Source organism: Camelus dromedarius, chromosome 16 (genome assembly GCF_036321535.1).
Source record: "Camelus dromedarius isolate mCamDro1 chromosome 16, mCamDro1.pat, whole genome shotgun sequence".
In the NCBI taxonomy this organism is placed as follows: Eukaryota; Metazoa; Chordata; class Mammalia; order Artiodactyla; family Camelidae; genus Camelus; species Camelus dromedarius.
This window is the reverse complement of record NC_087451.1, coordinates 14,675,140-14,745,735: the sequence shown is the minus strand read 5'-3', so window position 1 is coordinate 14,745,735 and position 70,596 is coordinate 14,675,140. Positions and strand designations below refer to the sequence as shown.

The window sequence follows — 70,596 nt, the reverse complement described above, 5'->3', positions numbered from 1 at the left end:
CATACTATAAAAATGTTTGGAACTTTTTAAATTTAATGTATTGAAATATTTTTGAATAAATTAAGATTTAAAAGTGTCAACAGCAGTTGAGATTAAAGAAACTTGCATGTTCTCATTTTGCTCTAACTTTTTTTTTGTAAGATTTGTACACTACCAAGAACAAAAAATAAGAAAGTTATTTCCATTCTTAAAAAAATAAAAAAAGATTCTCCTACCACACAGGCGTGTGAGGCAGGACCTTGACACAAATCCGCTGATACGAAAAGTCAGTAATAATCATTTACACCTGCTTAGAGCTTTATAATTTGAAAAGTCTTCTGAACTTGGGTGTTTTGACTCCAACTGCTCTGCATATTCCACTACCCTAGTATCTTCCTAAAATTACTGATCCGTGTACCCTGGGACCTAAATTTTTTCTGGATTCTGCTCTGTCATCTCTTCTTAAAGTTTACATTGAGTTTTCACTCCAAAGTCTACTATTTTGAAAAGGATATCTGTATTGTAACAGCTGCTCTTGATTGCTGGGAAGATAATGCCTTCTTAATGACTTGTTCTTAGCTAGACCTTCTGCAGAAAGATGAGACACGCATGGCACCTATGAGCCTAGCACCTTCCTGGAAGGGCCTCCCTCCCCTCCCTGGCCTCAGACTTCCTTGAGCTCTGATGGCTCGCAGAGTGCAGATCAAGGGAGAAACTTCCAGAGAACAACAGCCACACTCAGGACTTACATGCCAGGCTTCTACCACTCTCTTTTTTTATTACCCAACAATAATAGCGTCCCCATTTTCAGATGCAGAAACTGAGATTCAGAGAGGTAAAGTCGCTAGCCCATGGTCAAGCTCAGTGAGGGGGCGTAATGGAAATTCATACCCAGCGATCTGTCCCCGCTGCCTGTGAGCTGGAATGTTCCTTTTGGTGGCCCTTAAGGAGTACATGATGGAAAGAAGGAATCAGAGATGCTGCTTTGGTTTTTTAAAGTACACACACACATATGAAGGAAACTGGTAAACTGAGTAACAGTTGCTTAGAGAAAGAGAGGGGGTAGGGATTGGGAAACAGTAAATAGGTGAGAAAGAAGATGCTGTTTATACTTTATCGAGTTTTGATTGTTTTAATTTTTTGTAATGGCTCAGGTTTTTTTTACAACTGTGGTAAAAACAAACATAAAATTTACCATCTTAACCAGTTTTTAAAATTGAAGTATAGTTGATTTACAATGGTGTGTGAGTTTCTGGTGTACAGCATAATGGTTCAGTTATACATATATGTTCTTTATCAGATTCTTTTTCATTATAGGTTATTACAAGCTATTAAATAGAGTACCCTGTGCTATACAGTAGGATCTTGTTGTTTATTTTGTATATAGTAGTGTGTATCTGCTAATCCCAAACTCCTAATTTATCCCTCCATTCCCCCTTTCCCCTATGATAAGTGTAAGTTTGTTTTCTATGTCTGTGAGTCTGTTTCTGCTTTAAGAATAAGTTCATTTGTGTCATTTTTTAAAACTCCACATGTAAGTGGTATCATATGATACTTGTCTTGGTGTATGACAATCTCCAGGTCCATCCATGTTGCTGCAAATGGCGTTCCATTCTTTTTTATGGCTGAGTAGTATTCCATTGTACCTGACCATTTAAAAATGTGCAGTTCAGTGGTTTCAAGTATGTTCACAGTGTTGTAAAACCATCTTTCTCTAGAACATTTTCAATCTTGCAAAACTGAAACTCTATACCCATTAAACTAGAACGCCCCAGGCCCCACTCTCCCCTCAACCCTTGCCACCATCATTCTGCATTGTCTCCATAAAATTGATGGTTCTCCGTATCTCATATAAGTGGAATCATATAGTACTTGTTTCTTTGTGACCGACTTCTTTCGCTTAGCATATGTCTTCAGGGTTCATCCACGTTGTAACATTTGCTAGAATTTCCTTCCTTTCCAAAGCTGAAAAATGTTCCAGTCTGTATATATCACGTTTTTCTTATCCACCCATCCGCTGGGGACACTGGGGTTGCTTCCACATTTCAGCTATTGTAAACAGCGCTGCTGTGAACGTTTGTGTGCAAATATCCCTGCTTTCGATTCTGTGGGGTATATACCCAGAAGTGGGATTGCTGGCTTGAATGGTGATGTTTACTAGTTTGTTACTTAGAAAACAAAAGTTCTTTTTAAGTGAATACTCACATAACTTAGAAAAATATTTATTTTTTTCTTAAATATGTTTTTTAATTCTTATTAATTTTTTTTTAATTTTAATTTTTTTCCCTTAATGGGGGCACTAAGGATTCAACCCAGGACCTCTTGCATGCCAAGCACACGCTCTACTACGAAGCTATACTCCCCACCCCTGAAAAATACTTAGTAATGAGACATGGGAGACCATAGTGAAAACGATGAACTTCAGGATCAGTGGGGTTCTCGGGGACACCAGTAGCACCCATCAGCTGCTGTTCCTGGGGATGGGTTTGGCAGCCTTATACCCCGCCCCACCCTCTGCCTGTATGCTTGTAGGTGCTCAACAGAGATGCTCTAAATCCCATTGCCCTAAAGGGATGACTTCACCAGAGCATCTGGGCAAGCAGCAAATTCCCAAGGAAACAAAAGGACTGCTTGGAAAAAGTGCTCCAGTGACAGCGGACAGGACTTTGCCTCCTGCTTCCTCACTGGGTGAACTTGGGCGCTTCACTTCTTGGGCCTCCAACTCCTCAGTTACGTGAAGTTGCTCCCCGCCTTGAATCATCATCACAGGTTAATTATGAAAACTCACCATTCATTTATTCACTCATTCGACATATATCGCATGCCTCCTGGCTTAGGGCTAGACCAAATTTGAAATAGGAACATTTTATTCAGTAAACACAGCTTGAGGTTTCCTCTTGTATACTTTTGTAGAGTCTTTTTGCATTTCTTTTGTTTTATATTCTTTGATTAGTTCTCCATTGAAGCGCCCTAGTCTCATTCCTTTCATTTATTTTTCCTAAATTTTTATTGTGGTAAAATATACCTAACTTAACATTTACCACCTTTTTTTGAGTTCTTATGAAATATTGGCTATATCCTCATGTTCTACAATATATCCTTGTAGCTTAATTTATACATAATTGTTTGTAGCTCTTGCTCCCCTACTCTTGGATTGCACATCCCCTTCCGCTCCCCACTGGTAACCACTAGTTTGTTCTCTATATCTGGGAGTCCGCTTCTTTTTTGTCATATTTACTAGTTTGTGGCTTTTTTTTTTTTTTTTTAGATTTGTTCCCTTTTTTTAAAGCAAGTCTCTAAAAAGAAAAAAAAAAAAATTGCTCAGGGTTCCCAAGAGCTGTGACCATGACTTTCTTCCGATGGCTCTATAACCCAGAAGATTGTCTCCCATGCCCCACAGGAGAGAACACGTGGGTCGGGAACTTCTGGGAAACTGCGAGTCCCTCTGCTCTCTGAAGAGCCTGTCGGCTTTTCTAATCCATAAGGGTCACCTCCAGCTGCTCGGAGGAGTTAATGAGGTGTGCGGGACAGGGATGGGAACCGGTCAGCCTCTGCATCACTCCTGACACTGCTGCTAAGTGAGGGCCACGGAGGGGAACTAGCCATAGGGGAAGAGAGATGGACCAGAAAACAATATCCACCTCATTAGCCGGTGATCCTGAATGTGTGGAAAGAGGCCAAGGTCCAGCCTGCAGACTGTGACGGAACATTCTGACAACGCTGTGAGGTCTGGGCAAAGGCCGGGCAGAGAGAAAGCACACTGCCTCTGTCCAGCGGAAATCTGGGGACATTTTCCCTTACTCTTTGCCTCTCCCTCCCTCTCTGTCTCTCTCCCTTCTTACCTTTCAGCCCTTTTATTCCCCTCCCTTCTTTCTTTCCCTTTTAACTTTATCTCTTTTTCTCATTAATCCCCTTTTCTTGTCTGCTTTTCTCCCTTTCTCTCATCTTATATCGCCAATTTCCCTTTCTTTCCAAACCTTAAAAAATTCCTGAGAGGCAGATGTCTGGTGACCTATAGCCAGGTTTCTGTTTATCCAAAAATAAAATAAGATGTACTTCTTCCCTACATTAGAACAGGAGTCCCAAAGGGGAGCGTGCCGGGTCTTACATTGCAGGTACAGGACAAAAATAGTGGGTCTGATTTTTACATTTCTGTTAATTCCATGGCCTTTTCATTTTTGCTTTATAATGAGCGTAAAATCTCAGCAATATGGTAAGTTAATTAATTAGTTAATACAAATAATGGGATGGAGATGCTCAAACTTTTTTTTAACTAAGAGAAGTAATCGGGAAAAACATTTACAGATAACAGCTTTAAAGAAAAGCCCCTTAAATTTTTTTTAAATTGAAGTATAGTTGACATTTACAATGTGTCAGTTTCTGGTATACAGCATAGTGATTCAGTTATACATATGTATATTATTTTCATGATTCTTTTTCATTATAGGTTATTACAAGGTATTGAATATAGCTCCCTGTGCTATATAGTAGGACCTTGTTGTTTATCTATTTTATATATAGTAGTGTTATCTGCTAATCCCAAACCCCCAATTTATCCCTCTGCCCCTTTCTCCTTTGGTAACCATGAGTTTCTTTTCTATATCTGTGAGTCTGTTTCTATTTTATAAATAAGTTCATTTGCACCATTTTTTTAAGACTCCACGTATAAGTGGTATCATATGGTATTTGTCTTTCTCTATCTGACTTACTTCACTTAGCATGATAATCTCTAGGTCCATCTATGCTGCTGCAAATAGCATTATTTCATTTTCTTTTATGGCTGAGTAGCATTCTGTTGTGTGTGTGTATATATGTGTGTGTGTGTGTGTGTGTATATATATATATATACATATATATATGCCACTTCTTTATCCAGTCATCTATCAATGGACATTCAGGTTGCTTCCATGTCTTGTCTATTGTAAATAGTGCTGCTATGAACATTGTGGTGCCTGTATCTTTTTGAGTTAGAGTTTTCTCTGGATATATGCCCAGGAGTGGGATTGCTGGATCATATGGTAACTCTATTTTCAGTTTTTTAAGGACTCTTTTCCATAGGAAGCCCCTTAAAAATTTACTAATGCTTCATTCAGCTCATTCCTATTTACAGTCAGTGCCTTGAGTGCACTGAGAGGGGATTTCTGGTGGGCCTGAGCTGTGAGGAGGGCTGAGGTTCGACACCCCAAGAAGTGCTGTCACCAAGCCCCATGGAGTTTGAATCTCAGCCCTAAGTCACTGATCTGGGAAGTCTTCCCTGGAAAGACCCTTCCCTTACAGTAGTGTCCCCCACACTCCCTCTCACTCTCCCTGCCCTGGGATTTTTCTCCACGGCACTGTGTCCCTTGACACACTGTGCACTCCCCATCCATCGGTTGTGTTGTCTGGCACCCACCCTTGCTGGAGTAAAAGCTCTATGAAGACTGGGCCTTCGTCTGTTTCTTTCATTGCTGTATCTCCAGTATCAAGACTCGTGCCTGACACAGACAGGTTCTCCACGAGCCAAGAGACTAAGAGCTGCAAATGACCAGGTTAGACCACACGCAGCTTAAGGACATCCCTTGGAAAGGGGGCTACTGGATCTCCTCTTTTTTATCCTAGTCTTCTGAAAGCTAACTTCACAGCCACAGTGATGCTTAATCATGCTGAGTTAAAATACCCTCTGGCTCCCTGGCCAGACTGAACTCCTTAAGGGCAGGAATTGTATGTTTAACATCTTTAAATCCCCAGCATTTCAAGTATAGTCAATGCTTGATAGATATTTGTTGAATGAATAAATGAGTATATTCTGGGCGTTGGATGTGTGTGTGCTGAGGGCAGCAGTGGTGGGAGTGGGGAGAAAGAGGTGTGGAGGGGGCAGGAGCCCAAAACCCACCCTAGAAAGTCAAGGAGGTGGTGGGAGGTGGGTCCTCAAGAGCTGAGGCTCCAAGCCCCCCGCTGATGCTCCGTTGTCCCATCAGGCTTCTTTTAAGAAACAAAAGTTAAAAAATAAAATGATGAAGAATTTAAAGTGGGAACGACAGAGCATTAAGCTCCGAGTGCACCCAGGAAGCTAGCTAGCCCTGCCGGTCATTGCCAAATCTCCCCGAGGGGCCAAACCACCCTACCTAGGTTGAGAACGGCTGAGCTCAGCCTGAGGTTAAACAGGTTGTGCAAGGGAGGTTGAACCTTCAGCTGACCCCAGAAAATTACTGGGAGGAAATAAATATTAGAAGGCATGGAGCTTATCAGGGAAGATTTCTGCAGCTCCTGAACTTTTAACCAAGTTTTCAGGGAAGTTGTAGAATCTGCTTTGGCTGGAAGGAGCCCTTCTGGGTGGAGGAAATGGCAGGTGAGGAAGTGCAGATGTGGAAATTCACGAGGTGCTGGCCAGGGAAGGGGGCTAGGCAGCAGGGAGTGTCTCGTAATCTTACTCAAATTTTTTTCTGAACATTCCCTTTGCTCCACTGTGGATTCTGGTGAGATGCTGAATCTCCCATCCTCCTCCTGTGTGCAGGGTGGTGCCTCAGCCCTCCTGAGGCCCTGGTGGGTGATGCTGGAGGCACCGTCAGCATCTTTGAAGAGGTTCCTTCTGTAGCAACACTCCCTGGTACCCTGGTACCTTCCATCCCCTCTGCTCCTGCCTGACTACAGATGGTCACTCACCCACCTACAGGAAGACAAAGGCTCACACAGGGTCAGGTTGTCTTTTGGTGTGTCATTTTGGATGATAATCATCACAGCTAAGAATTACTGAGAGCTATTGACAGCCGCTTCTTTTCTAGGCAGTTTACATGTTATTGACTCATTTACTCTTTACAATTTCCCTGTTGGGTGGATGTTGTCTTTATCCCCATTTTAAAGGTGGAAACACTGAGGCACAGAAAGATGTAGGAATTTGCCTGCAGGTACACAGTCAGTGAGTTGTGGACGCAAAATCTGAATCCTGGCACTTTAGCTCCAGAATCCTCATAGTTAATCACTGCATTCAGTTGTCTTATCTGTAAAATGGAAAGAATGACAGTAACCTCAGATAATCGTGAGGATTAAATGAGACAGTAGTGGAAATCACTTAGCACAGCGCTGTAGGCACTTGATAAACAGTATGACTACTGTTCCTGCTGTTATTGTTATCATAAGCATTCTGAAAAACAAATAAAGTAACAGCACATACACATACACCTTTGAAAACTTTCAAAGACTCCTCATTGCCCAAGGAGAGCAGTTTGGACCCCCAGGCCTGCCATCCAGTGTTTACTCATGATCAGCCCTGCCCTTACTCTCCAGCATCACCATTAGCAAGATCCCTCCGTGGTCCAGACAGCTCAGCATGCCCTCTGCCCCCATCACCTCCTCACCTACTTTCATGCCTGCAAGCAATTGCTCAGCCCTTCTTTGTGCCTGAAATGCTCTCTGAGGTCTTCTGGTCAAAATCCTACTTTCCCTTCAAGGGCTCTGAGCCCCTACAGAACTTGGCTGGTCTCCTTATTTTTACTAGCATTTGCTTCCATTTATGGATTGTGCCAGGTGGTTGACAGCTGTGATCTTTCTTACCAACTTCTACACTGTCTTTCTTTTAACAGACAAAGAAACAGGTTCAGAGTGGTAACTTGCCCACGATCCCATCTAGGAAGCAGCAGAGACAGGTGGCAAACCCAAATCAGTCTGATTCCAAGTCCCCTGTTGTTTCTGCCTCTAGGCAGGTACAGAAAATGTTTGAAGTCAGACAGCACTGAATCTCAACTTGCATGAGCAAAAAACAAGCTCTCTGCAACTTGAGGTTTCTGAGCATCGACTGAGAAAACTACAAGTAGGAGGAGACGTACCGGCTCACAGGGCTGTTATGAAGAAGAGATGAGATGCTCTGTGTGAAGCAGTCAGTACTGTGCTTGTTACAAACTCCGCTCCATCCTGTGCAGCTGTAGAAGTGTGTGCGTGTCTAGCTCTCCCACTATAAAACCAACTGCTTCAGGGTAGAATGTGAATCTCGTTCATCCCAGCAGCGCTAGACACCCACCACAGTGCCTGGCACACAGTAGGTGCTCAGTACATGTTTGCTGCATTGACTCAGCAGCCCAGCACGTGCTTCCCTCCCCCGAGGCCTGGGAGCAGGGTATGCGTCTAGTCACCGGAGCTTTAAAGAATACCTTGGTCATCCCCTAGCGTGAGGCCCAGTGGCCACTCTCAAGCCCGAGGTGCAGGTCATGGACGGCGCTCCGGACCAGACACAACCATGCAGAGCAGGGGCGGGTCTACCACGGGAGGAGAGGAGGCAGAGGTGAGGGAGGCACAGGGTCACCCCGAGTGGGTAGTGGCTCCTGACTCATGGACAGGACCCACTGCCTTTCCTGACACCTTTTCAGCTTTTCCATCGCTTGAGCGTGACATCGAGCCTAGAAATGGGGTTCCCTTATAGTGTCATATTCTTAGATCTCGTATCTGTTCCTGGGCTGCACCTCATGTTAATCTTGTCATGGTACAAACATAATATTGCGGAAAGAACAGTGGAGTCCAGCTTTAGAAGACTTGGCTTCTGGCACCCTTAGGGGGTCCTTTTTTCCTCATCTGGGAAATGTGAATAGTAATACCTGCCTTGCCTTCTTTGCAAGATGATTTTGAGGGTCAAGTGAAAGGAGGAAGTCCTTTGCACATCATGACACATTGTGCAAATGTTATAGCTCTTTACGTGGCACAAATCTCCTTAGGAAAGACTTTGATCCATCTCTCTCTCTCTCTCTCTCTCTCTCTTTCGTACACACACACAAACACACACACACACACACACACTCACAAAATGTCTCTCTGTGCTGAGGCTGTCCAGGGCGGTTCCATATGCTCCCCTCTCCCCTCTCTGTCTGGGTTTAGAAGATGCAAAAAAGCCAGAAGGAAGGCACTTAATGTGGCACTAAGGGTCCCTCAGTTCAAGTCCAAAGTCCCACTCTTTGACCCTTTGTGGGTCCCTGGGCCAGTCTTCACTCATTTGGAGCCTCCATTTCCTCATCATTAAAGTGGGGCTGACCCCGCTCAGCTCACAGTTTTGTGGGGAAGAAGAAAGGGGAGAGCCTAGTGGGGGCACCTCCCTAACTCCTCTGCGACTATTAATCTGAAAACAGATTCCAAGACATTTTAGTAAAGAGTATTTATTACTTTTTTTTTTCTTCCTGAACGCTCGCCTGGCCCATATCATTGATTCAAGAAATGCTTCTGGAGCCCCTGCTGTGTGCTGGGCCCACTGCCAATCTCGCCTTCTATGGGCATAGTAGTAGAAGGGATAGATTATTGCTCTGGAGTGAAGGCTCTCTGTGCTGGGTGTAGTATTTATTAGTTTAATATCATACTAGGTCACTTGTTTTTAATTTAATCTTTGACAAGCTACCGGAAACACCCTATTTCTAAAAATGACCTGGCAGAAGGAGGTGGGTTATTGAATCAAAATGAGAGAAATCTCCTACCCTCAGGAGTTTTCCCGGTAAAGATCATCTGATAGCAGCGTGTCTGGGGAATAAAAGTGCAGAGCTGGAAGGGATTTCTAGGAAGGAAGCTGAGGGCTGGGGAGAGGGGGTAGGATTGGAGCTCCTCCTGTGTCCACGTGTCACCAGCTTGCAGCTCTCCCTGAAGGACTTCACACATCGTGGACTCTTGGTTGTGTATGTCAGCGAACTGACACCAGAAACTGTGTGTTTAGAAGGAGGGAAGGAAGGGAGGCGGGAGGGAGCCCGTGAGCCACGTGCTGTGATTGAGAAAGGACTTGGCTGGAAACCAAGCCCCGTTTGCGCCAGCCCCCACACAAGGTGCTTCTGTGTTATCTCATTTAGTCCTTCCAAAAACCCTGTGAGGTGGAAATTCCATTATTATCACCATCGATAATACACAGACTCAGAGAAGTGAAGGAAGTTGCCCAAAGTCACACCCACAAGCAGCGGGTCTATTTGACTCCAAAGCCAGGATCTCCCTAGTGCTCTGTGTTAGGTCTCTTGGGAAAGTCATTTCTCCTCCCTGAATCTGCTTCCTCATCCCAAAGATGAAGAAGTGAAGTGAGATCTCCCCTTAGGTCTCTTTCCCAATACAGCTGTTTGATCCAAGGGTCGACACACTGTGGCCCACGGGCCAAAACGCACCAGCCAGTTGTTTTTATAAATAGTTTTATTGGCGCACAGCCATCCGTATGCATTTATGTACTGCCTACAACAGCAGAGTTGAGCAGTTGTAACAGAGGCTACAGGCCCACAAAGCCTAAAATATTTACCATCTAACCTTTTATAGAAAATGTTTGCCAACCCCTGGAATAGATTAGTCTGTAAGTTTCAATGATGGTAAACTCTATATGGCGAATAAGAAGGGATCTGCAGGGCCACACATCAGCTGTAAACTCGGGGCAGTAAGGAGGTGGCTGCCACTGTTGACATTTTACACTTTGGAGCTGTTTACTTACTTTTTACTAAGTTATAATTTACAACGTGCACAAACCCTCACTGTGTAGCCTGATGAGGCATCTACCATCCCAATCAAGATACAGGACTTTCTAGCCCCCCAAAAAGCTCCCTCATTACTCATCCCACAAAGTCACCTCGGTTTTAACCTCTATCATCAAGAATTCGCTTTTCCTGCTTTTTAACATCAAATAAATGGAGTCACACAGTATATACCCTTTTGTGTCTGGGAAAGGTATTTAAATTACAACTTCATAGCTGACAACTTGGAAAGTTGAGAAGTATAAATAAAGACACAAAAATCACCCTTAATGGCACCATCCAGAGATGATCTCTTGTTCATTTATTCAATAAGGGTTTTTAATTGAGCAACCTCTCCGGGCATTGAAGAGTAAGGTGTGAGACAGCCCCTGCCCTCTTGGAGCTGACTGTCCATGGTGTCTTTTTCTCTTGGGCTGGTCAACAGTCAGCACTACCCAGAGTTCCAGCCTGAGCTCAGGGATCATCTGCCCAAAGGCCTGGAAATGGACACACTAGTAATTCTGGAATTTCAAATCACAGGAAAGGGAGGGAACGTCAATGTTCATCCAGACCATTTGGCCATTTTTCAAAGGCAGAATCGGAGAAGGTGCACAGCCAAGCCTATTGGGAGGTGAAGAGTTATCCAGAAAAGAGCATTGTACCCAAAGCTGGAGACTCAGGTTTTCACGCCACAGTCTAGAATCTTCTCTAGACTGCAACACAGCTCTCTGACAATAAGGTCCCCAACCTTCTTCCGACTAGGATAAGGAAGTATTTATGTTTTATTCTAGAGATGATTTCATTTTGAGGCCTTCTAGAGACTTTCCTGAATCAATGCAAAAGCCTTGGAGAGCAGAGCAGCAGAAGATGGATAGGACCAGGCTCTCCCTACTGTAAGCAAATCTGGGTAATCATGGAAAGTAGGAGGGAGACAGTGTACACACGAGCAGAAAAGAAATATCACTTGTGCTGTGAAGTTACAGGAGAGGCTGAGTCCAGAGGAAGCCCATTTGCATTGTGTGAAATTTCCAAGACGGTGTCCGGAAAACCTTCACAGAGTGATAAGCCAAGTGGATTTTAAATTATCTTGGATCGGGGACTGTATTTCCCATAGAAAATCTTGGTGTTTGAGCTGTGGATTCATTTTTTGAGTAGAAGAGCCTAATGTGGTTTCTTCAAATTCAGTAACTCTTAAAAAAAAAAAAATCTGGAAATAAAAGAGCCCAAAGAGATCAGCTGCCTCACTTTTTCACACATTTTCGTGATGTGCTGCGTCTTTCTAAACCTGTCATATACAGGAACCCGCAATTACGAATTCATTTAATCTTCACAAAAGCACGGTAGAGTATTAGTGTGCTTTTCTACATAAGGAAACAGAAGATCAGGAAGATTATACAATGTGCCCGATTTGCACAGCTGGTTAAGCAGATTGGAGAATGGAAATTTATGTCTGTTTGACTCCAGTGTCTGCCCTCTATTCTCTGCTGTGGAATCGCAGAATGCCCCCTTTTAACTTCCCATCTCCCAAAGCAGTAAAAACTGGAGACCTTCCTCTTTCATCCTAAAGCCATGCTCAAAAGTCCTGAGCCCCAATCTCAGCCCTCCCATTAACTTATCACAGGCCACCTCCTTAAAATACCCTATGTCTTATTTTCCCATCTAAAAAAATGGAGCTACTCTATCAGTCCAGCACTACTTTATCCTGTGTGAGGCATAAACAAGGGTATTTCAACTGTATTGACTTCCTCTATCTGGGGGAAGCTTAACCAAAGGGTTTTATGAGATGATTCACTTGGTTGGCATTTTTGACCCACATCCTGAAGGACTACCTGCTGGGATACTGACCCTTTTCTTTTTAAATTCCCACATGAAGGGGTAGATATTGGACGGCTCACAGATCTAGAGTTGCAGTTACTTGATAAGCACCCATTTGCACCAGGGGGCATATACAAGGACAGGAGAGTTAGAGGCTGGATATGAATTGCCAGATTACCTGGAAGACGTACCTGAAGTCTTCAGAAGTTTCCCTGTACTCTGTGCAACTTCCTGTACGTTCAGATAGTTAGCTTGGGATTGGGGAAGTATGGCTTTGCTGACACCTGAATTTTGAGAGATCAGGAAGCTTGAGAGTCCGACTGGGCACACAGTAGTCAGAACTACAAATCAAAGCCTTGTTGTTCAAAGGGAAGTGATGGCTGGTTTTTTAATGGGGTTTCCCAGCTCAGCCCAGAAACTGATCTTCATTACACTTGACTGCTTCTATCATGATAGCAAGTGAAAGACAGAGAGAAAGGGATTGTTCAGGGATATTTACTCTGAACACTTCATTATCCCGGTTGAGGGGAGCTGGGCAGTCAGAGAACGTTCTCCCATTGGGCTGAATCGTGAGGGCCAAGGATCTGCCTTATGTCACAACAAACCGGAAGACAATAAGGGGAAATGAAGGGCCCTCATTTCTATGAATGTATTACCCCTCTCTCCAGGAAAGACACTGAGATAGTGTAAACCTCCCCTGGAGCTCCAAGCACACAACCACCCCTTTCTCGTGGGTGGCCCAGGCATGTGTAGCAGATCCTGTATTTCAAAGAGGCAGCCTTGCTTTCTAGCAGCCTGTCTCGGATCAGTCACATGTGGAGTTTCAGCTCTTGTGCACCTAGATTTGATCCAAAACCAGGCAGAGAGAACTGCTGACCCTCCCCCACAACCCATGCTGAAATTCCCCTCTTCCTCCTAATTGTCTTTTAAACGTGGGAAAGGCAGAAGAATTTGCATAGACGCTCCTTTGCAAATTCCCTGCTCACTCTGAATGTTTGTCCCTAACCTCCGTGTCCCTCCAACCCCAGCGCTGGATCTGCCTGATTCTGAGAATCCTAAACTTCCAGAGGAGCTAGATTTCACTACTGGGAACTGGCTTCCTGCCTTCCCAGACCGAAAAGTGTGAATGCTATTGTAAGACCGTGGGGTTTCACAGGTGGTCTCATTCCATGCATACAATGCCCTGCCTCCTGCACTTTAGGTATCAGTATTTCCCAGATGACAAACCTGAGGCTCAGGGTGGGGAAGAGGTTGTCCTCTGCCCTCCGAACTATGGGACTATGAGCGATGGATCCTAAAAAGCCCCTTCCCCTGTTCTGCAGGCGCAGTCCAGCCTGTAGGTCTGGGTGAGCCTCCTGCATCCTTCCTTCCTCCCGGGCGCCCCGGGAAGATGCAGGTGGAAACTCCGATAGTGCTGAAAGGTTCCCAGCTTCCTTCCCGGGCCAGGCCAGGGTGGAAAAAAACTTCTTTCCCTTGGCGGCTCTGTCAGCACCTTCCTAACTTGGCGTGGGAGACTCCTGCCACCGCTGGTCTGACCTCCTCTGCCGAGCCCAGTCCCTGGCCCTGGGAACCGCTGTGTCCTGGAGCTGCGAATAAACCAGAAATAAGTGGGCCCATAGGACACGCGGCTCCAACTATCCATCCAGCTGCAGACCAAGCTTTGCTTTCCACTCCTAGAAAGGAGGCCCGGCAATCCTAATTTTGCCCCGAAAGCGGAGGCGCTTTGGTATCCCGGGTTTAAACAGAGGAGCGTGGCCCAGGTGTCCAGCTCCCCGGCGGCTTAGCCAGGCTGGGTGCTGGTGCAGCCCAGCTGCTGGGGGAGCTCAACTTTGTCTACTCCCTCTGGCCATAAATTAGTCGGTGCCTCCTCCCAAGGGTTCTCCAGGCCTCCTTCCCCCTCGCCTGCGCTCTTCGGGCCCGCAGTTCTGAAATCCAAACCGTCAAACCCGGCTGGTGAGGGCCTGCAGACCCGTAACACAGGTAGAACCAAATGAAGCCCCCCCAATCCACCCTCACCCCACCTAACACGCCCCACTTCCCCCAGGTCACCGCATCCTTCCCCCTGAGTTCAGTTTCTCCTCCGCCCGACTGGCTTTCCTGGCCCACTGCCTGCCTCGGTTGAGACGCCTCGGAGGGTCTCCACTCTTCGTGTCCTCCTCCATCTCTTTCTTCCAAGAGCACGCCAACTTCCCCCAGCTCTCACCTGAACCCCTGAAGCGCAGTTTCTGCTTCTCTCCGGACTAAAGCCGGACCCGCGCCGGTGGAAAAGTCCCGGAGCCTTCCACTCTAGGCTGCAAGCTACTTGTTTAACAAGTCCAAAGGTCAGCTAAAGTTTGGCCGATAAACAGAACCAGTACAAGAAGGTCTTCAGCCCCCCGGCGTGAGTACAATGGACCCTGGCAGCCCCGCTCCCGGCCCAGGTCTCCAGCTCTCCCCGTCTGCCCCTCATGCTTTCCCTCTCTCGGTTTTCCCCCCTCCCCACGCCATTTGCATCTTGCCGAAAGCCGGGCCCTCCCCACTAATTTGCATGTCTTATATGGCCTAATGGTGGCGATCATGGCAAGTTAGAAGTTTTCTGACTCCTCTCGGAGGAGACTCCGGGACCCCGGGGAGTAACAGGTGTCTGGAAGCTGAAGGGTGGGGGGGTTCCTGCACTTGGGGGTTCGCTTGTGAGACTCCCCTCCACCCTCTTCTCTCGCACCCACCCACCCCCTCACCCCCTTCTTTTTCTGTCCTTGGAAAATGGTGTCCAAGCTCACGTCGCTCCAGCAAGAACTCCTGAGCGCCCTGCTGAGCTCCGGGGTCACCAAGGAGGTGCTGGTCCAGGCCTTGGAGGAGCTACTACCATCCCCGAGTTTCGGGGTGAAGTTGGAGACGCTGCCCCTGTCCCCTGGGAGCGGGGCAGAGCCGGACACCAAGCCAGTCTTCCACACTCTCACGAACGGCCACGCCAAGGGCCGCTTATCCGGGGACGAGGGCTCCGAGGACGGGGACGACTATGACACCCCTCCCATCCTCAAGGAGCTGCAAGCGCTCAATACCGAGGAGGCGGCGGAGCAGCGGGCGGAGGTGGACCGGATGCTCAGGTAGGCGCGGATCGAGGTGCGGAGTGTGTGCCGGAGCCCGGGGAGCCCCAGGCCTTGTGCCTGAGCGACACTGAGTGCGACCACTCTTGCCAAGTCTGTTTCCCACTAGAGAAGTCCCCCGGGGGGGGTGCTCCCTTCTCTCCCGACACCTGGACCCCTCCCAGTCCCTCTACCGGACGGCCCGAGCCCCGAAGCTTCATGATTCCCTGCCCAGGCCAGCGCCCCGGACCCGTGGGGCCTTCCCGGCCGCGCTGGGTCTCAACCTAGGAGAACTCGAGCTGCGGAGCTCTTGGCTCCGAGGTTTGCCTACGCGATTGAAGGTGCAAGTGGGTGCAGTGAGACTGCGGCGAGTCCCAGGAGCCAAGGCTCGGGCCCGCAGCAGCCCCAGGCCAAGCATTTCTCGCGGGCGCAGCCTCTGCGGTCCTCCCGGGAAAACGCAGGCCGGCCTGAGGCACGGCGCCCTGCCCTGCCGTACTTTGCAAAGAGACTGGCGGCACCCGGGCCGGGACTGGGGGCGCGAGTTCTCTGGTGGGCACTCCCATCTGCAGCGCCCGTGCAAGGCCTGAGGATTATCCGGAATCCCCAAAACCCGTTTAGAATGGAGAAAGGAAATGTTTGCACGTTGTCGGGTCAGGGTGGACCTGCAAGGGGCAAAAGAAACCATGTATCTAAGCAAGCGAGGGGTAAATGCGACCAAGACCCCATTTCGCCGAGGATTCGGTCGGAGAAAGGAGGGCGTTTCCGGATCTCACAGCCAACACCCCGGCGTCCCCGGGGATTCCAGGCAGGCTGGCCGGTGGTCTGTCTCCCGGCCCGGGGTCGTTTGCTAAGCCTTCCCGACCGGCCTAGAGCTTTGACAGCTGGTTACTAATTATCCAAGGAGCCGAGCGGTTGCCTTAGACCGCACGTCGCTCCCGGCCACTCTGCTTTAGGGCCGAGCCCCTCGCTTGGCCTCGGACACTTGAGAACCGCCGGCTCAAGACAGAGCCAGAAGCAAAGTCGCGCCGGGGACTCGGGCAGCCTGGGTCGCACGCCCGCGGCGGCAGTTTGGTCAGGGATATGACCTTGCATTTGAATTTGCTACCTGGGGACCTGGCGGCTTACTCTCTAGCAAAAACAATTGGGGGAATTTCTAGGTTTTTTTTTTAACTTCCCGAAAGTATTTTGCTACAGTTCGCAGGTTTGAGGTTCTTCCCTCGCGGTTTCCCCCAGTGGCGGCGGTTTCTCCCCCGCTGGGGTTAGGGTGCAGGAAGGTGAGAGGAGTCGAAAGAGGAGCGGCTCGGGCGCCGGGGCGGCCCGCAGGTTGACTCGGGCCTGGAGGACCAGCCAATCTCTCGCAGCCCGCCGCCCGCCACCGGGGCCCGCGAGGCCTAGGCCCATCCGCCTTGGCCGTAGGCGCCCGCATTCCAGCGGGGTTTTGGAAGGACCTGGGAAACCCGAGGCAACCTGGGGCGCCTCTCGGCCCCCAGCCCCGCGCCAGGCTGGACGCGGCAGAGATGTAATATAAACTGCAGCACGTGGAGTTAGGGTGTTATTAATTTATTTCTATAAATCATCAACAGAAAGATACACAATAAGTCGTGATTAGGTTGAACGGAGAGGCGGGTTATTCATTGGCGAAGTTGTAAACGCAGCTTCGAGGGGGAAGGAAAGCAGGACGCGGACCCGGGGCTTCTCGCGCGACCCGGCCCTCCAGCCGAGGCCCGGCGCCGGACCCAGGCTGCCCCCGGGCAGCCCACGCCGCAAGGCCGGCCGCCGGAGAGCCAGGCCCGGCCCGGGGTGATGGACCTCCTGCGCAGAGACCCGGACTCCAGGGGGCGGGAAGCGAAGCCAGGGGGCCCAAGACCCCCGCTGGGGGCGGGGGACGCAGGACAGACCCCCAGGTTCCTCTCCCTTTCCCTAGCGGGTGCAGCCTTCCCTCCCCCACCACCGGGAGTGGTCGGACTTGATTAAAGTCATTTTTCAAGAAATCGCTAGCGGCCCCCAGGTCACAGCACAGTCGGCTCCTGTGCGCCAGACGCACGCACTCCCTTTTTGGCCCACCCTGCTCCCCTAAGGTGGAAGGAAAAGAACAAGACAAGTCACTCTGGGGAGCGCCTGTCCGCTCTTTCCATCTCCTGGAAGAGGGAGGCGAGAAAGGAAGGTCGCGGCTGCGCGCTGCCGGGTCCCCGGCGGCTGGCGTCCGGTGGCGTTCGGGAAAATTGGTTGCTCCCTATGAAGCCGGGGTTGAGGCTTCTTAACGAAGAAGCGCGGCAGTCTGTGCTGGGGTCCGGGGCTTCTCCGCTCGTGGGCGGCCAAGGCATTGTCTGGGAAGGATCGCGCTGGACTGGCAAGGCGGGCGCCGAGCTCGGACGTTTGACACCTGCGCCCTGAGCACAATGCCCGCGCGCGCCTCTCCGGATCTGTGCTTATCCGGGTTGGGAACCCCTGATCACGGGCTGCATTTTCAAATTTAGACACATAACCCGCCTTCTGGGCTCTACCCTGTGAGGACAAGAGAATTTTGTGGTCAGAGCTGTAAAGGTGTAACTGCGCCATCTTACCCCCGACTCTAGTCCTTTGATGCGGGCTGAAAGGTTGGCTATCGTGTGTAAGGGTTTCCTGGCTGTTTTTGTTTTTTTGTTTTTTTCTTAAACCTTCCCAATTGTTAAGCTAATTCACTCTTTCCACGAACTCATTCGCTTTTAGAACATTACACTATTACGTTAGGTTTCTTAGACACACGAAAACGAACACAAGAAATTTAAACAAAACCCCCAAAGTCAAAGAATCTGTTGAAGCAGTATTAACGTTTAAAATCCACTTTTTCTAACTTTCGAAGCTATTGTTCGTATCCTTTGAAAGTGTTTTTCCACCCTAGATATATCTGTGGAAATATGCGCCAGAAATAAGCTTTTAAATGAGCGTTGGTGTTTATCTGGGTAGGTTCAAAATATTACATTATTTTCTTACTCAAGGCGAATTCTCCAGGTTTGAAACTGAGACGCAGTTCCTTATTTTTTGTTCCTGTTGTTACTTGATTACGTGGTATTACTTGGAAGTACCTTTCTACATACTTGAGAAGTGTGTTAAGCTGTATATAGTTAATCTGAAAAGTTTGCATTTCTCAAAAACATCTCTACTCAAGCCTGTGTTTTCACAGACTTGATATCAAAGACTTGCTAAACTGATCACAATTTTTCAAATGCTTATGAAAATCTCAGTTTAATTACTAGATGTTTAAAAACTCATTAAACAAAATTCATTTTATTTGACATAAACTTCATTTAGAAATAAATCAGTTATTTCATTTGCAATACCATCTGTTTTGGCCTCTGCTTTACAGCAGTTTTTATTGTTACCTCTGAAACTAATTTTTCTCATCATTTTTTTCATGTTCTATCAATCTATCATGTACATCAACATACAGTAAAGGCGTGCTGGGTTTATTTTAAGTTAAATATGTAGCTGCATTAAACAAATAGTTTATGTGGATGTCTTGCCTCTTGCCTAGGTTTGTTCTATACTGTGCGCTGTTTTCTTAATTTTTGTTTTCAATTATATCTCTCACTTTTAAGCCACCTATTCAATAAGCAAGAAAACAGATTGGCAAAGTTGAAAACATCTTGAATAAATCCAAAGACACTAATACGTTGTTCTAAAGAAGCTTTTTGCACGACCTGTGTTTATGAGAAATGGAAAGTTATAAGCAAGTCCTTATTCCAAGCTTGAAACTTATGAGAAAGATTAACTTCCAGATACGCTTACCCTATCGGAGGACAAATGTAAGAATACAGGAAAACATGGCATTTGAGATCGTTAATATCTTAGCCAGAAACCGAAATTATTTCTCTTCCGGTTGCTTTTATTTGGAAAGCAGGGCTGTGAAGATTTTTTTTTTTTTTTCACTTTACTTGCCTCACCTCGGGGGCAGGAATTCTTCAGTCCCAGGGAGGAACGCCATTGCATTTATTAAAACTTTTCTAGAACTCTGGAAACTGTTTAACATTTGGCTGAGACATCCTCCTTGTTTCTCAGAAGGTGGACACAAATGTTTTACTCCTATTTTTTAAGACAAGAAACTGAGACACTCACTCAGAAGGAGAATAATGTGGGAGCGGTCCAGGTGGATTTAGAAACGAATGCTGCCCCCTATCATTGTAGGATCAGCCAGCCCAGCCCCAAGCTCATGGCATCTCCACTATCCAGTGGGCCTCTTGCTATTTAAGTCTCTCACATTCCAGGAAAGTAGAGGAAAGCAAAATTAAACGAAACTTCTCCTTCTGTTTCGCCAGAGAGAATGCTGGTAGTACTTTCCCATTCCTGAAGTTGGGAAGTCATCTTCCTCTTTGTCCTCCTAATCTCAGATGAAAGAGTTGGCATGTTCTCTATAGGAGCTTTCATCTCTTCTTATGTTTAGGTTTTAGTTTAGCCTCGCATCTCTGCCAAGAATGTAACTTGGACAGGAGGAGAAATAGGTGGAGGTCAGAGTTTTGCAGGGAGTCCAAGTCAAACCTCTAGAAAGAGAATATTTCTCCCCAGACATCTTCCACCAGCATCCTAACCATTTGCTTATCTGTCTAGCGAGGACCCTTGGAGGGCTGCCAAAATGATCAAGGGCTACATGCAGCAACATAACATCCCCCAGAGGGAGGTGGTCGATGTCACCGGTCTGAACCAGTCACACCTCTCCCAGCATCTCAACAAGGGCACCCCGATGAAAACCCAGAAGCGGGCTGCCCTGTACACCTGGTACGTCCGAAAGCAACGGGAGATCCTCCGACGTAAGTGCTTTAATCCTGCCTCTACCTCAACCCAAAGTGACCTTTGCCCCAACCCTGACCCCTGTGGGATGCCTCAGTTTCCTCTTCATCACCAAGGTCTGCATAGCACTTGGCAGGTGTAAGGGAGCTGGCGATTGGATTTGGCCATCAGAGGTGCTGTACAGTAGGTTGGCTTCTATCATTTTCTTCTCCCACGGTCCCTTAGCACCCAGCCAGTTGCTTTGATGAGCCCTTCAGTGTGTGCAGCGCACTTTGAATTTTTCGGTCCCTGCTTCCAACATCTTTCTCTTTAAAACCAAGTAGGTAACAGTGGAATATCACCCCCAAAGTTAGCCAAGCAGCTCCGCTTGGTACATGACCACAGATCAGAGTTTCCAAGGAAGACATTTAATAGCAATCAATAATATTGATCACAATTATTTTTTTCCTTCCCTCTGAAAAAAGTATAAAAAATTGGAAGCATTTGTGTATATAGCTACATTCAGTACCTGACCCTGTGATCTGAGGGGAGTGGAGGGTACATCTGAGTTCTAAAGCAATTTAAGGTGCTTAGTCACATTTACCAAAATCGGTAGAGTTTTGAGGCCTCAGTTGGTGAGCCTGTGAAAGGAAGAAGCTGCTTCTGGCTAAGGCAGGACATAGGAGAAGTGTCTGCATTTGCAACTCTGACCCATTCATTCTTGTCATTCTCCTCCTCATCCCCAAATTTCCTTTCTGTCCCAAGATGTCTTCCATTCAATAACATTGAGAGATTTTTGTTTTAAAATCTAGGGAAGTTTGAGCTGCATTTAAATGACAAGAGTATCAGTGACCTACTTTTTTTTTTTTAATTTTAAGAAAGTATACTGTTACATTACACTTGAATTATTTCAATCCAGCCCTTTGCCTAGGAAAATTTTGTATGAGTTTTTGCCATTCCCGCATGCTATCCTCTGGGCTGTGGCTTCTCTGTCCTTGTCAAGATATGAGTTTCCACCACTTTCTGGGTTGGGCTTTTTTCCCCTCTCACCGGATGGCCACTTTTAAAAGTCACTCTTGTTTTCTGCCACACACTGCCCTGAAGTGATTGTTTCAGTGTTTATTGTCTCAATGTCTGTGGGCTGGAAAGACCTTCAAGGTGGAAGGAAAGAGTTGAGGCATTCATCTCGTATTGTGGTGATTACTCTTTTGTGGGAAGCATTAGATGGGTAGGTTTAGAAGAAGGAAAATGAGAGATCTTTGCTGTTGAGGGGAACAGGCCCCTTTTAAACTCTGGGTTGATCCACCATCCATGGTGACTAGGTCTTTAAGAATTTGTGTGTCTGACATGAAGCAACTCCCTGTAATTCCTGGAAAGCCCAAGAAACATTTCAGGAGCCATAGTCTCCAAAGGCCAGAGAACCCTTGGGACCCACCCTCACTCCAACCCAAGCCTCATGAAGCATCTCCAGTTTGAGCTGCTTCTCTGTGTTCCATGGGCTTTCCCTCAGAAAAGGAGAGGGTGGCAGGAAAGGCCAGTTGAAAGCCTCTAAAAAGACAGAAGTCCCAGAAAGTTTCTCAAGGTGCTTGAAAAGGGACATTTTTCAAAAATGTATGACAGTTTCTGCAAGGGATTTTTAAATTATTGTTATCATCGTTTAAAAGTCCCATGAGACACAAAGCTTCAGAAGCATCCCTTCATTCTGTAAATATTATACAAGCATCTATGAGGTTCCAGGCACTTGCTGGGCTGTGAGATACACAGGTTCTTTTCTTCAGGGACATACAACCTAGTGAGGGAGATGAGATGTTTGAGTAAACAATGACAGCTGCTTTCTAAGAGTTGTTATAAATATATACACAAGGGCCAGCAGAGGAATTGCTAAATTGCCTAGAGGCATCACAGAGGGCTTCCTAGAGGAGGTGACATTTGAACCAATTTTTTTTTTTTTTTGCTTATTCTTATGCTTGCTTTTTTTTTTTTTTAATTGGAGTACAGTCAATTACAATGTGTTAATTTCTGGTGTACAGCACAATGAACCAATTCTTGAAGGATGACTACAAGACAGGAAAGCATGGGATAAAAATTAGGAAGTGAGATGAATTTAAAAAGGGACACAAATGAATGTGGTGGTTGGCAGGGGGAAGAGCAGAGAGAATAAAAAAAGATGACACATGACAACAAATTTTCTTGAGAAACTAGAAATAATAAATGGTAATAATCACGTGCCCATCTACGCAGATAGACTCTCCTTGTCCAGGCTGGCTCCTGAGCCTGTAAAGAATTTGCTGAAGCCAACTTATCTGAGTTAATTTTTACGGACAGTAAACATTTTCTGTGTGCCCCCACCCCGCCCTTACATTAATCTAGAAGGAAATGGAGAAGAGTTGGTGGTGGGTAGAGGACGTGTGGGAGCCTAGTCCTTCAAAAATTGAGCTGCTGGGGTCTTGAGGTAGTAGAGCTTAGATGACTCTGAGAACCTGCCGGCAAGTCAGCCCGGCTAATCCGGGAATGTGCTGGGTTCTGGACGCCATGCAGGCTGCTGCTTCCTCAAGGGGCAGCCAGAGGCAGCCCCCCACGTTTGGGCAGTTGTGAGTGTGTGTCACACCCACCACAGACAAACGTCAGGGGTCCCTTCCATTACCTCCCCCTAAGTCCGATTTGAAGATTTTGTGGGCGGGTTGTTTGGGTCTTGTTTTTAGCTAACTGGTTACTGGTTACGAGTTTAGTGTCCACAGGCTGGGTTTATATCCTGGCTCCTGCCCCAAATCCATGTGACTTCAACCAGTCTGAACCTCAGTTTCACCGTCTGTAGAATGGAGATAACAATACTTCTCACCCAGCGAGGTTGTGAGAATTAAATGAAGGGATACATTTGGAGGACTTTGTATGACACCTCACCATAGAAATGGTCCAATAAATGTTCACTGTGAAGACGTCTGTTCACATTAAATGAAGAACCTCAGATTTTGGCTGTAACTCAGGATAACGCCACAGAGCCACAGGGAGGAGAGGAGACACTGAGACAGACACCCACTGAGCAGGGGACTTCCTTCTTCCCCTCTGATTGTCCCTAAAGTCACTGCATGTAGATAGCTGCTGTGAAGACCAAATAATACAGGCAGTGTGAAAGCACTCTGACAAGTGTAACCTGCATAGGAATTTGGGTGATCGCCGTCATCATCATCTTCCTGACTCGGGGCAGATGTTCTAAAAGACTCCTCAATGCCCTTAGTGTTTCACCCAGTTCCATTCCACAGGCGGAGAGGCCAAGGGACCAGGAATTAAGTATCTTGGCTGAGACCCCACATTATCTCATTGAGTCAGTGACTTCCTGCCAGTAAACTTGGCAGAGACCCCCACAGGTATCTAAAGGAATTGTTGGGAGCCAGTGAGAACAGAGCCCTAAGTGGCCTGAGAATCACCCAAAGTGGGTGGGGCCCAAACTAAACGCCCCACTGACACATTCAGTCCACCGACTCCAGAGCTGGCTCGTGAACTTGGCCGGTCAGCAACTGGCTAAACAAAGCCCAGCACCACCAGCAGCTGGGGTCCTAAGTCCAGGCTGGTCAGGGGCCCACTGCTCCTTGTGATGGACCAAAATGGAAATGGATCATTAGATGGTAGTAAGTGCCCCATGGCTGGAGGCAGAGGGGCCGGAAGGCCACGTGGTAGCGTTGTGGAGGGGATTCAGGCACCAAGTAGTGGCCTGACTTTGGACCTTGAGGATTTTCCAAAACCTGCAGGAGTAACTCCAGGAACTGAGAAAGAAAAACATCAAGGTCCAGAACACGGGGCCCAGGAGTTAGGAAATGAATCTGTTATGTGTCCTTGCTCAGCCGGGTGCTCGGCCTCCTTGCTTGTTCATCTGTAACACGGAATTAACCATCCTGATGAACCCTGCTTCATGCAGATGCGAGGAAGAGGACAGCGAGGCTGCTTCTGCCATAAGCAAATATCAAATCTCGTTGCAGCCAGAGGCCAGAGGCTCACCGCTGGGCGAGCTGCTGTCTTTCATTCATTCAACCAGGATATATCGAGGGTCACAGTGTGCCTGGGTCCTGGGAATTGGACACACGGGGAGCAAAATGCCATCTCATTTACTTTTTCCAACTCATAAACACCACTCCTAGGAAGGTCCTGAGTTTTCCTGCTGTCTTCTGCGTTTGCCGTCTTTTAAACGGGCGGGTAGGGCTGTAAGACCTTTCCCTCTTGGGCTGTTTCCATCATAAATGACCCCAGACACACACACACACACACACACACACACACACACACACACACACACCCCACTGCCTTTGAAATTATCTGAGATCTAACGAGCTTCTTCTTTTTCTAATACAAAAGTTTAATTATATTTCTTTCAAAGCAGTAGTCAAAAGGTTTTGGGTTTGGAGTTCTTCAAAGAGCATAACATTATAATGTTAATCCTTGGTACCTAGGAGGAGAGTGGAGGGGTGGAGGGGTTGAGAGGGCTCTTTTCAGTCTCTGAACATGTTGTCTAAGTGCCAGTTGTACCTTTGAGCCTTTTCCCCCTTAGACCTGAGACTTGGTTGAGCGCGTCTCCTTGCTATCAAAACCCCAGACTTTAGGATTCAGAGTGTTGCTTCCCGTCTGAGCGCCAGTGAGCCAATGAAAAAATAATAAACATAAATTGTCCTGAAAACAATGGCTGGCCACGTTTGAGCTCCTCCAAAGAAAGGAAAGGGGTGGCTTTGGTGGAACAAACTGAGGTGGGCCTGCCCCGCCAACCCCCTACTGCAGTAACAGCAGATCCCACCACTTAGGGGAGAGGAATAAAGGTATTTTTGTCTGTCTGTCTATCTGTCTGTCTGCTGAGTGAAGCCTCCAGACCCTATCAAATCTACTCCTTTCTCTTTTCAGAATTCAACCAGACAGTCCAGAGTTCTGGAAATTTGACAGACAAAAGCAGTCAGGATCAGCTGCTGTTTCTCTTTCCAGAGTTCAGTCAACAGAGCCAGGGGCCTGGGCAGTCCGATGACGTCTGCTCTGAGCCCACCAACAAGAAGATGCGTCGCAACCGGTTCAAATGGGGGCCCGCATCCCAGCAAATCTTGTACCAGGCCTACGACCGGCAAAAGAACCCCAGCAAGGAAGAGAGGGAGGCCTTAGTGGAGGAGTGCAACAGGTAACACCACCAGAAGCTCCCTCGAGCAGGCGGGCCAGCACCCGGACCGAGCTCCATCCCCTCAGTCCTGGAAAATTGAGATGCTAGTTATTTCAGATAAGTGTGGCTACAGCAGGGTTTCCCAAGGTATGTTCCACGGAACCCTCATTTCTAGTCATTAAGAAATCAGCTTGAGAAACATCATGTGCCTACTTCCTCTGAGGGTGTCACGACAGACATTAATATATTAAAGGCTCTGAGAAGTCCTGCAGTCAAGAAACTCACTTCACGTTGTTGAGTTGGTTGTTAACCACGGGATGTTTTTCTGCGGCATACCCCTATGAACTGTTACCCCCGGGAATGCTGGAGAATGTTGGTCTAAAATACGATGCCAATGAACTGAGAATCATGTGTTTGACCTCCCTACAGATCAGGGAAATTCTATCCCTTAGCCACAGACTGGCTTTGGCCTTGACCAAATGTTGTCTACCCACTGGTTCAGAAGGAAAGTTAGCAGGGGAACAAGAACTGGTCAGATCTTCCATCTGCTCTGCCCACACCGATTAGCCTTCTTTTGGTATCTTAATGATGTGGAATTTTAAAGAAAACTATTAGACATCCTTGAGATATCTTTTTGCTTCATTCCTGTCCCCTCCCACCCTGACTCTAACATTGACTTTCTGAAAAAAATCTGCTCTTTGCTCTGGTTTAGACCTGTGCTCTCTCTCTGTCTCTGGGCTGGACCAGCTCTGGCAGTGGGAGGATACAGCCAGGGAGGGCTGGCTCGGGTGTAGGGAGGCAGAACGCTCTGCCTGTATGTGTCACAGAGTCCTGTGCTGTGCTCCGTCCCCCTGCCAGTGAGAGGGGGTTCAGAGTCTCTCACATCTGGCATCGGGGTTTCATCAGTGACGATAAACCCAGAGACTAGCCTCCTCTACGGGTCGCCCAGCCTGCCCCTCGGAGGGATTTCTGCTGTGTGAATAAGGGATCTGGCTTCCCTGGTACCCTTGTGGGGTGTCAAACCCTGGAAGACCAGAAGTCCCTTCAGGGTGCTTTCAGGGGTTTAGCAGAGCCAGCCAAGGGGCTTGCCTTTTGTAGGCTGGGAAGAAAAGCCACATGAGGAGGTGTCAGGAGGCCCACTGGGACTGTCCCCCTGAGCTGCCTGCCCCTTGGCTTCCCCTCTTCTTGTCAAGGGCCCCCCAGAGGCTAAGTGCCTGACTTCTGGGGCAGTGGAGCCTGCTCTGCTCCTGTGTTGCACCCCACTCCAGCCATCTCATCAGATAACCACGCCAGCTGGCCTTTTCTCAGGACGGGACTTTTCCCCAGGCTCCCATCAACCCTCCACCTCTTCACCCTCTTCCCCCAGGCCCCTGGGATTGAGTGTCTGGGGCCAAACGCCAGCAGCAGCACCCCTGACCCTCGCCCTCATTCACTGTCTCCCCTCCATCCATCCTCAGGGCAGAATGTTTGCAGCGAGGCGTCTCCCCCTCCAAAGCCCACGGCCTGGGCTCCAACCTGGTCACTGAGGTCCGCGTCTACAACTGGTTTGCAAACCGCAGGAAGGAGGAGGCATTCCGGCAGAAGCTGGCCATGGACGCCTACAGCTCCAACCAGACGCACAGCCTCAACACCCTGCTCGCCCACGGCTCCCCCCACCACCAGCCCAGCGCCTCGCCTCCAAACAAGCTGTCAGGTAAGCAGGGCCCCTCCCCGCAGGTCTCAAGATTTCTCAGTGGACGAAATGCTTTGAACGTGGGCCTAGGGCTGGCCTCCCCTCCTGTTGCTGGAATAGTCTCGTGAAAACAGCATGTGGCTGTGGCCAGGGAGCCCTTCGCCCCATCCTTCCCTCGTTTCCTCTCTCTGCCTGTGTGGTTGCTGACTCAGTCACTCAGGGCTGCCACCAGATGAGACGGAGAAGGCTGTTTGGTATGCCGGGTCTACGCTGCAGGCAGAGGGGTCGCCTCCTCCATGCCGTCCGCGTGCCTCCTCGGGGCTCTGGCCCGCTGCAGCAGGAGGAGCCCTGGGCCTCTGTTTGTTGGTGTCTGTGCTCCGCCAGAATTGAGGGGTGGGGGTCTGTCACTTGAGATTTTTGCAGTGGTGAGTTGGCCTGAATTGGTTGAGTACCTACTGTGAGCTGCTGTGGGATGCGGGCTTGTCAGGATGGGATCCTACGCCTTCCTGGTGGGAAAGCAGCCCCATATGCTGAAGGCTGTGTCAGTCTTCCCCCAGGGGAGAGCCGGCTTCCCGGAATGGATGTGCTTCCTGAGGTCGGTTTGCTGTCTGTGTAGACAAAGTGTGACGCGGTCTCCTGCCAGCTCTGGGGAAGGGCTTGCAGAAGGAGAGCAGGCACCATTTCTAACTCGGTGGGGGATGGTTCTGAAACTGCTTTCCCCCTCACCTGCGGGTTGCCCTTGTGATGGGAGAGGCCTGCAATCTAGGAGCTGACCTGTGTCTTGGGGACAGGCTCAGAGCCATCAGCTGGGCAGTCTCCAAGTATTTGTTCCAGGCCATGCCCTCCCCTAGCAGGACCTCTTCAAGTGTCTCTGGGAGCCCGAGACTGTTCAGCATGAAACCTAGGCCAGGGACGGGAGCTTTTCTGTGTCCCACTCCCACGGAAGAGAAGGGCTTAGCCACAGGAGAGAAAGTTTGGGTTACTCTTGAGAGGCGGAGGAGCCTCCAGATGAAAACACTGGCCTGATGGCCAAGAAACGTAGCCCCTTCGCAGAAATTCAAAGCAGTGGCTGACGCTGGGAAAGGCAGGGGTGCTTGCCGCCTGCCTGCAGGAATCCGCGGAGCTGGATCTGGGAGCTCCGGGGGGCGTGGCTGGGGCAAGGGGCGTTATGGAGAAGACAATGGCTATTGTGCTGGGACCTGTGATCTCCACACCAAAGTCAGGGAGCCTGCAGGCCAAACAAAGGCCCAGCAGCTTTCTGACAAGCTGGGGTTGTGGTGAGGTCACCACGGGGTCGTTGGCTTAGGCGTTCTGCATAGTGACAGGAGAGCCAGAGAGGCTGGGCTGGAGGGACAGGGACAGGTACTGGGGACTGGGCGGTGGGGGGCGGGAAACGCAGCCCGGAGTCCCCTCCCATCAGTCTGAGAAGGCATGTCCCACTGGCAGTGGGTTTTCTAGGGTCCCTGGGAAGCGCGACCTTTTTGAAAAAATCATAAAGTATTAGAACTGGGAGGGACTTCAAAGAAAAGCTGAGGCCCAGAAAGGGATAGTACTTTCTGAGTTAACCCAGAGCAATGGGAGCAGAATAAGGACAAGAAGCCAGGCCGCCAGTTCCCACCCTGGACTGGCCTCGGCTCAGACACGCGTTGAGTCCAGGCACCTCGCTAGTGATGGAGACACGCATCCCTGCCCTCAGGGGCTTGCTGTCTAGTTGGGAAGATGTCGTGCTGGCATGGAGTCCCCAGAACCAGCTGGGGATCAGGGTTATCTTTGGGGGTTTTGTGTGTCTTTCCACAGAGAAACTGCTGTAGAATACAAGTTATTGTGGAACAATAATATGGGACACTGTATATGTTCAGTGGCTACCTTCCCCTCCCCCTTAATTTTCACTCAGGGTTCATCAAGATAGTCCTTGTCCACGCCCAACGACGATTATCTAGACTTAGTTGTTTTTGTTGTTTTTCAATTGAAGTCTAGTTGATTTACAATGTTGAACACAATATTGAACACTAACGAGTTTCTGGTGCACAGTATAGTGTTTCGGTTATACATACACAGATTCTATTTCATATTTTTTCATTACAGGTTATTACAAGATATTGAATGTGGGTCCCTGTGCTGTACAGTAGGATTTTATTATTTATCTATTTTATACACAGTAATTTGTATCTGCTAATCCCAAGTTCCTAATTTATCTCCCCGCCTCTTTCCCCTTTGGTAAACCAAAAGTTTGTTTCCTAAGTCTGTGAGTCTCTTTCTGTTTTGTAAATAAGTTCATTTGTGTCATTTTTTTTTTTTTTTCTTATCCTGGTTCTAACCGGCCAGGTTAATTCCCGGGACTGCACTGTGGCCAATTCAGATAACTTCTCTGAGGAGTTTCCTCTCTGTAAAATGGAGAAATGGTACCCACCTCATCAGGCCCCTGTGAGGACTAAATGAGAGAGGGTGTAAACACTGTCTTTCTCAAGAAACCATAACTACTTGTCATCCTAAGAGGCAGGGAGATGTTCTGACCTTGGGACTGGGGTGCAGGATGCGAGGACCAGGCCGTATTCCCCTCTCAGGCTGTCGGGGCGGGCAGTACGGGCTCCTGGGGAGGCCCCTGGGGCCGGGCAGACAGTAGGCTTAAAGCCCAGATCTTAGGAAAGACTTCAGCCTGCAGTTCTCACCATATACTTCCCATCACGGTCCCCACAACCCGGCTCTGGTCTCTGACCAAGCTCCAGGTTACCAGCAACCTCTGAGGCCAAGCTGGGGAGATGAGGTCCCCAGCCCTCAAACCCCCACTCTCTCCTCACTTTCCCCTCCAAACACTAGCCTCGCATCCAGGAGGACTGGAGGCACCTTCGGGACACATCTTTCCCTCGACCCCTCTTCCTGGACAGGAGAGCATCCCTTCTGTACCTGAGCCCCTTCCCTCCCCGCCACGCTTATGGCGCTGTGGCCCACTTGCCCACGGTGACCACAGTGTGACCCTGGTCCTGGAATGTCCGGCACAAAAGGAGTGGCAGGAGGAGCACTTTGCCTCTGTCAGCGGCTGATTGGTTACAAGGTGCCCTCCAAACACACTGTCAGCAGAATCAGCTGTTTTCAGCGTTGCCCCTCCCGGCTTTACAATCACACGCCAGCATGCAGCCCGGGGTTGTCATGGCTTTGTCTCCCTCATGCATGCTTAATTGACAATTAAGTTGGGGCTTTGAACCAGCCTGGCTGCCGCTGATGGGCCTTCATCTTTCCAGTGAGTGTCACAGGGGCAGCCTTTGTTTGCTCTTCTCGGGGGCCTGGAGTTACTGTAGCAGGCTGTGGACAGCCATTTATCTTCAGCCGGGAAGGCCTTTATCCGCACCCCCCCATCCCAGCTCTCGCCAGCAGGAGCTGTCCCTGGTTATAGGCCTTGTGACAGCCCATTCTGAGGCCATTGAGCTGGCCCGGAGTGATGGCCCAGACCTCCATTCTGGAGTGGAATCAAGAGAAAGGCCCCCAAAAGGTCAGAGAGCAGGGCTGTGGCACGGAAGCGGGCTGGTTGGAGACTGGTGCCTGTATTGATCAGCCCGAGGAGGAGGAGGAAGTTGGCGTGGGTTGGAAATAGGGCTAGCCTTGGCCTGAGCCCTGGGATCAGCTGCACCATCTGTGGTGGCCTTGTGTGTGGTACCCTTTGCTCCAGTCTGCGAGGAACTCACCCAGCCGCCTCCGGCAAACTCACCTGGCTGCCTTGCGGCAGCCAGGGCGGGGCAGAGGTCTTCACCAGCTTTCGCTCACCCCACCCCCACATCACGTCCTCCCTCTTGTATCATCTTGTGAGAAGATGAAGGCTCATTCTCCTGGAAAGAAAGTGAGGGACAGGGGCATCCTAGAACAAGCCCTCCCAGCATAACCTTTGGATACCCTGAGTCACATAGCCTCTTTACCCAAGAGGAGACGTTTATTTCTCTGGCTGCTTATTCCTCCCTCCCTTCAAATTCTATTCCTTCCTCTCCAAGCCCAGAGGATGTGACTGCCCCCATGGTCAGATCGGAGCTTGAGAACCAGAGAATCCTGTCTCCTGCCTCCCCCTCTGCCCCTTTTACATCTCCTCCTAACTTGCCTGCAGAAATCTAACCCTGGGTCTTCGACAAACCCAGCTCTCGGCCAGGATACCCATGTGGTTGCTGTGGTTTTCCCTGACTCTGAAATCTGCAGGACCCAGGGAAATCTCAAAAGTGCCCAGTGGCAGGGTTGTGACTAAATTTGAATAATCATAGCAGCTGGCACTGATTGAGTACTTCCTGGGTACCAGGCCCTGGGCTGAGTACACGCATCATCGTATTGAATCCTCACAACTTTGTAGGGAAGAAACTATCCGTATCCTCACCCCCATTTTACAATCAAGGAAGGTGAGATGTTTGGAGTGTAAGTAATTTGCCCAGGTTCATATAGTTCATAAGTGGCAGAAACAGGGTACCCTCGCGCTCTCTCTCTTTTTTTTAATGCAGATGCCAAGAACTTTCAGGCATGGAAACCAACACACAGGCACACAAAATCCTCCCACAGGTCCTTCCTGCCGCACATTCTTACTGTTCTCCTCTGAATGACAAAGAAGCTTTGGGAGAACATGGCAGAGGAGGTGGGATGAGGGTGGGGGTCTCGCAGTCTTGCTACTTTACCACTTCCCCCTCCCCACGCCACCCCACCCACTCTTGCCCCTGACCAAGGTGGACTCTGTGCCCTGCCCAGGGAGGGAATCAAAGCCCCCTCTTTCAAGACCCCATCCCCAACTGGGTGGGGATTTGAACTGCCCTTGCTGTCAGCACCGTCTGGGACACTAAATGCCTTAACAGCTTAATGGGGCTTCTGAGACAGTGCAGGCACCTCGGCTCACCTCTGGAGCCCTGCCCGCTCCCTGGGCAGCGGCCGAGTGGAGGGGGTTTATGAGGGCAGTTGTAAAAATATTCATCTCCACAGCAAAGTTCCCCATAGTAAATAAGCCCCATTGTCCCTAAGTAGTAGATCCTTTCAGTTCAGAAGAGAAACAGATCCTGCCTTGAGTCATTTGCTATTTTCAAAAACACATTTACACTGACTTGGAGTTCCGCGGTGGCCCAGGCTCCAGTCTTCTCCTCGGAGGGACTTTATCTGCCTGCCATTTTATCTGTTGAATTCGAAGGTCATTTTATCTTGCGGGTACCACCCCATCGGCTGCCACTAGATTGGGGAAGACAATCAGGATATTAATGAGATTAAGAGATCCAGCCTTCAGAGCATTCTGCTGGCAGCCTCCGCCTGATAGTGGACCAAGCCTGGTCTGCATACAAAGAAGCTCGGTTGCCCGGGCTGGGGGTGCTCCAGCCTCCTCACAAAGGGGCCGAGGAGATACTGGAGTTCTATCACCGGAGGCAGCCCTCCCTGCATGCCTAATCCCCCTGAAGGACCCTTAGAGAATTCAAGGACTCCTTGCTGCCTCCCATCAGCTCTGAGGAGGAAGGAGGCTGCCTGCAAGCAAGCACATTGCCCCAGCCTGAAAGTTCTGGAAGAAGTGCCCTTGGAGTCTTTTTGTTGAAGGTTTGATGGAAACTGACAAGAGCTGGGAGAGAATTAAGTACCAAAGGTGCAGAGAGAGAGACAGAGATCTAGGCAAGGGTCTTTGAAGCTGACTGCTTGATGGGATGCCGCAAAATCAAAGACAAATGAGGAGGGGGGAAATATATATATAGATAAATATATACATGAAACATAGCCCCAAAATAAAGTCAGATGCATTCAATCATGGTTATCCTAGCTGCTCATAAGAACTCTAGGATCAGGGTTGGCAAACTTTCTATAAAGAGGCAGATAGTGACTATTTTAGGCTTTTCAGGCCATGCTGTCTGAGTCACAGCCACTCCACTCTGCCTTTGGAGGACAAAAGCAGCCAGAGACCATACGTTAAAAAAATGGACCTGGCTGTCTTCTAATCAACTTTATTTATGGGGATTGAAATGTGCATTTCCTGTAATTTTCACATCTCACAAAATATTCTTTATAATTTTGGGGGGGAGGTAATTAGGTTTATTTATTTATTTCCTTTTTTTCAGAGGAGGTACTGGGGATTGAACCCAGGACCTCGTATGTGCTAAGCATGTGCTCTGCCACTTTGAGCTCTACCCTCCCCTCCCTTTTTAATTTTTAAAAATTATTTTAAAATGTCAAAACCATTCTGAGCTCAGGGTTCATACAAAAACAGGTGCTTTGGCCTGCAGACCACAGTTTGTTAACCCCCTGCTATAGGACAATGGTTCCTACACCTTGCCACACCTTAGAATCAGCTGGGGCACTACTAAAAATCCCAGTGCCTAGGCTGTGCCACAGATATCTGATCATCGATAACACCAACACTTAAAACACTAAAGATACTCTGGGGATATGCTTTTATAAATCCACTGGTCATAGCAACAAACTCATGGGCTATGGAGGTCGACCTAAATTCCAACCTCAACTTGGCCACTTATTAGCTATGTGACCCTGAGCAAGCCTCTGGGGTCTCTGAGCCTCAGTTTCTCCATGCATAAAATGGGGACACCCACTCACGTAGATGCTGGAAGAATTAAGTGAGATAATATATGGAAAGCACCCCAGATGTAGCAAGCTTGCATAAATGGTACCTATAACCATTTCCTTACAGAGCCTTGATTTTGGGTTTCTTTTTCCCCTTTCTCTCTGTCCCTCTTGGAGGTTTCTTTCAATCCTGATTTTGTAGGGAACTTGAGTAGTTCCGCTTGATACTCATCTTGGCGTTTGCAGCAGACTCAGGCTGGCTCCTTGTAGGACACTGAGTCCGAGGCAGGCACTCCTTCTTCCAGGAAGGACTGCTCTGTCCATCTGTAAGGTATCTGCAGTGCTTTAGGCTTTCTGCGCAAATCTGCTAAACAGTGAGAGAAAGCCGGGAAGAACCACGGATGTGGGGAGATGGGGCGGGTCATGACCACGTAGCACGAAGTCACGTACATAAGATGACCCTGAATTTCCTGTACCTAATAAGGCATCTCTCTCCTTTAATTAAAGGAGGCGTGAGTACCCCCTATTTGCTGGTAATTAGCCCTAGGAACCTGCCAATTAGAGGGGGTGTGGTATTTTCCTGGTGGAGGCCAAATCTGAGAAGCTTAATGGGTGTTTTTCTTAAGAAGGAATCTCCCCCAAACGTCAGACCAAAGGGCAGTGAGAAGGGTGGGTAAATGAACTTCCTGCAGTGAACTCAGCTGCTCCCAGGGCTGATTTTCTGGAAGCGACATTCCTCTACCTGTGAGCAGGCATCTGCTTAAGATCTCTCCCCATTACCCTCTGTTCTGACTTCAGCAGCCCCATCCGAAGCACACCTGTGTGAGTTTCAGCCACTGGGGAGTCGACCAGTGAGGCTCAGCCTCTCCAGGGCCTTCAGGAAGTCAAGAAATTTCTTGACTTGTCTTGGGAGGACGTATGCCCTCCCAAGTTAGAGACACACCATGCAGACGATCTTCAGTGTTTAATAACTTTCCCAGAGGAAGTTCACATCCCGGTCACAGGCGGTGCCTTGTCAGGACCGCCCTCAGATGGCTGTGTCTGGGTAGCGAGGGGCAGCACCCAAAACAGGCTTGGGCTTGAATTGTGGTTCTGCCACCATCTGGCGGTGTGACCTCGAACAAGTGACTTAACCTCTTTGAGCTTCTGTTTCTTCATCTACAAAATAAGGGTCATCATCCCTATCTCCTTCGGGCTATTGTGATCAAACACCAGCGCCCAGCAAAGTGCCTGACCAGGAAGGGGTCATCAGGTTGACTCAGGAACCCTCAGGGTGTCGAGAGAGAGGAAGAGATTTGGTTCTCCCTGGGTTCTGGATGAGGCTGTGGTTTGCAGTTGCGTCTTCAAAGAGTTTCCCTTTTTTGAACCCTGCTTGTCATCTGAGACATCAGAAACAATGAAACCCAAGTATTGGCAAGGCCCGTGGTTCTCAAATCTCCTTCCGAGGCCACGTAAAAGGCATCCGGGGAGCTCATTCAAAATACCCATGTCTTGTGGCAAAGGGAGGTTGATATAGTTCAGTGGCAGAGGATGTGCTTAGCATGCATGAGGTCCTGGTTCAATCCCCAGTACCTCCATTAAAGAGATACCCCATCCACACCTCTGAGAATCAGAATTTGGAACAAGGGGTCAGGCACGAGAAGTTTCAAGAAACTCCCTAAGTGATTTGGGTGTACAATCAGGACTGGGCATCGCCAGGCTGGCTAGAACAAGGCTAGAGTCTGAAGGCACTGGCGATAGTCCTGATGGAACCCTGCTGAAACAGAAGAGGTGAGGCAGCCGGGGTGAGGGCCCGGGACTAGGATTCAGGAGACCAGAGACACTAGTGAGCAGGGGTGACCTTGGGTCAATCACTTCATGTCTTAGAGATTCTGGCAAATGAGACCTTTCAGCTCTGGCATGTTATTATTTGAAGAGTGTGTGTAGCATCGAGTCCCCAGAGCCCAGGGCTCTGCTGTTTGAAGTAGCAGAGGGAGCTTTGCCATTGTGATATTTTATTGTTCAGCTCATCATCTGTCTCTCTCCCTCCCGTGCTCCCTCACTCCCTCGCTCCTTCCCCATTTCAGGAACTGCGTGCTGTTAGAAGCCTTCCACCTTTATGAGGGACCATTAGAGCTTTACAGCACCAGCAGATTGGGTGGGGCCAGTCACAATAAACAGATTTATAATGGGTATAAACGAGGCACCTATAACTGCTGGAGGTTAACGCTTTCAGGGCCTTTGAGTGGCAGCCAGCCTGCCCATGCCTTCTGGCCCTGCCCGCTGCAGGGTGCCTCTTCCCACTCAGCACCTGTCGGATTGGGTTGGTGATGAAGCCATTGCTCAGCAAGGATGGAAAACCTCTGGACAACATTTCCCATTTGTGTAACATCAGTTTGCACGGTGGGCACAAAACTGATGCTTAATTTATCTCCCGATGTCTTAAGGATGGAAACAGAAATGAGCCTTCCTCTCTTTCTTCTTGAGAACCCTGCCGCCAGGTGGAGCATAGGGTTTGCATCCTTACCTGCCAAAGAAAAAGAAACAAACCAAGTGTCTTACTCTCACCACGAAGAAGGTAGTTTCTGAAGTCTCTAAAAATCTAGCTCACCCAGTACATATTCCGAGTGGTAGAAATATGGACTATACTCCCATCGGAGCCCAAGTTTGCTTTCTGTCTCCATGCCTGGCTCATGGTAGACCTTCCATATGTTTGTGGAATGACAGTATGTCTTATTGAGCACTTCCTGTCCAAAAGCTTAATGCATAAATCCCCTGTTTTATAAGTCTGCTACTCACTTTCAAACTGAATGGAATTAGTTTCATTCCACAGAACTTACGTGCATGTTATTATTTAAATTTTCTAGAAACAGTGTCATCTAGCTCCACTTCCATTAATACAGCTTAACTAAAGTATACCGTTCACCGAAAAAAAGCCTTCAGTGCTAAATGCTAGCAAGAAGTTTTCAAAGGGCATAGTATTCTTTCTCCCGAATGGTCTACTAACTCCATTTCTACTGGTTTAGCATATTAGTTCAGTTTAGATTACTAGCTGATTAGTTCAACTAGTTTAGTTTGTTTTCTAATCTCTTACCAGCATCCCTTAGGCAAGAAAAGAACAAGAATTCCTCTTCCTGAATTTCTCTTGAGCAACTGAGGTCTAGAAAAGGGATTGGATCGATTGCAAATCAGTCATCTGGAGAGACAGAAAGGAAACTGCTCAGCTCCAGGCAGCCACCAGGTCTCTGGGGGTTACTGGTGCTCCTGGTCGATGGAAGCCAGTAGTCATCCCCCTTCCAGGGTCTTGGTGCCCAACACCTGCTGCTCCGTGGGACCAGCCTCCATGAGCCTGCCGGGTGATCAGAGACCATCTGTCATGATGATGGTAATGATGATGATGATGGTGATGACGAGGCCGGGTCTGGCCAGGCAAGCTCCCGTAACGAGGCAGCTCTGACACTTGCCAGGCCTCAAACGATCTTCTCCCTGGCTGTCACTTCCCAGTAGGGTCCTGCTTATGAATAGGTTGCTGGGGAAAACGTCTCTCTTCTAAGGCAATTTTATTAGCCCTTCGGTCACAATACAGATGTCTGTTTATGGGCCCTCACTTTTATGTGGACACCCAGTGGCTCAGTCTGCTGATGGCTTTACAGCCTTCCCGTTACCCTGGCTCACTAGAGCATCATCATTCTCGTCCCCTGAGCCTCAGGGCCTTTGTTGCAGCCACATTACCCCTGCCTGCAAAGGCAGCCTCTCAGAAAAGACACCCCAGGAGTCAGACTGCAGCAGGGCTCTGTCTGCCCCCACAGCCTTGAGACCTAACGATGTCCACCGTTAACCCTTCTTAGTTTTACCCTAGGTTCCTTTGGAGAAAAAGGCATTTGAGCTACTCATGCGGCTATGGTAAACCCCCATTCATTGATCCTTCTGACCTCCCAAATCAACCCGAGGGGCCTAAAACTGGGCTCTAACATGGCAAGTCTAAATTTGGGGGCCCCACCAGCAGCCCAAAGCTTCTAGAAATGGTCAGTCTGTGCTAATGGAGGTGCCCGTTTCCCCCCGCTTTAAATCACCCTAGGTGATGGGTCTATACTTAGGCCTCAAGAAGCAGGAAAAGGTAGGTTCCCTGCAGGCAACTCATTGGCCCTTTTCACACTGAATAAAGCACTGTCCAAGGTCTCCAACATGAAAAGAAAATCCTGCCGCATCATGTTTACTCATCAGCACACCCACCTTGCGCCCTCCGCCGTGAAATGTATCAATGCTGTCTCTTCATTGGATTCTGTTTTAATCTCTTTCTCCTCTCTCCTTCTCTCTTACTCCCCCTTCTTCCTCCTTCAAAATACATGCCTCCCATCAACCTCAGAAAATGCGAGAGATTTAGAGGATAAATTATACCACTGTCACGTCTCCCCTGCTCGGTCAGAGTTGAAGTGCAGGTCATTCATTCATTCGTCACTCACTGTTACGGGGCACAGAGCATAGTCTAGGCTCTGTGTAAGGTGCTGAGGAGATGACGGAGAAGACAGATAAGGTCCTGCCCTCGTGGGGCTTACATTCCAGTGGGAGATGCAGTCAGGAAACAAGAAAACAAAAATCATTTCTAACTATGAGTGTATCACGATGGGAGGCTCAGCACATCTGGAGTCAATGTGGGGCTCAGTGAGGGAGAGGAGTCCACTGTGGAATCCCGCTGCTTTGCTGGGAGACCCTTAGCTAGAGGTAGTGAAAATGACTTCTTCCTCTTTGAACCTCAGCATTCTGCCCTGTCAAATGGGCCAAGTCAATGCCCTGTCACATGTGGGAGGACTTACATTCCCTGGGGTTGGCCTGATTCCTTTCACCTGCAGCAGCACCTCCAGGGTGGAGGGTTCATTGCCAACCTTGCAGTGTTGGCCTGCGGAAACCGGCTCTCTGCTACGGACCAGGGGTGGCGGCCAAGGTGGGCCTTGTGGGGAGGACAGGCTGCCCTCTCCCAGGTATGCAATTTTCTCAGGGACCCATTCGCTTTGCCTGTTCTCAGCCAAGTCGCTTTTGCTGGAAGACTTTTTTTTTTTTTTTCCTTTTCTTGGTTACATTTGCTTTGATTTTTATAAGAAAACCAGTTTGTGGGCTTCCCTTAAGTATCACTCAACTTTTACTCCTTGAGTTCAAGAATGTTTACCGTCCCTGCAGGCCTGTCTGTGTTTCTCCTCTTATGAATTGGGCTCCGAACTAAGCCACCTTGGGAGAAAGAGATCTGGAATTGAAACCAGCCCAGTGTTTAAATTGCTTTCACCTTGCAGCAGATTTTTCCTCCCAGGTTTTCAGATTTTTCGTCTCCTATACTCCTTGCAAACATTCATCTTTTTCCTTGGAGAGAAGGAAATGTGGGTAAGAACTGGTAATGGTCCTGCATGACCAATGAGGGAGCTGAGGCAGCAACGCCAGCTCATTTTTCAGTTTTCATTTTTGGAGTTTGCAGTTTCAAGCAGGGAAAATGGTTCACATTCTTTTATCCCAATGAATATCTTGGAATTTCGCCAGACTGAATCATTTGTATCTCTGCCTTTTGCCTCAAGAACGTGACTCCTCTTGGGGAAAGGGGGAGTGGGGTTATAAGGATGCAGTGCTGGGCCCATCAAGACTGGCCTGATTCCTCCCGGCCCCCTTCCCGTTCTGCAGCTCTGTGCTTTGGCTTCATAGGAAAGACAGCTCTGTCTGCTTATAATTGATGGATATGGTTGTTTCCTTTTTGGAAGAGCTCTCTCCTCTGCATGCTCCCTCCTGCCTGATTTTAAATTCCCCGTTTCTAGACCCTGCCGGGCTGGGCTGAGCTCTGCATGAGGTTAGGAACACAGGGGAAGAATGTGTATGACAGAGCCCTGGCCGGTTGAGTAATGTTTACTCTGTTGGTGGCTGGGACGCTCGCTCTAGCTGGCAGAGGTCCACCGGCCAGAGGAACATTCCTGCATTATCAGGGATGGGAGATTGGCTTTGAAATGTCAAGGGTGAAAGGCATCCCACCAGATTCTGGGTGCAGCTCACAGGCCCCAGTGAAAGGGGACCCCAGGCTTCAGTGTCAGAGGCCACGTGGGGGCAAGCAGAGCCTCCTGGAGCCCGGGAGCCCCCTCCCACCTCTTTGCTTCTTTCTCTTAGAGCAATTCTGATCATGCTTTTCAGGCTAATGTTGGTCTTGTTTGCCCAGCATTTTCTCCCAGGAAAACCCAGTGTTTCTCTCACCTTATTTATATATATATATGTATATGGAATTTATTCTAGATTTTATATATATTTTTATATGTGTGTGTTTATATATGTATATATGTACATGGAATCTACTCTAGCTCAGTTTTTTCCTTTTTTTTTTTTTAATAGAGGTACTGGGGATGGAACCTAGGAACTCATGGATGCTAAGCACGCACTCTACCACTGAGCTACGCCCACCGCCCCACCCCCCCCCCACACACCTTATTTTATTCATTCATCATTCTGGCTTCTGGGGGAGGGAGGTCTTTATACCCCTTTTATAGACATAAATGCCAAGGCTCAGAAGTCGACCGGCCCAGAATCATCAGAGTTAAGGGGAAGAGACAGACAAAGGGAGTATGAGTTTGAAGTGTCTAGACACCAGTGCCCAGTAGATTTCTGGAATCATGGAAATGGGGTCTCAGCTGGTGTTTGAAGCTCGCAGAGAGCTGGGTTAGATACCCAGGGCGCTATGGGCTGTCGTTCTAAGCCCACAAACACAAGTTTCTGAAAAGTTCCTGTGGTTAATTACAGCCTGGGCAGCTCTTCTCCGGGGTCCTCCTGGAAGGCAGTGGCATCTGTCTTTGAACGCAGGTGCACAGTCAGTCCTACAGAACCCGGCGTACCCATCATAAAAGCCACTGTGCTTTGCAAAGTCACACAATAAAAGCTGCAGGGCTTTGTGGGAAAAAATGGGGTTAAGGGCACGATACTCAAAAACTTCGTCAGTGACACCTTTTAAAAAAGATAAGAATCTAATAAAAACATGAGCAGAGTTTTTTACACCTGTTAAATGCTCAGGAAAGACATAAATGCTGTACAAAAATAAATAAGGCACTTTACCTTGATAAGGTCCTAAAGTTTGCCCATGGAAGTGGGTGTCAGAAGGGTTGCAGCTTGTGAGTTCTCGTGAGGTGGTGGATGAGCCTTATCTGAACTTGGACAGTTGTAACTCCAGATGTGGGCAGATGTGGCTTATGGATCATGCGGTGAACCGCTGGTAGCTGTTAGATGTTTGAAGGATGTGTGTGTGTGCGCACACATTTGGCGTATTTCTGTGTGGCTGGGTGCAGATTTCTGAATTCTTCAAATGTGAAATTCATATTGCACTCGAATTACCCCCTAACATTTCAGTATATTTGGAACAGATCCACGTATTTAATACAGCCGTTACTGCAGAATTGACTGTAATTTCTCCTTCTGCCAGAAGGGGCGCTCTCATGTTCCAGGGCAAGGATACTCAAAACTCCTGAGGGCTCATTCCTTCAGTCAAATCAGAGCTAGCCTCTGAAGATGCAATAATGAGTAAAAAGCTGTCTCTTTCTTTAAGAGGGAGAGAGAAGTGAACATATCATCAGAGCATTTTAGCATAGGGTGATCAGCTCCTGCTGTGAGAGTCTCTACTGCATGTAAAATACAAAGGGTGGAGCAGATAACTAGCAGGAGGAGTTAAGGAGAGCGTCTCAGAAGAGATGACACTTAGCCTTCTTAAAGGATGTGACATGGAGAAAAAGGGAAGAGTGTTCCACGCACAGGGAACAGCATAAGCAAAGACCCAGATGCAGGAGATGGCAGAATGAGAGTATGGCTGTATGGGATGTGGTGACAGATGATACAAATAAGGCAGACTAGAGTTACAGAGGCTCAGTTCTGCCAGTCTTAGGTGTCAAGGCTTTTCCAGAAGGCAGTGAGGAGCCATTGGAGGTTTCCAAACAGGCAGTGACATGGTGCAATTTTGTGGTGGAAAGAAATCTCAGGCTGCAGCAGTGTGAAGGGTGCCCTGGAGATGGGTCCTGGTGCAGGAAGGCAGGGCATGGAGATGCCAGCGTCTTGGAACCATAAACTCCTTTCAGGTTTTGTCACTTCTGACCAGTCCTACTGGACAGAAACCAGATGATTTGTCTGTGTCCCACATGCTGTCAGGAATTCTGAAATAGAGTCGTCACACGTGATGCTGAGGACTAGGAACAGCTGAGAGTAGATAACCTCCTTGCCAAGACCTCTGGGATGTCTCTGGATTCCAGCTGAGATGCTTTTTGCTGTGGTTCTTGGGGCCAGCGATGGGGACGTGGCCGATTAGTGACTTGAGCCAGGAAGTGAGTGGAAGGTACATTACCACCTTCTGGCATCTCCTTTTCTCCTATGGGACCTCGTGGCTATTAACTGGGCATCTTTGGCCAGTCAGTGCCCATTTTCAGAGCCTGCAGTGGTGAAGGGAGGAGGGAAGATGCCATTCCACTTCTTAACACAGGCTCCCTGGCACAGTGCTTGGCACATGATAGGTGCTCAGTGAAGTTTTGTGAACTCAGCCTGCCTAAAAATGTGCTTTAGACAAAGACCACCCCAAAATGCGAGGAAGGGATGTGTCTCGAGGAACTGGTACGTCCCAAGCATGGTCTGGGTCGTTTCATACCCATTAACTCATCCAGTCTTTTCCCCGATGACCTAAGGGATGGAAATTGTTAACAATAAAGAAACTGCAGCTCAGGGAGGTTGATTTCCCTAAGGTCACACGGCTGTGATGTGGTGGAGCCAGGATTTAAACCAGGTCACCTGGCACCAGGGCCTGTCCTGCTTTCGTCCTCCTTTCAAGCGCTCTTCTGAGTTTGTGAAATACACAAGGACCTGGCCTCTCCTTCCTCTAAGGAGAGCACCTATTCCTAGTCTCTCCAGCAGAGACCTTGTGATAGACCCTCCACCTCCACACCCCCTTTTAAGGCAGCTGGCTGATTAGAGCCACCCTCTCAGGAGCCGGAGCGATTGCCAAATTCCTGGTGAGAGGAGCATCAGTGGGAAAGGTTACAGGTGAATCTGGAGTGAATGAGCAGCCTTGTGCCTGGCTCCCACCACGCTCTGCAGTGATAATGGCCCCTCCCCACAGAAGGCAGTCCTCTGGCTTAGAGGTAAGGACACTGGAGCTCACCCAATGCACTGATGGCAGAGCTGAGATCAAAACAGGGATCCCCTATTCCCTAGCCACACGCTATCTCACAAGCAGAGATCTTTAAATGAATGTGCAGAGGGCTCAGCCCATCAGTCTTTAAAGAGAGCAGCTCCACCGTTATATGCCTCCTGTAATGAAGTTCTCCTGGGGGAGAAAACAAGGCTTGCAAACCACAGCAGCCTTGGGCTATGCCGCCTGGATTCTAAGGAATGGCTCTTGCCTCCCTCCTGCCAGGCTCCCTGGTAAAGAAGGCTTTTGTTTCCTGCGGATATCCTTGGTTAATTATTTTTAAATAAATAATTATGTCGCCCAGGGGAGGGAAGAAGGCTCCCCACAACCCATATTTGATCATCAGAGGATTGGCCTTCTTCCTTCAGCCAAATTAAATAGGCTAAAAATCAGCGTCTGTTTGACTTGAGACCGAATCGATGATGGGCACAGGCTGGGAGGTGCAAACACACCTGACTCCCAGCGTTATCACTGCTCTCTCAGGAGCAGAGCATCTCGGGGAGGTAAATAGCTGGTCAGGGAGTCAGAGGAAGCCGGAGAAAAACAGGGTGAAGTCTTTTTTTTCCAAAAGGAAAGAACACGAGGGCAAGGGCCAGTCCTTCCCAAACTGCTTCCGGGACAGAGAATCAGTGATTCCACCAGAGCAGGATTCTTTGGAAACAATTCTCCATGGAAAGGTAACTCCATTCAGTACTTAGAGTCTACCCTTTGTTGTCTAGAAGTCTAGAGTCTTGGGGCAAATATCTTGGGGTCCATCCCCACACCAGCTCCCCCGCCCCCCAGCAGCACCCATCCCCATGGTAGCCATTCACTTGGCATTCTGCTAGGAGCTTTAGAGACGTTATCCCTAATCCAAATGAGCCCTATTCAGGAAGCGTTCTCTTCATTTTATGAGAGGAAACTGGGGCACAGAGAGAGAAGTGATTTTCCCAAGATCACATATCTGTTAAGAGCAAAGTCAGGATTGAAACACGAGTTTGTCCAGCTCCAGAGCGTATAATTTCCCATTATCCCTCCTTGTTAGAAAATCCTTCCTTTTATTGATTTGAAATCCGTCTCCCCATTTTCTATTGGACCTAGCTAGCTCTGTCTTCTGAGCTCACAAGTTTCAGATCTTTCTTCTCCTAGATAAAGCATTCTGCTGGGAACCCAGTGGCAGATATGAGTGGAGAAAAAGGACCTGATTTAACCCAATGGGATGTAGAGGGTGGTAAAGAGGAGACCTAGGGGGCTGCGTGCAGGTAGGTACGGAGGCAGACAGACAGGATGGGGCAGGGGGTATGGGTTTGGAGATGTGGATGTTTTCTCTTTCAACTTCATGGCTCCTGTTCCCCCCAAAATAAATGCCCCAGACCTATAACTACCAAATTCCTGTGCTGTCCCGCTGCCAACACCACCCCCACTAACAGCCCCTTGAATCAAAGGATGAGGGAAACAAACAATAGAAGCCCAAAGAGCAGGCATCAAGCCACTTCTTAGTCAAACCAGTTGTTCTTGAAGGTTAGAACCCTGCTGGAGCATGTTTGTTTTCTCCCCAGCCCTCTTAAGCTCTAGGTCATATCAGCCTTGGGTAACGTCCTTCGGACAATCCGAGGAAAACCGGCTCTGGTCTTTTCTTGACAAGCTTTGTCTGAGTGGATTAGAGGCTGCTGGCTGTGACAACTTGCCTGGCTCCCCCCGAGAACCTTTGTAGCCTCCTCGGGAAGGTGGGGCTCCAATGGGGGCAGGAGGCAAGGTGGGGGGTGGGGTGGGATGCAGGCCAACAGGATTTGTATATTTCATCCTGGGGAACTGGGCAAATGCAGTGAGAGAGGTCCCGCCTCTCCAAATAATTCCATGCCTAAGTGGGGGCAGGGTGATGGGCATAGCTCAGTGGTAGAGCATATGCTTAGCATGCATGAGGTCCTGGGTTCAATCCCCAGCACCTCCATTAAAAATAATAATAATAATGATTCTAAGCCTAAGGCATTTGGTCTCCCTCCCTTGCAGGTGGGAACCCCCCAAACCTTCTTGTCAAATCCAAAGCAAAAAAAGCAAATACTGTCTTTCTAAGCTCTGAGCTGAGGGTGAGATGCCCCAACCACCCCTGGCTTTGTCTTTGGCTGTTTCATGGGCGCATTAAGCAGGACTTTGACTCTGCGAACTGGGCCCAGGTTCTCTTCCCCTTTAAGCTTCCTTCAGCTGCCTGGTCTCTGCCCAGCACCGTTGCTTTCCTGAGCACAGACCTTCGTTTTGGTTCCTGAGCCAAAGGGAGGGTCAGAGCAGTGAGGCTGTAAACATGCTTGATTTTCCCCTCCCTTGCTGACCAAACTGCAGTGGTTCACTGAACAACCTCATCCCCCTGTGTGCGCTCCCTGCCCCACCTCTGGGCAGACGCACCTTCCCCTGGCCCTGGAAGTCAGCCAAATGGGACCCCATCAAAGGAACGTGAGTTCCAGAACCAAAGACTCCTAGCTGTGGCCCCATCTCCATCCTGCTCTGCCTGTGTCCCCGGCCTCTGGGAATGGTCACTGGGCACGTGGCTGTCTGGAAAATGGGTCAATGTCTACTTTGCAACCCTACATAGTCAAGCAATGCCAGGGAAATATTTCTAGAAGGCATTTTGGAGAACAAAAATTCTCCAGCCAAGAAGAGAAGGCCCTAAATCCTAGAAGAACTATACTGCTGAAGTATCAGCAAGCAGAATCCACTCATTCATTTGGCAGATATTTAGCGAGTGGATACCAAGTGCCAAGGCACTGGGAATACAGCAACAATCAAAGCAGAGAAAAACGTCTGCCCTCACGGAGCTTACATTCCAGAATTCAAGCGGAGGCCATGCGGCCTCTACCCGAGAGAAAGACAGCTGATAACTTCTCATGGGTAGACAGGGGAAGAGAAGGCAACTTTTTTCCCCTTGTCATCCACCCGTGAAAACAGGTGTTTCCCCAGGCCCGGGGGCACTAATGTTGGCTGTTTGGTCTGCCTTGTTTTGCAGGAGTGCGCTACAGCCAGCAGGGAAACAATGAGGTCACTTCCTCCTCGACCATCAGTCACCATGGCAACAGCGCCATGGTGACTAGCCAGTCGGTTTTACAGCAAGTCTCTCCAGCCAGCCTGGACCCGGGCCACAATCTCCTCTCACCTGATGGTAAAATGGTGAGTACACCTGGGCCATTGTAGCTCTGGAGCTGATAAGATAAGAGGCAAAACAAACACAACTTCTCACAAGGCCTGCCTCAAACAATGAGCCATTGTAGCCCCACAGGCGAAAACGGGGGCGTCCAGAGTTGGAACGGAAAGGTAGGACCGGTGACCCAGGCTTCGGCGGGTGGAAGAGGTGTTCGGTTTGAACCCAGCCAATAAATCTGACAGAGCTCTGCTCTCATTTTATTGATTGAATGCCTCATAAAGGAGCAAGCCGGGTGGGACACTGTTTGTTTTGGGGCTGCCAGTGACATTTGAGTTGATAAAATGTTCATTCATCCCCCCCAACCCAGGGCCTCCAAAGCCAGGTTTTTTTTTTAACCCGGAGAGCACCTCCCTTTGAAACAAGCCCCCTTTTTCTCCTCGCCAGCCCCCTGGTGCTGGCAGGGAGAGTAGTTAAGTCAGGACTGAGTGGATGACAAGAGGTGGAGGCGCTTCTTGCCCTGGGATTTTGACGGAAGGCAGGCCAGTGAAGATCACAGCACAAAATGGCAGGTGGGGTGGGGCGGGGCTTACAGATGGAGTGGGAAACGCTGACTTTGAAGTTATGATGCTGACCCAGGGTTCAAATCCCAGCTCCAGCACTTAATAGCTGTGTAGCCTTGGGCGGGTTCTAGCACTCTCTTTCTCATCTATAAAATGTGGGTAATAACACTTGGGCTGTTGGCGGAACAAATGTGATCACAGGAGAAGTACTCAGCACAGTGTTTGTGATGGTAAATATTCGGTGAATGACAGTGAGGTGGTGGTTAGATGAATGGCGGTATTCTTCGCTCTAAGTGAAGTTTTCTATGCCCATAACCACAGCCCACCACTAGGCAGTCAGTTTGGCACACTCGGTGAGGAATAGGCTATTTGACGTGGAATTTTCAACGTTCTAACTCTCCAGCAGCACAAATGCAGCAGGGGAGTGAACACAAGCATTACGACACTCAGAAGGGAAGGATATGGAAAACTTGATTCTTCAGGTCATGCTCCGTGTTTCAGGGGAGGGAGGAGCCGCGAGTTCCTGGTTTCCATGGTCAAGGTGGAGCCGCACGCCTTCCCTCAAGGTGTCTGACCCAGAGGCAGGTCGGGCCGAGCAGGGGGAGGGGGCAGGGAGCAGATGCCATTTTAGACCTTGACGTGTGTGCTATGTAGGGAACACAGGCACAGTAAGTCACAGGCGATTGAGTCCCCAGCTCCCTGAAGGAATAAACAAAGTGTAGTTTCTGAGCGGAGCGCCAGGCCCAGCCAAATCTAGTTTGCAGACTGGAGCTGATCACTCCTGGGTAGTGGTCTCTGCAAATAGAAATGAGGAATGCTCCTGTGGGAGGCGTGTTGCAGCCCCCTTGCCTGCTCCTCATCCCTTAAGCTGCTGCTTCACCAAAAACCACGTGAGAGGCACAGACAAGGATGCGTGAGTTCTCCCAAGTCACATGGAGACCCAAACAAGTGAAAGGCTTGCCCAGACTTCCCTGGAGGAGGGGGCCTTGCAGGAGACGTCCCGACTTCTCAGTGGATGAAACCCTCCAAGTCTCCTCTCCTATTGCTGGAAGGTCCCTGGGGTTTCCCTGTGAGCCCTCCCGCCCTTCCTCCCAAGAAGCAAACTGCCTCACTCGGGGCCAGGGCGCTCCAAAGGCAGCTGCAGGACACCCTTTTTCCTTCCTCTTCTGCTCGGCAGCGCCCTAATGAGCAGTATGTTATTGGATTGATGATTGACCAAGACAGCACACCGCAGCGTTAGCAAACACCTGGGAGCTTGTTTGCAGGGACCAGCTTTTCACTAGTTTCCAACACCCTGGCTCGTATGTCACCATCACTGGATGCCCACATTCAAGAGTCTGTTCTCGATTAATATATAACAAGTCCATCCCAGATCTTAGTCCACCAGAGACAAGAGTGGAGTGTAGTTAAAAATAACACAGGCAAGGGAACCAGTGTGTTCACATCTTGGGCGCTGTTATTTATCAGCAATAGGATGGACATTGCTTAACTTCAGTTTCCTCACCTGGAAAATGGGGAATAACAATGCCTGCGTCACAGGGTTGGTGTGAGGATTGCTTGTGGCACTGCTGTTTTTTTGGGTGAGCCCCTTACAAGCAATGAGTCTCTGTGTGCTGGCTTTCGATAGGACCTGCATTTGAAACCTTCCTCCAGAGACTGGTTTTGGAAATAATGCTGATCCATTTGAGCTTTCTTTTGTACTCTGTGTCCCCCAGCCCGTGCCCAAATGGCACGTGTCCACAAAGAGCCGGCCACGTGGAGGGTTGCGTGCGGTCTGTCCATGTTGAGCCTTGTGTTTTAAAAAGGCACGTATTGGATGCTTTCAGTGTCAGAACCGTATAGCTTAATGGTAAGAAGCTCATTCCTGGAGGCAACAGAAAATGATGGTTGCATTCTAGAGCAGGAAGGAACTTGACGAAGGTGACCCCGAAATAGGAAGTGTGTGGGGTTTAAACTCCGGCAAAACTGGGTTTGAATTCTGGCTTCCTCACTTCCTAGTCAGGTGACATGGAGACTTAACTCAGACTCAGCTCCCTAGGGCTCAGATTCTTAATCTGTAATGTAGGGCAATGATCATAATCATGACTCCTCCCCTATTTGTGTCATTATCTATTAAGGACAATCAGTGAAGGCATTTTACTAACTCTACAGCCATACACATTTAAATTGTTCGATCATTGGCACCCACGTTTGTCTTTCGCCATTAAAACCAAACGGCAGAGATTACTGTCCCTCCCTTGACTTTCTCCAAAGGACTGAGTTCCTCAGGGTAAGTCTGAAGGCAGGTCACTGATTTTTTTTTTCTTTTTCTTTCATTCTTTCTTTCTTTTTTTTTTTTAATGACTGAAATTTTGAAAAACAAGTCCAGCAAACAAGCTGGTTCCCTCTTGTTTGATGTGGTCAGAATTCCTTCTTGGTCATGTGACCCCCTAACTCATTTCTTGATGCTCATTTGAAAAACACAAACAAGCCTGTTTGGTTTTTTTTCTTTCTTTCCTTTTCAAATTCACCTTGGAAGCTCAGGGGTTGATCAGAAGGGCAAGGCAGGAGGTAGTGTCTTCTCTGGGTGCGGCTGTGGGACCTATAATCTGAGGAGCTCTGGGTAACAAGGGGAGGGAGAAGGAGAAGGCTCGTCTGACACCTGCTTTCTGTGTCCCAACCCTAACTCACCTGTCAGCGTCCCCAGCGAGGGTGTCTGGGTTAGTTCAGAAGGAGCGGGGAGGACAGTCCTTTCGTAATCATTTTTTAAATTATTTTAAAATTATAAGTAGTAAACTACTTTATCATGAATAAAAGTGGTGTGTGTGTGTGTGTGCGTGCGCAAAACCGAAAGCTCCTTATAATTAATGGGGAAACATTGGGGGGGGGGTCTGATAACACAGAATTAAAGTAAGCACATCTATTACAGCCGTTACTGTCAGCTACTCTTCAGAAAGTTCTAACCGGTGCAGTATGACATGTAGACAGCGGCACTAACAAGAAAGCGACCCGATCAGCGCTGTATGCTTGTGATGCTGTTCTATGTGCACTTGAAAAGATGAAGAAAATCAATAAGGAAAAGACACTGTTAGGAATAAATAAAAGATTTCAGTCCTTAATAAAAGGATTCAGAGTGGCCTTGGAAAAAATTACACAAAACCTAGTAGCTTTCTCTTACTAATCTGTCATTAAAATATAACAGTGACATAGCTTTGGCAAGGAGCTTTAATTCAGCTGCATTACAATAGCAGCTCCTCGCCAAAGAGAAAAAAAAATTTAATGTATAATAGAGATTTGGAAAAAGTAGAAAAAGCCCAATAATGGCTGATCTCCCCAAAACAAACTTTAGTGATACTTGCAGGTGTAGGGGAATGTCCTCCAGAATAAAGAACTTGAATTCTAGAATCAGACTTGGATTTGAATAGCTAATGTACCATTTGCTAGTTGTTGGCTCTCCGGCAATCTGCATGTCTACTCTGAGCCTCAGTTTTTTCATCTGTGAAATGGGAATGGCAGAAGTGTCTGAAAAAAAAGAAAAAAAGCAAAAGTGTCTGCCTCCTGGGTAGAGTAAGATTTGTGAGTTAATGCCTGAGCAATGCTTCCCAGAGCCGGTACTCAGCGAAAGCTTCCCTGCGCTCCTGCCTGGGCCCTGATCTGTTCCACTCGGGAATCCCAGAGCATTTCAGTCATCATTTTTAACAATCGCGTGTCTTTAGCATCAGTAACATGGAAGGCAGAGAGCAGAAGGAGGTTACTTCCAAAGTGAGCGAGTGACAATCATATAATACACCTGGGCTGAAGGATCTCTAAGGCAGGCTAGTAATTCACAGGTAGTCAGCAAATAGAGGCAATTATGGTCAGTATTGCTTACCACTCTATCCTCAGCACCTGAAACAGAGCCTATCCCTCAGTAGGTGGTTAATAATTGGTAGCGAATGAATGCATGTGTGAATAAATGAACTAGAGACCTCGCTGTGCCAAGGAATTGCGACGCCATGTCATTTTGGACACCGTTCTCCACAGTCCCGGTCCCACTCACGCCACTCTTGTTTTTTCTCTCCAGCAGATCTCAGTCTCAGGAGGAGGTTTGCCCCCCGTCAGCACCTTGACGAATATTCACAGTCTGCCCCACCACAATCCCCAGCAATCTCAGAACCTCATCATGACCCCCCTCTCTGGAGTCATGGCCATTGCACAAAGTAAGCTCTGTTCTCGGTCAGAAAACGTGGGGGCAGGGAGGGGCAGCATGGGAGAGGAGTCAACCTGATCTTTTTTTTTTTAAGCCAAAAAGAACTAAAGAAGACCCCCTCTCAAAATCACCCACCACTTGAAGATTTGATTCAACTCATTTTATACCTTATCTCCCTCTTAGCAAGATTTGGATTATTTAGCCAGAAAGAAGAGGAAGTTATGGATTGGAGTTGAATCTTGGTCACATCTGACCGGCTGTGCATCCTGGGTCCAGTCATTGGACCTTTATGAGGCTCAGTTTGCTCATCTGTAAAATGGGTTGCTGAGGCAATCCGGTGACCATGGGTGTAGACAGGCTTGTGAATCGATAAAGCACGAGCGTGTGTAATATTGTAGCTTGTACTTCTGTCTGGTGTTCCTTTAAGATCCCCAAGGAGGTGGTGGATTTTCCAGGAGGCTGTGCTGATGTCTTAGTATTGGGCAAGATGGAGGAAGACATGAGGGGTTTCCTTCTAAATGGGGAATTTTGTGTGGTCGGACGAGACCTCCTTGGCCAGTGGTGAAAACACCCTGAGACGGAACTCTGCGGGAAACTGTCAGCCTCTCTGAGCCTGGACAGCTTTAAGGAGAAATAGGTTGTTTCTGCCTTAGCCTGAAGACAGGATGAGGAGTCAGGTCCTTCCAGCCCCGGGAACGCACATCCCATAGGGAGCCTGGACCCCCATCACAGATCGGCCACTCCAGGGCACGGGAAGGCGGACGCAGCTGGGCCCGGGGATGCCTCTCGCCGAGTTTTCGTGTGATGAGTGTTCAGCGTATTTTCAGGCCCATGATGACAGCTCAGTCCAGGTCTTCCTTGTGACCCTGGGAAGCATTCCTGAGGACTCTTGGGAAAGAGCTAAGGGCGGTACCTTGTTCATCTTTCCTTCGCCCGCTGTCCTCCTGCCCTCCCTTGTGTCGAGGGCCCACGTCAACCACCTCTTTGGTTCCTGCTCTGTCCTCTCCTCCCTCCTCTCTCCCTAAACCAGCTCTAGCCCGGGACCACTTCTGAAGAGAAGGACTTCTGCGCTCTTAGAGGGCAAATCAGGGCTAGGCCCCAGGAGGCTCACACATTGACTGAGTAAAGTGTAGCTCCTGCTCTGTCCCCAGCCGCTCAGGAGTGGACACCCTCCACATTCCCTTTTACAAAGGGAATTGAGAATGGAGAAGCCACTAGAGGCCTCACAAAATTAAAAAAAAAAAAAAAGTTATTTTAAATGCACTACCTTTTCACAGGGCCTTCTCCAGGATTATGGTAGCCAGGCCAGTACCAGGGTTTGAGCATGAGATAGGATGCCCGAAACCAGCTTGCTTGCCTTCTAAAAGATTTGATTAGGACGCCCCTGGGTGAGCGATCCCACCTCTTTCATTCTACAGCCAAAATGATCCACAAACTGCCCCACCTGCCTTCTTCCTTCCCACATCGAGCTTTGGCTGACACACACAGTTAAATATTTTCTTAGTTATGTCTATTCTTTTTTCTATCTGAATTAAAATTTTCCCTGAGGCTAGTTTACATGTTTCTCAGTTTTGTTCCTCCTAATTTTTTTCACCCATACTTTTCTGTCTTCTCAATAATCTTAATCTCTTACTGCAGATGGCCAACACCAGAGTGTACACTGACCTTAGAAGGAGGTGTGTGCATGTATGTATTAGGAGTGAGGGGAGCATAAGGAAGGTCATCAGAGAACGTGGCTGAGATGCAGTGGCCCTGCCCTATGGAGTGTCAGGATGAAGAACTGATAACCGAGTCCAGCCTTGTACTGCTCACCACACGCCAGGCCAGTGAACTGAGAGACAAGTTGCTGGGGTGGGGGATAGCCAGCTCCTGTCCTGCTGAGTAGGTGGGCCCTGCCTCGGGACTGCCGTGCCCCAAGGAGAACGTGGTAACAGGTTACCCAGTGGTGCCAGTTTCCCGTTCTCTACTCATCTGCTGGACTGGATAACACGCTTCTTAAGCAGGAACCAGTGCCCAGAAAACAGATGGAAAGGCTAAGAGTCACACCGCGTGGGAGCTAGAATGACATCAATGGCTCTCGATCCTGGAATTGAGGCACATCAGGGTCACAGACTGTGTTGAAAATAAAATTCCTGGGCCTCACCTCTAAAGGAAGGGTCTGACTCACTAAGTCTTGGGTGGGGCTGAGGAATGTATATTTCTTAAAGAGCTCCCCAGGAAGATTCTAAAACACAAGCAGGTTTCGGAACTATGCCCTCCAGTGTCATCTACTTTAGACAGCATAATTTGCTTTTCTGGGCAGAGAACTCCCAAAAAGAGCAGTGGCAGTGGGTTCTGGGGAAAACAGCTCATCTGTGGGGCTTCCTTAGAGATTGAGACCATAGTGGAAGGTAGGAAAGGAAAACGGGACATCAAGGTATCGGGTGAGACACTGCTGGGAGGAGCAGTTGCACCCCTGGGGAACTGGAGATAGCGCAATTCTGAGAGCATCAGGGGTCCCCGCCTGCCCAGCCCCGCCCAGGAGAGCCAGGAGCGGGTTTCACTCCCCTCTTCCCTTCTGCTCACAGGTCTCACCTTTTAGGTTTCTGATAACAGTATCAGCTAATGCTCTGAGCAGGCAATTGTTGAGGTCTTTGTGCTATCTCCACGGAGGACTTCCCGTGAACCCCCTGCATCTCAGGAAAGGCTCTCCCGGTATCTTTTCCACATTGGCCTAAAAGACATTTTGCTGGGTTTCCTCCGTCTCATTCTTCCCCCTACTTCCCAGAAAGCAAGGTCAAAGGAACCCTGGTAGCTCCAGGAAAGAGGCTGGGGTATCTTTCCCCTGATCCTCTTGTCCCCACTCCCACCTGGCCTCAGCTGCCTTCCCCAGAGTCCCGCCCAGGGAGTCGATGGAGGATGGGTACCAAGGACTTGATCTTTACAGTTCTAAAGAAACCTCAGGATATAGACATACAGAAAGATGACACCACCTGCTATAACTGCCAGCCTTCAGCATACTACTTCCTTCTTCCAGTACCTGGTCCTTTTGATGCCACCAGCCTTGTGCTGCCAGATAAGATAATAACCTGCTTCATAGATTGGCTAGATTGCAGTGTTTTATCCCCTTTCCGCTACAGTAAAGAGAATGAGCACCTGACCTCTCTCCAGTCTTTGCACAACCTGCTGCAAGAGGGTCTTGAGGCTTCATACCCCCAGGACTGTGGAGGTGGTTTTTTAATAGAAAAGTGGGTCCCTGCATACTCCTGCCCCCTGCTGGACAGACAGATCTGGACAATAATCTGCACCTGAGAGTGGATGCCTTTAGCTCTGCCCTGAGGGCACCAGGGCAAGCCTCCCTCAGAGCCAGGCATGGATGGATAGGGTGGCAAGTATAGGACCCTGGCAACCTCAAGGGGGCTACGTTTGGGAGATCACAGGATGACTTTGGGAGACTCTCAGGCCTCGGTCAGATCTGTTTAAAGCCCATTTCCTATCTATGTCATTATACTTTGGTCCAAGCTAAGGTGAACTGTGGACTTTGGTGATTATGATGTGTCAACGAACCTTCATCCTTAGTTAAAAAAAAAATTACCACTCTGGTAAATAAAAATAACGACTGTGCATATGTGTGGAGAGTGCATGTATGTGAAATTTCTGTTCCTGCCTGTCAATTTTGTTGTAAACCTAAAACTGCTTTAAAAAAGTCTTAAAAACAAGAAAACTCGGGGTAGACATTTTTTGACAAAACTTTAGTTTCAGTTATATACATATTTGTGTGTGTTTGTTAGATTGTGATGTATAATGTATTTTTTAGGTCAAAAAAGTTTGCAAGCCACTATAGTTAAATTACACTGGCAAATAAAAGCAAAAATTAAACTCAAAAAAAAAAAAAAGCCCCTTTCCATCCACAACTTGCTGTGGAATTTGAGCAAATCACTTGATCTCTCTCTCCAAGCCTCAGATTTGGGGTCTATGAAATGGGCCTATAAAATCGCTTCCCCTGCAGTGTCTTACATAATGGGATCAGCCCAGGGCCTGGCAGATAGTGGGGGCTCCATCAATTTTCATTTGCCTCCATTCACCTGTCCTGCAGGTCATCCTGCAGCCATCCCTGATCTTTCCCTTTCCCTCTTGTCCCCACAGGCCTCAACTCCTCCCAAGCTCAGAGCGTCCCCGTCATCAACAGCGTGGCCGGCAGCCTGGCAGCCCTGCAGCCTGTTCAGTTCTCCCAGCAGCTGCACAGCCCTCACCAGCAGCCCCTCATGCAGCAGAGCCCGGGCAGCCACATGGCCCAGCAGCCCTTCATGGCCGCTGTGACTCAGCTGCAGAACTCACACAGTAAGGACAGGGGCATGTCGGGGAGGGAGCCCGAAGGGTCCCCAGCCGCCAGCCTCTTCCCTCTCGGGGTCTGTAGTTTCTTGGAAGCTTCTTGGTGTACTCACTTTTCCCTACCGATGACCAACCAAGACAGTTTCTCAAGCATAACTCTCATGTGATGCTCTGCCTTTTCTGGTCCTCTTCTCTACCCCCCAGGATTCCGGGGGAAGGTTTGAAGAGGACAGGTAAGGTCTACGTGTACAGGGGAATTGGAGGGAGAGAGCGTAGATGTGGTAGCATAGATGTGGAATGAACTCAGGCCCCCCTTCCCCACCCTGGCACTCGTGGAAGGGATCCCTAGTCAAGCATGGCACCTTTTCCCAGCGAGCCTCACCTTAGCCTTTTCAGTCCAAAATTCCAGGCAGCCCTGACCAAATGATCAGATTTGGCGTGTAATTTGCATCCTCTTTGCCTTTCCTGAAACTGAAAAATCTTCTAGACTCCCCCATGCCCTCCAGTTTACACACCCCAAACATCTCTAATTAAGAACCACGAACGTGGGTGGAAAATACCACCTGCATACCATCCTGGATAAGGAATATTAGTTTCTGCCCTCCCCGCCCATGCAGAGGTTTTTCTTACCTCCGAGTTCTACACCTACCCTAAGTCCACCTGTCAACCACTTGTTTCCCGCCCACCCTTAGCCCCTGTCTCTCCCTTATCCCATCCTGAGCCCCAGGCCCCCAGTCCTCTGGTCTGGTCAGGCTCTAGCCCCTGGCCTACAAGGATGGCTCCCCTGTTTCAAGCATGGTCCTACAGGGCCACCAGAGTAGTGTCTGGAATAGAGTGACAGTCTTAGAATCAGACAGACCTAGATTTCAGTCCTGGCTCTGAGTCTTACCATCTAGGTAGCCATGGGTAAGTTCCTTAGCCACTCTGAGCTTCAGTTTCTTCATGATAAAATGGAAATAATATGTGTATGGAGTCATTCTGGAAATAGAACAAAATAAGTACGAAGTGTGTTTGGTAAGGGCTCAGAGTTATAAAAATGCAAGTGATGATTTATGAAAGGATTCCTTAATAGGAAGGGGTAGGTGTGGGGAAAAGGATTTTAGTTTCTGCCCTGGCTGCCTCGGGCAGAGCTGTGGATCTGAGGGCAACAGCCAAGTTCAGCCTTCTTCCACACTTGGGGCTCCATCCCGCCCCAGGCTTGCAGAGCTGGTTTCTAAGTACCATCTCACATTCCAATCACATTTTCGTGGCTTCTAAAAAATCTCCAACAGCCTGTAGCAGCGTCTGGGACCACATGTGCTCCCCTGCCCTTCCTCCCAGGGCCTGAAAATATGCCTCCCATTTGCCCCCAGCCCCTCACCTGAGCAGGATTCCTCACTGGCGAGGCCTGGGTGGGATGATCAGAGTGGTCACCAGTGACCTGTGGACTGCCGATGCCCCACTGGCCTGGCTGGCTATGAAGATAGTCCATGGGGCCCTGGACCAGGAAATAACCAGCCTCCCTCCAAGGGGGGGGACAAGCTGAGGTGGCAGGCCATGACCTTCACCCCCATTCCCTACTGGAGGATTCCTTGGTAGAAAAGGCTGCTCCTTCCCTCAAGGCCAAACATACACGTGCTTTCTGGCTTGGTCATGTGACCTGGAATTTATGTGAATCTTTTGGATGGACTAGCATTGAATCAAAGGATCCAGACTTGGTGGATACATACTGGACAAAGGCGAGCCACATGCCCCTGGAGGTTTTATTTGAATCTAATCTCCTCTTGTCCATCATCCTTCATATTTTCGTGATGTCAGAAGGCATCTCAGTGCAAACCGGAACAGCCCGGAATTATGCAATTAATTGCACCCGGGTCTATTTACAGTCGTGACTTAATCTGCAGTTGCTAGCATGAGATCTGGTACTTGAGTCACGGCAGAAACAGTAAGCACGTGCTGGCCAGCTCCTTCCTGTTTGTCAGCTCCTTAGAACTTTTTTTGACTTAAAATCTCAGCTGCACTGCATATACCAAAAGATTGCTTGTGAAGCCGAGGCATCTCATACTTCACTGAAAGTTGTGGGGAACAGAAGTGTTCCCACCACTGAAGTGCCGTCCGCCAGTACATAGCAGGCGCTGTACAAAGCTCTTTATTTGGTACAAAGTGCTTTAAACACAATCTCTTCTAATCCTACAACAGATACCATTCCCATTTTACAGGTGAGGAAACTGAGGTTAAGTAAGTTGATTAAGGAGCCAGGATTTAAACACATGGCCGTTCTTTTTTTCACATCACACTGCCTTGCCAGACATCACCATCCTCACCACCCACCCCCTTTTATCTGCCTAGAGAAACAGGAGCTGTGGTATGGGATGGGGGGTCTGTAGCTGTGCATACACCTGTGTGATCGACACCTTGATTTTTGTCTTCACTGTCTCTCCAGTGTACGCACACAAGCAGGAACCCCCCCAGTATTCCCACACCTCCCGGTTTCCATCTGCAATGGTGGTCACAGATACCAGCAGCATCAGTACGCTCACCAACATGTCTTCCAGTAAACAGGTAATGCTGGCAGGAAGGCGGGGGGGAGGGGAGTGATGACTGGGGTTACTGATGTGCGGAGAGCGTGGCAAGTGTGGACGACGCCGAGGCTCCCCTGTTACTTGCAAAGGAATCCTTGAGGTTGCAGGGTAAAGGGGTTACTGTTCACCCAGCATCCCCAACAAGCACATTACATGAGTACTGAAGTTTGATAAGTTGCTGGAGACTGGATTACACAGAGCCTAAAGGCACTGGGATTGAGGATTCCCCAGTGGATTGATCAGTGATCCACAGAGAAGGTATTTCCAAGGAGGGCTCAGGAAGTCAGACCTTCTGTGGTTTCATGCTTTGCAAGAGGGAACCCTGAGGATTTTCCAGGGAGATGGAGAATCTGGATGGATGGATAACCAATGGGGAAAGTGAATAGTGAGTCAGCGGTCCTGAGGCTGATTCTCTCAATCCAGGACTCATGCTGGTCCCCAAACGCTGTAAGTTTCAGAGAATGACCCAATTCTGCCAACCCACAGGGAGTCCCCAGTAGACAGCCTGGCCTTGCCAGGGGACCTGCATTCCCTTGATGTTTTATGGAGAAACTTAGAATCAACTCCGAGTGCACTGAAAGTCAGAAATCCAGGGGCTTCGTTGCCATTTCAGTTGATGACTAATTCCCGCCTCCGCGCAGAGGGGCGGGGGTAGGAAAGACCACCAGCGGTGAGGCTCATCGCGGCAGCTTGGACGGCTGGGCTGTAGTGAGAGTTAGAGAACAGGACAAGGTGTCTGAGCGCGGGTCACAATTCCAGAGCCACACAATAGGACTTTTGAGTAGCTGGGGTCTGCGCTGCGTGGGAAGTGTTTGGCCTTTATTGATTGCTAGATAAGTAGGTGACAACCTTGAACTTCATGTCGGAGGCTCTCTGCAGGGTTTGGTCTGGTTGATGGTCTTTTTCCCATCAAGTCACACCTCATCCCGGACTTCTGAGCAAGTTCTTTCACGGGCTCAGCCATCTCTGTTCTTCCCTTTGTCCCCGTCTCCTCCGGGTCCTGCCGCGTGGTGGAGCAGGTGGGTTCTAGTCCTGGTTTTGCCGCTTGCCTGGTGACCTTGACCTCCCTGAGCCTTCGTTTTCTTCATCTTTAAAACAAATCATAACATCTACTTGTTCTGAGGATTGGATGATGTCACGTCGGTTACATGCCTGGCACGTCTTAGGCGCTGAAACACACATGCCCTGGGCATCCGGGCCCTGGAACTGGGGGGAGAGGGAGACGTGTGTGGGACCTGCTTTGCTCCTCTTCTCTCACCCAATGGAAGATGAAAGGACACCCCCCATTGCCCTGCCCTTCGACTCCTGTGCGATTTCCCACTCTTTGTAGTGAGCAGGGAAAACATTTATCTGTGCTCACCAATCTCAATCAGGGAGGCAGCCAGGCGCAGCAGCCCTGCTTGGGAATACCTTCCCCTTTGAAAGGTTTATCAATCCATCTGCCGCTTGGGCAGCTCTGGACAGGACTGTGATTAATTATTCCTGTCTTTCCCAAGTTGACTTTGATGCTTGCTTGTTGAAACAAGTCCTCTGGATTCAGGAAATGGTCTCTTAATCAAAATGCTTCAAGATGCTCTTGGAGACACTGCACCGGCCCCCAGACGGCTTCTCCCCTCCACTGGACAGAGTGGCCAGCCGACCTTGAAGCTGCAGGAACGGCCCCCTAGAACTACCGTGAAGGTGTCTCCACGTCCCTGGGCGTTCCAGGAGTCTGGGGATAGACTCACCCCTAGGATGATGATGACATTTAGCAAGGATAAAACTTTTCGTGTAGCACTTTACAGTTCATACTCCTCATGAACATTATCTCATCATTATCTTCTTACTGAAACCTCCTAAGAAGTACAAAGAAATGAACCGGAGGCTCAGAGATGCAGGCCCAGAGCCACGCAGGTGGTACTCTAGAGCTGAACTTCCAGACTTTGGTCTTTGATTCTAAATCCTGGACTCTCCACTTAAACAATGCTTGTCTTCCAATCCCCACCTTTAAATACCCATGGTAACTGCTGCTCTCGTGGTCTTTCAACAGTCAGAAACAAGGGTAAAAATGAAGCCCCTGTACTGTAATCCAGTCAGGAAACTATCTTCCTACAAACTGCAGAAGAAGAGGGAATAGGAAAGGCAGAACGAAGTAAAAGGAGGGTCGAGGTGACAGCAGAAGGAACCCGAGGTGAAGAAAATGTGTACAAATTCTGTTCCAAAGGCAAAGGGTGAGAACAGAGCTCAGAAAGAGAATGGTGGCAATTCTGCTTTTTTGGTTGTTGTTTTAAAGTATTATTTTCCAAAAAGAGTTTTGAGACTGTTGCTAGGAATCAGGGGCCCAGGGTGTGAGGAGAAGAATATTCCTTGGTCAAATATGTCAGGGGAAGAGCTGAATTAAACAGAAATCCCACAGGGCAGGGCCTCTCAGAATCTTTCGTGTGCTGATGTGCACACTGAACAGAGACACATCCCGGGCATCCTGCTTTAGAGGGAGGCACCGGTGGGATACTGGGAAAAGCCAGCAGACCTGAGTTAATCCTGACTCGTTGTTTCTGCTGCATGACTTTGGGCAGTTAATTCATCACTATGAGACTGAGTTTCTTCACCTCTAAAGGGGAAAACCTCACCTCCATCTTACAGAATCTTCCAAGTGCCTGAAGAGAGTGCTTGGTACGGAGTCACGTACCCAAAGTGGGAGCTTTGTCCCTGTCCCTTCCCCTTTCTGTCTGTGATCCTGTAGGAGACACCTTCCATCAGCTCCTTCAATATTTAACTTGCTGCTTGGTCTACATGTGATCAAAGGAGATTCTGATAATAACATGTCTCAGGATTAGAAGCATCTCTCAAGCGCATCCCACCTACTGCGCCTCCGGCTCCAGAGCTTTGCTTCCCAGTCTCCTCCTGACACATGGATGCCCTTTCAAATAGTTCATGGCCTCTCACAGCATCCAAGCCCTTTGTGCTTAGCCAAATGCCTGGGCTTTTGTAGATGTTCAATAAATATGAGTGAATGAATGAATGAATGAATGAATGAGAGAATGAATAAATTCAGATCTAGCATTTTTTGAGTGCCTCCCATTTGTCAAACAGCACTCAGGTGATTTTCTGTTTTACCTTTCCTGGCTAATCCTTCCACCCATCCTGCAAGGTAGAAATTTTTATGCGTGGAGTGAAAAAATTGAAGTTCAGAGACGGGGAGGAATCTGGCCAGTTTCACACGATGGTAGATCTGGAGACGGAGTTCCAGACTTTGGTCTTCTCACTCCAAATCTGCTAAACAACACTCACCTTCTAAGATCCATTTTTCTTTCTTTTCTTTTTTATTGAAGTATAGTCGATTTACAATGTTGTGTTTATTTCTGGTGTACAGTGTAGTGATTCATTTATGCATATATAAGATCCAGTTTTAAAGTACTCTTAAAAATAATCCACGGTTATGCTGGTATAACGCTAAAGCCAAGATTTGACCTTGTATCTGTCTGACCCCAGTCTTTGCCACTGTCAAGACAGACATGCCCCAGGGCCTTGTGAATCATGGTTCAGGGACCTCTCAGGCCAGGATTTTCTTGCTGAAAGTCCTTCTGCAGCTACTGCCCTCCGTCCTTTCCAGAACTTATGCCCGCCCCCGCCCCTTCTCAACCCTTGGGTGCTGGCAAGTTACCATCTGAGTGGATCTCCTGCAAAACAACACCCCGCCAGCCTGGAAACAAGATCGCTGCGGGCACCAATCGGTTAGAACAAGTGTGGGCAGGCTGTGAGCTGACTCCTGTTTCCAGAACTCCTCTGCCCACTGCCCCACTTCCTAGTTTATAGAGAGGTCAGGAGAGGACACCCGGAACAGTCACCAATCAGGGGTACGGATGAGAAGGAGGTGAGCAGCACCCTCATCATAAACCCCCTGCAGCTGCGCCACACCTCCTAGCCTTCCCTACAGGCGGTGAGGCAGTGTGGGCTGATGGTTAAGAGCTGACCTGGGAGTCAGGCAGACTCAGTCTCCCCCAGGGGAGGGCATAGCTCAGTGGTAGAGCACATGCTTAGCATATGCAAGGTCCTGGCTTCAATCCTCAGTACCTCCATTTAGGGAAAAAAAAAAGTCTGAAAAAAAAAGATTTTGCCACTTTCCACCTGTGTGACCAAAGGGAAAGGTCTAGCCTCTCTGAACTTCAGTTTCCTCACCTGTAATCTGAAGATAATGATTTCTCCATAGTGAGATTGTTGAAAGGATGAAACGCAATAAAACTTGTGGCTGGAAACACCCAGTCCATGGCAGCTGGGTCGATCCTGGCTTTCCCCGTTGGCAACCCTGAGTGTCTCTCGAGCTTGGAAAGGAGGATTTCTAGTGGCAAAGGGCATTTCCTGATGCCCCATTCAGAAGATAAAAGAAAGTCATCTTACATAGTGGTTAAGAGCACAACGTTTTCTGCTCTGAGACCCTGGGCAAGTCACTTAAAATCTCTCTAAATCTCAGTTCCCTTATCTACAAAACTGGAATTATAATCATTACCTTTAATTAATAGAGCTATAATTAATCTAACTTACAAATACTAGAAGTGAGTTTTCTGTCCTCCCTGTCTCTACTCCCCCCCAATTCTTTTTTTCCTGTTTTTTAATTGAGGTATAGGTGACTTACAATATGATGTAAACTTCAGATGTACAATGTAGTGATTCACAATTTTAAAGGTTATACTCCATTTATAGTTATTATAAAATATGGCCTCTATTCCCCGTGCTGTACAATATATTCTTGTAGCTTATTTATTTTATTCATAGTAGCCTGTACCGCTTAATTTCCTGCCCCCGTCTTGTCCCACCCCCTTACCTCTCCTCACTGATAACCACTAGTGTGAGTCTGTTTCTTCTTTGTTACATTCACTAGCTGTTGTATTTTTTAGAGTCCACATATAAGTGATTTCATATAGTATTTGTCTTTTCTGTCTGACTCATTTCACTAAGCATAATACCCTCCATGTTGTTGCAAATGGCGAGAATTCCTCCTTTTCAATGGCTGAGTCGCGAAGAACTCCATTGTGTGTATACCCCCCAGCTCTCTCTTGAGAGCGCTCCAGACTGGCATTTGTCCCCACATTGTTTTTTTTTTTTTTTCTGACTCTTTTTTAAAAAAAATTTTTTTTGGTTGGGAGTGGTAATTAGGTTTATTTAGTTTTATTTTATTTAGTTAGTTTTGTTTTTTAATGGAGGTAGTGGGGATTGAACCCCCGAGCTATGCCCTCTCTCCTGCCCCCACATCCTTGAAACCTCTCTTGTCCAGCTCACTAATACCTCCATGTTGCCAAACCCTATGTCTGATGCAGCCAGTCACACCCTCCTTTTTTCCCTTGGATTTTAGGCCATGACCCATTCCTGGTTCTCGTCCTGTGGCACTGGCCACTCCTTTCCTTGGCTGGCCACTCATCTTCACAACATTTACTTTTTGCAGGGCCCTGGGACTCATTCATTGGCCTCTTCGCTTCCATGTTTACTCCTGGGTGGTCTCTAGTCCCATGGCTTCGGATCACATGTGCACAGCGATGCATCCTATAATTCTGTCTCCAGGACAGGTCTCTCCCTCGAGTGCACATTCACAAACCCGCTGCATCTTTGGCACATATACATGCACACCTAATATATCTGCCAAGACTCTCCAATTGACCCTGCTTAGAATCACAGCTCTTCACTTTGCCCCAATTTTTCCTGAACCAAATTGCTTCCTGTTTTGGCTTCTCCATTTCCAAAGGTGACACCAGTTGTTCAGGGGAGCCACCTGAAAGTACCCTTGATAATTACATAGTCCACACCCACATCCAGCTCATCAGTAAGTTCTACCCAGGGGTCCTTCACAAGGCATCCTCCATCTGTCTGCTTCTCACCACCCCATCAGTCCAGCCCCTGCCTCTCATTCCTGCAGCGACCCCTCACTTCCTGCTCTGGCTCTTGCCCCACTGGGGTGGGTGTGGTCTGTTCACCACACAGCAGCCAGAGTGAGCTCTTGGGGATAGCTCAGTGGTAGAGCATGTGCTTAGCATGCACGAGGTCCTGGGTTCAATCTGCAGTACCTCCGTTCAAAAAAAGAAAAGAAAAGGGAAATCCATCATGTCGTCCCCTGTCAAAACCCTCCCCTGGCTTCCTGTTGTAACCAGACTGACCTGGAGACTTCCAAGGCCTGTGGGCTCAGATCGCTGCCTCTCCTCCCAGTGTCACTTGGCTTCAGCTGAACCACAGCTGGAGCCATCCCACCGCGGGACTTCTGCTTCTCGGTACCCTCTGCCTGGAATATTCTTTAGTGCACATCTTTACAAGCTTACTCCCTCGTGTCATTCAGCACAGATGTCACCATCTCAGAGAGCGGGGCCTGACCTCCCGATCCCCTTCCCTGATTTATTCCCTCTTGCCGCCAGCCACCCAGACCTCTTACCATGCATATTTTTCTAGAGTATTCACCTCCACCTAAAATTTTGTGTGTTTTTTTTTAACTTGTTTATCATTCAAAACCCTCACTAGAATGTAAACTGTGGGGATGGGGACAGGGGCTTGTTCATAGATCTCAGAAATGTGTGAACTGGGTGAATGATGATTACCTACCTCAAAGGCTTGACCTAAGGACCCAAGGCAGCGATGTGTGTCAAGCCCTTACTCAGCACGGGGCAGCCTGGCACACAGTAGGACTGTGACAAATGTTAGCTCTTCCTATACATATCAAATATATATATATATATATATGACATATATCAAATCTTAGAGCGAGGACATCCCTAACAGTTGCCACAGCCACCCTGCCTTCCAGGCGAGGGCTCTGGAGTCCCCCAGGGGTCCCCGGGCAAGGCCTCCGTTCTGAGGGAGCACGGTGCACCCCTTATCAGATGTTTGTGTTTAGACTCGGGAGGGGGCAAATAACTCTAGTTCCTTTGACAACATTTAGAGCTCTGCCACCATTTTATTATGTGAGCAAACATTTGATAGCTGGGAAGCCCATCCCTAATGACAGGTCATAGAATCTCGCTGGCGTCTCCTTATCTGCTGCCCGTGTTTGCTCTTCTCTTGAAACCTGCAAGGTCACAAGCCGTTTTCTCTCTCCTCCAACCTGAAATCTGAAAATTGGAAAAAGGCTGATAGTGGGAAGTAAAGAGACCGGAGATCAGGGGTGGGTGGAGGGAGGCAGAGGAGGCAAAGGGTATCAGAGGACCCTGACCAGGGCCTCAAGAACGTAAAAGGGCCAGAAACCTGGCCCCTCACACGGATGCACCACTCAGTCCCGCTCTGAAGAGCACTGGAGAGGGATCAGTGTGGACCAGGCACCCCGGGCAGCCCGGGGTTAATAAGGACAGTTATGCCAAGCCCTGTGTGTATGGAGCACTGCCCACGTACCAGCCCATCTCACCCCTCAACCACCTCCACTGTATTGGTGGGGACACTGAGGCACAGAGAGAGGAGCTTGACCGAGAGCACAAAGCTAGTCGAAGGCTCCTAACCTCAGCCTGAGAGAAAGCATGCATGCTGGGAGGTCTCCCAGGACTGGTTTGAATTGCAGGCTCCACACTCTCCTAGTTCTGAAACCTTGGACCATTCAGGGTCTTTGAGCCTCGTTTTCCTAGTCTGTAAAGTGGACGTAATGTCAACCTCATACACAGAGCACCGATTAATGAGATGATGGGGGATAATAGACCTTTAATAGTAGTGGCAGGTGTGTGTGTGTGTGTGTCTGTGTGTGTGTTTGAGGGGGATCTTGAGAGAATAAGCCTAAGGACAGAACCTTCTGCCAAGATGACAACACAGAGGAAAGGGGACTCCAGGAAGGAAAAGGAGAGCAATGATGTTCTGTGAACAGCTGAGATGGACGAGGCCCAGGAAGTGAGGTGCCGGACCGGGGTGCAGCTCCTCTCAGAGGCTCCCTCACGCTGGGTCTCCTGCTCCCTGCCCCCCCAGAAGCCTGGCATCAGAGGCCTTCAAGCCATTGGGTCCTTTCCCCAGTCCTCTGAGTTTCTCATCCTAATAGTAACAAATGTGGTAGAAAGCACTTTGCTGTGTCTCACGCTCCTTCCCTGATGGATCGTTTGTGAGTAAGGGGTGATTTTCTCCTGGGCTTTATGGCCTTGTTGCTCAGAATAGAGCTCAGCATCGGCCCGACCTGGGAGCAGATTACAAGTGCGGGTTCTTCGGCCCATCCCAGGCCCACTGAACCAGAATCCAAATTTGAACAGGACCTCTGCTACTCGTGGGTCCATCCCAGTTTGGGAAGGGGCCCCGGGGGACCCCTGCTCTTAGAGGTCTTAGGAAGAGACCCTTACTTCTGCAACAAGCAAGTGCTCCCCATCAGCTGTCACCACACTGAGCAGTTGATAAAACCCCTTTCACAGAAAGAGGAGCCCAACTTCAGGATAAAGGTCTGTGAGTTATGACTATCTCAAGGTCTGCAGCAGTTCACTTCTCTCTTCGGAAGTGGCCAGGAAAGCCTGCTCCCAGGTCTTCCTAAAGGGAGTGTGTTTCAGGACCAGCCCTACGGGATGGAGCGGGCACTAGGGCCCCAGGCCTGCAGCCCCAGCTCTTTGCTGCCCGAGTTGGGTCTCAGCTCCCCCGGAGAAGCCCGACTAATGGCCCGGCTCCCTGCCCAGTGCACACAGCTGAGCTCTCTCTCCTCTCTCTCTGCAGTGTCCTCTCCAAGCCTGGTGATGCCCACACATCACTCACTTTGTGCACAGCAACAAGGACCCTATTTTCCACACCATCACCCTCCGGGCAGCTGTCACGGAAAAGCGCAGTGACCCGCTGAGCACCTGCGCGAGGTCCCTGCTCACCTGACGTCCTGTCCTGCTGGCGCCTCGGACAGACAATCGCTCTGAGAGGCGCGGCCCGAAGCCCAGCCTCCCGTCTACGCAGTATTGTCACGATGCCTCTCCCACGGTGTCCAGCACTCCCGTCTGCCCTCCAGGCGGGAGGCGAGAAACCACGGAAGAGGAAGCGAGAAAGCCGGAGTGTCTACATTTTGCTCCTTCATCGAACAAACTGACGTGAAAACTTGAATCTGTTACTGAAATGAGGAGGACGCGTGCTATTGAACTGAGCCAAACCCACTGTAAATATCAGCCAACTCCCCCCACCGCCCCCATCCCGGCTGATCTTCAGGTTTCTTTTAAAGAAGTAAATTTGTCCAATGGGTGTAAACTATAAACTACTGTAATTAAGTGCAATTTCCCCCTCCACTTCCTCTCCCCCCTGCCCTGTATATAATACTAAAGTGTCTATTAGTTTTCTTTGTAAAGGTCAGAGTCGAGTTTTCAAAGTGATTTGCCCCTCTCTCTTCCCCCAGCAAGAAATATCTAAGGCGGCGGTGAAGTCCTTGCCCCCTTCCTCAGGCCTGGACACACACAGGGACTGTGTCTTTTGGACTGACTGCCAGCTAACTCTGATCTTCTGATGTTAAGACACATCTCTGGATCCACGGAAGGGCTGAACATGGGGTCAGATAATGTCCTAGCTTCTGGTGGGGCTGGGGCCTCAGCCAGGACACCCCCCCACCCCACCCCCACCCCCCCCCAAAAAAAAAAAAAACCCAGGCAGGGAAGCTGGCTGTTGGATAGCACAAGAAAAAGTTGCCCTTTCAGAAAACCTCCCATTAAAACAATTTATTTTATCACTGCCCAGAGTCTCATATTTCTGTCTCTGACACTTCCCCTGCCACGGTTCGTCCAAGAACCCCTGGCCCCTGGCCTCCATGGAATTTTCCACTTACTCCAGCAGGCTCACTGCTGCACGTCCCAGGGTCTCCAGGCCGGCTTTACTGCGAAGGTAAGAAGAATCTGGTACCCCGCCCCCCATCAGACTCCACAAGCCCTTCAGAGGGGACCTGGCGGGAGCTGGAGGCGATCCCGTCTTCTTCCTGCAACTCACAGGAGTGGACGTGGAGCCAACTCTTGGTGACTGTTGGTCATGGGAACAGATAAAAAGCAGGAAGAATAGAAACCGTGTGGATAACATTTTCAACCTCGTTTTAAGCATGAACTCTAGCCTTTCCTCCCTTCTGTGGGGCTGTTAGTCAGGAGAATGGGCTCTTGTGGGTAACGCCTCCTCCCCACATCCCCTCCTATGGTGGGGATGCTGATGAAGACAGTCCAAAAAAACCCCACAAAAAACCAAAGGCCTGAACACTGCCAGCTGGGACTTTGCCACAAATAACCCAGTGTTGACTCCAAGAGAAGGAGGCTGGACCTGTCCTCTTTGCCATCTCTTCTCTTGTGCAGCATAGACCTACCGACATGTGGTTTCTGGCTTCCAGACAGAGCAGTTCCCAGGCTGGATGTAAGCAAGAGCATCATGCTGACCAAGCCCCAAGCAACAGGGTTTTCAAAACCCCAGTGCAGAGGAAGACGCAGTTCTTGGTGAGCCAGACAAATCGACTGAGTGCCCAGGGCAGGGATGGATAGATTTGGAAATGCTGACCTCCTTTGGCTCCTGGTCCCCCCCGGGCAATGTAATTTGGGATGAAGTAGTCAAGAGAAAACTCATGGTCAGGTTGAAAAGGACTCGGCCAAGGCCAAGCACCAAGTGTCAGGTGAGGCCAAGATTCCCTGTCACTGGTGGAGATTGTCCTATTGGTTGGCTCCTGGGAGCTCCAGGAAGAGGAACAGAATGTAAGTCTCAAGCTCCAGCCTCAATGGGAGCCCTATATTTGGACTCATGTTGTTTCTGGAACAGCAAGTATCTGCATTTGATAGATCTTAGATCTTGCATTGTTGCAATAACCCTGAGAACCCAGAAGGTCTTAATCATCCAAGAGGTCATCTGGGCGGGAAACAGGTGGGGAAGAATCTCTAGGGACTTGACTTAACCAAACCCTACATGAAGAAGGTGACCCTGACAGCTGAGAGTCCTCCCTTCCAAATCAAATCTTCCTTCCCCTGGCTCTAATAGGGGCAAGGAGGACCACTGGGTATGGATTCAGGTGGGAATTACCCACTCTGAAGATTCATTTGCAGTAAAAGCCCCTATACCTTCCTCCAGCACATCATGGGCCCAACATTTCCAGAGTCTTTTTACACCCGGAGCCCAGGCTGACAGACAGGTGGCTCTGTTTTCACCATGGCTTTGCCATCATTTTCTAGGGTGAGCTCTGGGAAAGGCAGATTTCGTTTTAACCTCCACGATTAGGAAAGAAAATCAGTCTGAAAACCTGCCTTAAAACGTATTGAATTTTCCACGCCAAACAGTGGATTATTTCCTCCCAAGGCAGAGATAACTGGAGTGTTAGCTGCTGGATTCCAGTGGATAAGAACACAATGCAGACAGCCAGGGAGTCTGGGCTCTTAGTCCACAGTTGGGGGCAGGTCTTTGATATTCTTTTTAGAGCCAGAATCCCTTGATTAGAATCTCCGATTTCACCGCTTAACCCCATCCTCGTTGTCCTCCTACATAAAATTGAGTGATAATAATAGTATCTACTGAGTAGGGTGGTTTGAGGGGTAAATGAGTTACTACATGTTAAAGGCTTAGACGTGTGCCCGGGACGTCGCGAGTGCTGTGTGTTAACATTCTCTCATCCCAGAGCGCCTTCTCCTGTCATCTTCTGGACTTGGATGATCTGCCCAGACAACCTCATCACAAATGTGATGGTTGGTAAAGAAAGCTGTCAATCATTGGTGAAACGATTTTGCTCCTTTCTATGGTTTATGACCAATCGAACAGTGAACCAAGGATGAGTCAGGAAGGAGAGGTCTGAGGAGAGAGGAAAGGCTGGACTGGGGAGTCTGTCTCCTTAGGGGAAGAAGGAGGGGCTAGGCGGGGATCTTGTGATGCATGGGAGCACCCCAGGGAGCCAGGAGGCTGTGACTGACCCACAAAGCTGGTTTTCTGCTCCTAAAGGTGGGTGGGAGGGGGGGTCATGGAGGAGGAATACAGGGAGCGAGGAAGGGTGTGGGTCAGGAAGAGGCAGGAGTGAACTTCTTTCCAAGGACAGTCAGGGCTGATGTGTCCTCTTTGAATGAGGAATTCATTCAAATGAGTGGCATTGACATCTGTTCTTAAAAATAAGAGATTACCAATAATGGGCCACACAGTGGCATACCACATAGCCCCGATTTTAAATACTTCAGACACATCCTAGTTGTATCAAGCAGGCTGAATACTCATGAGAAGTTGCAATTAGCTAAACCAAACGCCTAAAATACTCCTCCCTGTCTCTCCCTGCCTCTCTCCCTCCCTGTCTGTCTGTCTGTCTGTCTCTATCTGTTACAGAGGTCGTTCCAGCTGGGCAAACTACTAGATTGTCAGCCAAGATTTATAACATGACGCTATTTTATAAATGAACCTTTGGGGTGTGCAGGACTTCACACACGCCTGCACGACCATCTTTTTTCCTGGGTGCATATAAAATGGTATATGTACGTATGTAGAGGGAACACTTTCTAAGGAAGAGCCAGCAGAGCAAACGTGAGGGGGACAACATCAAAGCAGAAATTACTGGGGAGGGGAGGGTATAGCTCAGTGGTAGAACTCACACTTAGCATGCACGAGGTCCTGGGTTCGATTCCCAGTACCTCTGTTTAAAAATAAATGAATACATAAAATAAATAAATAAACCCAATTACTTCCCCCCTCCAAAAAATAAAAATAAATTGAAAAAAAAGAAACCTGATCAAAAACAGGAATTACCAAAGCAGGTTTCGCGCTGTCTGCCTGTGTAAGTTTACGCCAGCCGATCACCCAGCACAAATAGAAGAAAGGTCTTTGCCATTTCTACACATTTAATTTCCTCACCAGATACATATTGTTATATTCCCAAAAGGCAGATTTCCTGCCTATGCCCTATAGTCCAAACATCCTCAGTAAACCAATTATATTAAATTCTTCCCAATTAATTATGAAAGGAATAAAAAGATAAAGCTACCTTAAAAAAATCACATTATAAGGAAAGCATGCCTGGTTTCCTGAGCTATTATAAAGCCTTCTGTGTGTCCCTTTGCTTTTGGAAATACCATCTAGTCCACAATAATGTTTCCCATTTATTTATTTATTCAAAAAGTATTTACTGACACCTACTGTGTACCAGGCACCATTGTTCTAGACACTGAGGATACATCAGTGAACCAAATGGGTAAAAATCTTTGCCCTCGTGAGCTTTACATTCTGGTTAAGGGGACAGGAAGTCAATGTGTGAAAGTGTCATGTGCGTGTCAGATGATTTAAAAAAAAATCTAGGAAGAATATAGCAGGGAGGCTAGAGTGGCTGGAGCTGAGTAAGAGGGAGCGTGTGGGTCAGGGAGGTGAGCAGAGAGCGGGGACAGGATGGCAAGTGACAAGATCCTTGTTGCCGTTGTGAGGACCCCAATGAGCCACTGTAAGGACTTTCTCTGAGGCAGCTGGAGGCCATCAGGAAGTTCTGGGCAGAGCAGAGATGGCTCATGCTTTCATTAAAA

At 48.7% G+C, this 70,596-nt stretch overlaps 1 protein-coding gene and 1 long non-coding RNA gene across 8 annotated transcripts; one reads left to right on the top strand and one right to left on the bottom strand.

Moving 5' to 3' along the window:
• Positions 1–10,080: 10,080 nt before the first annotated feature.
• Positions 10,081–14,489, bottom strand: LOC116157701 (uncharacterized). Its single transcript, XR_004141814.2, has 2 exons — positions 14,425–14,489; positions 10,081–13,807 (listed from the first exon to the last, which is right to left on the bottom strand). It is a non-coding gene; the product is annotated as an uncharacterized LOC116157701 (long non-coding RNA).
• Positions 14,490–14,721: 232 nt separating this feature from the next.
• On the top strand, positions 14,722–66,824 carry HNF1B (HNF1 homeobox B). Of its 7 annotated transcripts, none has more exons than XM_010990494.3 (9): positions 14,722–15,307; positions 19,871–20,070; positions 24,992–25,178; positions 26,615–26,850; positions 45,477–45,637; positions 50,217–50,349; positions 54,465–54,659; positions 57,073–57,191; positions 65,837–66,824. In XM_010990494.3, exons 1-9 carry the CDS (start codon positions 14,964–14,966, stop codon positions 65,855–65,857), a joined length of 1,596 nt encoding a protein of 531 aa, XP_010988796.2. In that variant the 5' UTR covers positions 14,722–14,963; the 3' UTR covers positions 65,858–66,824. The 7 variants fall into 7 exon arrangements, with proteins under 7 accessions (XP_010988796.2, XP_010988794.2, XP_010988793.2 ...); XM_010990492.3 differs by having other exon boundaries at positions 24,914–25,178; XM_010990491.3 differs by having other exon boundaries at positions 24,914–25,178; positions 50,214–50,349.
• Positions 66,825–70,596: the final 3,772 nt, after the last annotated feature.

Bases quoted from the DNA above. Each gene is read 5' to 3' on its own strand.
- HNF1B (XM_010990491.3), top strand. From the start codon at position 14,964: ATGGTGTCCAAGCTCACGTCGCTCCAGCAAGAACTCCTGAGCGCCCTG. The intron at 20,071-24,913 runs GTAAGTGCTTTA...TTCTCTTTTCAG, and splicing joins GCAACGGGAGATCCTCCGAC to AATTCAACCAGACAGTCCAG. The intron at 54,660-57,072 runs GTAAGGACAGGG...CTGTCTCTCCAG, and splicing joins TCAGCTGCAGAACTCACACA to TGTACGCACACAAGCAGGAA.